The 72,089-nt window shown below is 36.3% G+C and overlaps 3 protein-coding genes and 1 pseudogene across 4 annotated transcripts; 2 read left to right on the top strand and 2 right to left on the bottom strand.

The window, feature by feature from the left end:
- The first annotated feature begins 3,016 nt into the window (after positions 1-3,016).
- Positions 3,017-3,794, top strand: LOC148198331 (NADH dehydrogenase family protein). Its single transcript, XM_088115954.1, has one exon. The coding sequence runs from the start codon at positions 3,017-3,019 to the stop codon at positions 3,581-3,583; it is 567 nt and encodes a 188-aa protein (XP_087972080.1). The 3' UTR covers positions 3,584-3,794.
- Positions 3,795-29,781: 25,987 nt separating this feature from the next.
- Positions 29,782-33,007, bottom strand: LOC148198333 (uncharacterized; annotated as a pseudogene).
- Positions 29,782-35,525, bottom strand: LOC148198332 (uncharacterized). Of its 2 annotated transcripts, none has more exons than XM_088115168.1 (2): positions 35,289-35,525; positions 29,782-35,031 (listed from the first exon to the last, which is right to left on the bottom strand). In XM_088115168.1, exon 2 carries the CDS (start codon positions 33,617-33,619, stop codon positions 33,014-33,016), a length of 606 nt encoding a protein of 201 aa, XP_087971294.1. In that variant the 5' UTR covers positions 33,620-35,031; positions 35,289-35,525; the 3' UTR covers positions 29,782-33,013. The 2 variants fall into 2 exon arrangements, with proteins under 2 accessions (XP_087971294.1, XP_087971293.1); XM_088115167.1 differs by having other exon boundaries at positions 35,265-35,525.
- Positions 35,526-48,016: 12,491 nt separating this feature from the next.
- LOC124841763 (glutathione S-transferase F10-like) lies at positions 48,017-49,556 on the top strand. Its single transcript, XM_047318091.2, has 3 exons — positions 48,017-48,250; positions 48,376-48,424; positions 48,928-49,556. The coding sequence occupies exons 1-3, from the start codon at positions 48,032-48,034 to the stop codon at positions 49,380-49,382; spliced, it is 723 nt and encodes a 240-aa protein (XP_047174047.2). The 5' UTR covers positions 48,017-48,031; the 3' UTR covers positions 49,383-49,556.
- The last annotated feature ends 22,533 nt before the right edge of the window (positions 49,557-72,089 follow it).

Consider the following 72,089-nt stretch of genomic DNA (forward strand, 5'->3'; position numbering starts at 1 on the left):
ATTTAAATTGGATTGATTTCAATTTAAATTGGATTGATTTCAGTTATAAAAAAAATTAGATTTCGGATTTATATCAAAAAATTAAAAATTAGTGTCATTATAATTACTGATCAATAAAAATATCTATAAAAATTGAGGAGAAGGAAAAACTTTTATTTTTTTATGGTAAAAAAGTCATTTATACCTGTTATTTCACAAGAAAAAAAAGGAAAAAAACCGGGATTGGTTGAATTTCAAATATTCAAATTTACCAATAGAATACGAAGACTTACTTCACATTTTGAATTGCACCGAAAAGACTATTCATCCCAAAGAGGTTTACGTAAAATTTTGGGAAAACGGCAAAGATTACTGTCTTATTTGTCAAAGAAAGATGGAATACGGTATAAAAAATTAATCAATCAGTTTAATATTCGGCAGTCACAAATTCGTTAAATTGAAGAGTAATTTTCAATTATTCGATTTATTAGATCTTGAATTTTGATGAACTTTTTTTTTAAGCGATTCATAAAAGAATAAATCGAGCAAAAACCTATGAATATCTCAACTAAAAGAAAGGACTTCATGATAGTAAATATGGGGCCTCACCACCCATCAATGCACGGTGTTCTTAGACTTATTGTTACTCTAGATGGTGAGGATGTTATTGATTGTGAACCGATATTGGGTTATTTACACAGAGGAATGGAAAAAATAGCGGAAAACCGAACAATTATACAATATCTGCCTTATGTAACACGTTGGGACTATTTAGCTACTATGTTCACAGAAGCAATAACTGTAAATGGACCAGAACAGTTGGGAAATATTCAAGTACCTAAAAGAGCCAGCTATATCCGAGTAATAATGTTGGAGTTAAGCCGTATAGCTTCTCACCTACTATGGCTAGGACCTTTTATGGCAGATATTGGTGCACAAACACCTTTTTTCTATATTTTCAGAGAAAGAGAATTCATATATGATCTATTTGAAGCTGCCACAGGTATGAGAATGATGCATAATTTTTTTCGTATCGGAGGGGTAGCGACTGATCTACCTTATGGTTGGATAGATAAATGTTCTGATTTCTGCGATTATTTTTTAACAAGTATTGCTGAATATCAAAAACTTATTACGCGAAATCCTATTTTTTTAGAACGGGTTGAGGGCGTCGGTGTAGTTGATGTAAAAGAAGTTATTAATTGGGGTTTATCAGGACCGATGCTTCGGGCTTCCGGAATACAATGGGATCTACGTAAAGTGGATAATTATGAATGTTACGAAGAATTTCATTGGGAAGTTGATAACAGTTGAAAAACTGTTATTTTCATGCTTAAAATTGATACTAAAAGCAACCTTTAACACTTAGAAACTAGCTTGAAATCATGTTTTTGGTCATATTTTTAGAAATAAGAGAGCTGGACAGGTTTATGCTTGATTTCAGTGTTTTTATGCAGGTTTTAAGGTGAATTTGGTGAAAGAAGTGAAGAAGGATAGAGATGGAATCAGAAAAGACATAAAAAAGTGCAAAAGGAGAAGCCGCAACTGCCGCTCAGCGGCAGTTTACCGCTGAGCGGCACTCAGGCAGTCACGTTGGCTCCGTTGAGGGGTGAAAAGGCCGCTGAGGGGAGAAAAACAACTCACGCACTTACCGCTGAGCGGCACTATTTTGGGCTTGGGCCTAATTTTCTGTATTTTTAGAATAGTATATAAGCTTTAGCACGTCCTAGGGTTTGTATCTTTGGCAGAGACGAAGCAAACACACACTTTTCACCCCTTGGGGGTAGATTGGGAGATGGTGACGGCTCTCCTCTTCTCTTTCTAGGGTTTTTCTATCTCTTTCATTCTTTCATTATTATTCATCTAGTTTCACCATGATTATGGTGAACTAAACCTTGTATTGTTGTTGGGGAATCAATGTAGTCTTGTGAAACTCTCATATCTGGAATTTGTGTTTTAATGTCTTATATTAAGATATATGCTTTCTTTCATCTTTAGTTAGGGTTTTTCCTCTTTGCTTATTGCTTGCTTTGTTTAACTCATTCATTGCCATGATTATTGATTTTGTCGATACGGGAACGTACGGGGAAGTCTAGATCCGGGGAATTTCTCCCAATAGCATATTGGTTGCCTTTAAGCTCCTACACTTCAGAACTAATTACTAGGAATGCTAGGAATTGTATGAACTCGTAATTAAGGATAGGCCTTCTTGCAAGGTGATTTAGAGAGTGGCATTAGCAATTGATGATAAGAATGATGAACTCCTAAAAGTATATGAGAGTGGATAAGATGAAATTGATAACCCCAACAACATACTCATCCATTTAATTCATTAAAGTGTTTGTTTTCCTCTTTTCCATTGATCAACATTCATGCATACATGTTTAATTACTGTCTTTTGCATTTAAACCCTCCAATCAATTGTTTACAAGTCTCAAATAATCAACAAATCATATAACTAACTAGGCTGTGAGTCCTTTGGGAAAACGATACTTGGTCTTACCTATTTTTATTACTTGATACGATTCGGTCACACTTGCCGATTGTTAAACAAGTTTGTGGCGCCGTTTTTCGGTGTTCATAAATTTGTCATCAGAAGTTCAATGGCAAAAAGAAGGAGATTCATTAGCTCGTTATTTAGTTCGAATTGGTGAAATGATAGAATCCATAAAAATTATTCAACAGGCTTTGGAAGGACTTCCCGGCGGGCCATATGAAAATTTAGAAATCCGCTGCTTTGATAGAGAAAAAGAGCCAGAATGGAATGAGTTTGAGTATCGATTTATTAGTAAAAAATCGTCCCCGAGTTTTGAATTGCCAAAACAAGAACTTTATGTAAGAATTGAAGCCCCCAAGGGAGAATTAGGGATTTTTCTAATAGGGGATCAAAATGGTTTTCCTTGGAGATGGAAAATTCATCCGCCCGGTTTTATAAATTTGCAAATTCTTCCTCAATTAGTTAAAAGAATGAAATTGGCCGATATTATGACAATACTAGGTAGCATAGATATTATTATGGGAGAAGTTGATCGTTGAAATGATAATTGATTTAACAGAAATACAAGATATACATTTTTTTTTCAGATTGCAATTTTTTAAAGAGATAGATGGAATTCTTTGGGTATTTGTGCCTATTTTTATTTTGATATTAGGAATTACTATAAGTGTACTAGCAATTGTATGGTTAGAAAGAGAAATATCTGCAGGGATACAACAGCGTATTGGACCTGAATACACCGGTCCTTTTGGAGTTCTTCAAGCTCTAGCAGACGGAACAAAATTACTTTTTAAAGAGAATCTTATTCCATCTAGAGGAGATATTCGTTTATTTAGTTTCGGACCATCTATCTCAGTCATATCCATTATAATAAGCTATTCAGTAATTCCTTTTGGCTATAACTTTGTTTTATCTGATCTGAATATTGGTGTTTTTTTATGGATTGCTATTTCGAGTATTGCCCCCATTGGACTTCTTATGTCAGGATATGGGTCAAATAATAAATATTCCTTTTTGGGTGGTCTACGAGCAGCTGCTCAATCAATTAGTTATGAAATACCATTAACTCTATGTGTGTTATCGATATCTCTATGTGTGCTTCGTTGAGACAGAAATTTTTTGATACTCTTTCCTATAAGCCTCTCCTTATATTTAATATTTAAAGTACAAAAAGAATCTATAAAGAATATATCTATATTCTTTTCGCATTTGGATTGAATAATTGAATCAGATAGTTATATGAGTGCAATAAAACAGCTTTTATTGAATATAATTTATAGAATACATACTCTATTACTAATAGAGAAATTATGATTATTTCAAAGGTTTAATACCCAATTTTGTCCCCAGTTTGGTTTGGAAATCTCAATTTAGTCCCTCTTTAGAAAAGTAATTGTAATGGATCCTTACTTGTAATTATGTGAGTCAAATTAGTCCCTTCGTTAAATATAAGCAAACGGAGTTAATGGGCTGATGATGTGACAGTAGTCACTGGTTAGGTGTCAACACGCAATTGTGTGCGTGCTTACGTGGTGTTAGGGCAGCTGATTTTGAAATTGGGTTTTAATTAGAAATTGGGGATAAAATGATTTAGGGGTGATTTGTTGTAGATTAGGGCATTTTGGTGTGTGCGAAAGAAGACAGAGGCAGTGATCGCGGGAACCATTAACTTTAAGAGAAAGCATTTGTCAGTGGACGACCATTCGTGGAGATCGTGTTGGTGGGGTAAATAACGAAAAGCGACTTTCGAAGGTGCGTTTATGGTAGGTTTTGTTTTGTGTTTGGTTGCTTTTGGTGTGGTCCCCCCACAACTTTTGATTTTTTTATGGTTTGTCTGTGTTGTGTGCCCCATTGTCAATGCATTTGCTTTGTTTATGTTGCGACATTGTCGTTGTGGTCCCCCTTGATAGTGTGTGGTATTGTGTTGTGGCATTTGCTTTATTTACTGTGATAAATGTGGTTTTGCTTTGTTTGAGTTGTTTATTGTCTGTGCAGTGGTATGTTTATGCTTTGTTTTTTGCTTAGATATCATTTGGGTTAAGGGTTAAGCATAGATTAACTGTGAGCAAATTTTATATTAGATAATATGGCCAACTCAGACATTGAAGTCGTGTTTCACCATGGAGGGAAATTTGAGAATAATGGGACATTTGGATATCACTATGGTGAAACCACAACTTTAAAAATAGACCCTGATCGATGGAGTTATTTTGAAATATTAAGCATTCTAAAGGAGATGGGTTATAGGAATGTAAAGGAGTTATGGTATTCATTGGGTCGTGGTCCTGTATTAGAAGATTGTTTGGAACCTTTATTAGATGACAAGGGTGCTTGTCATCTGATCAATATTATGTTGAATGGTGAAGCTCACCTTTATGTTATACATAGGGTGTGAGAACCTGAGTATCTTCTGCAATTGGAATACTTTTCTGAACCCCAAATTGATAGACCTAGTGGTGAAGGACAAGTTGAGTGAGAGAGTGCTGATTTGGAAGTTGATAGACCTAGTGGTGATGGAGAAGTTGAGAGAGAGAGTGCTGATTTGCAAGTTGATAGACCTAGTGGTGAAGGAGAAGTTGAGGGAGAGAGTGCTGAAAAGGAAGTTGAGATAGAGATTGGTGAAGCAGATGTTGAGGCAGTGGGTGAAGCAAAGGTTCAGACAGTAGCATTGATGACAAATTTATGAACACCGAAAAACGGCGCCACAAACTTGTTTAACAATTGGCAAGTGTGACCGAATCGTATCAAGTAATAAACAAGGTAAGACCAAATATCGTTTTCCCAAAGGACTCACGACCAAGTAACAAACAAGCTAAGTTTGATTGCTTCATCCGGCACCCCATTTATTTTCACCGTGTTGCAGATCTCATTAAAAGTTGTGAGGTGCTCATATGGGCTTTCGTGAGACAACCCATTAAATTGATTACTCTTCACCAGTTGGATTAATGATGGCTTAACCTCCATGTTGACTGCATTGACCCTTGGTCTTGCTATGCTGTTAAAATGTTGAGGTCCAGCTATATTTGTGTAATCTGCAAGAGTTCTTCTAGTATTATTATTCTCCATATTTTCAGTGCTATGGTTAGAACCTTGTGGTGATGGTTGTAACAGAGTTTCCGGAGGAGGAAAAAGTTCTCTAAATGTACGGATTCTTCTCCTCCGTCTACTCTCGTCTAACAGAAAATAAAATAAAAACAGAAAAAATAAAAACAAAAATTCAAAATTTAAAATTCAAAATTCAAGTCAAAGATAATCAATAATCACACAAATGAACTAGTTAAACCACGAGTCCCCGGCAACGGCGCCAAAAACTTGATGACAAATTTATGAACACCGAAAAACGGCGCCACAAACTTGTTTAACAATCGACAAGTGTGACCGAATCGTATCAAGTAATAAACAAGGTAAGACCAAGTATCGTTTTCCCAAAGGACTCACGGCCTAGTTTAGCTATGTGATTTGTTGATTATTTAAGACTTAACAACAATTTAATTGTAGGTTTTAATGCAAGAGACAATAATTAAATATGTATGCATGAATTTGATCAATGGAGAAAAACAGAATACAAACACTTCAATGAATTAGATGGATGAGTATGTTGTTGGGGTTATCAATTTCATCTTATCCACTCTCATATTTTCAGGAATTCATCATTCTTATCATCAATGCTAATGCCACTCTCTAAATCACCTTCCAAAAGCATGATTCAAGCTAGTTTCTAAGTGTTAAAGGTTGCTTTTAGTATCAATTTTAAGCATGAAAATAACAGTTTTTCAACTATTATCACAACCCCAAACTTAGAACTGTGCTTGTCCTCAAGCAAACAAGATGTAACTCAATCTTCTACCAATCCTTATAATGGTTCACTCATTCAAAAATCTTCTTTTCAAGACAAGTAAAGACTTCAATCAAACTCATGACAAAGATTTCAATCAAGACGTGCTCATGCCTTAGTGTTCACAAGGTCACTTAATATCCAACAAATGCTATTTTTCATGAATGATTAATCAACTAAACATGGATGTTCATGTGCTCAATGAATATTTCCTCACTAGGTAAAGTGTTTCACTCAAACACAAGTGTATAAGAGGTAATCACTCATTCACTCTACTATCATAATGTCACATGAATCGTCTTTGCCTTTCATTTAACCATAATCAAATAAATTCACAAGCATGCATCATCACAAGGACATTTTCAATGGCTTATAATGTGGCTGGGCTAACAAGAAAATTGGTTTTTCTGGATCACAAAACCCTTGAGTTAAGAGAATCATATCAACACAATCATTCTTATTTATTCCCAACTTTCTTTTACATTGAGCTTTGCTTTTTCTTTTCTTTTCTTTCTCTTTTTTTTCTTTTTCTTTTCAAATTCTTATTTCTTAGCACTTAGCTCAATGCTTTCAATTTCCCTTTCTATTTTCCAACAACCCCAAACTTGAACATTTATCAATACCACAAAATATTTTCTACTTAACTCAAGGTAAAGCTTTTCAACAAGGGTTTCCAAATCATGTTCAAGGCTAGGGGTTCAAAGGATAGAACACATAATGCTCTCTTTTAGTGGCTAATCATGAAATTGGCTAATATAAGGGTTACCAACAAAGGGCCTTGATCATATGATGCAAACAAGCAAGTAATTCAATCATAGAAAACCTGGGAAAAGTCATTCATGTTTCCAAAGGAATAGCATTCAATCACAAAAACTCTGAAGCTCAAAACCTCACATATAAGCTCATTCATATTTGACATAAACATCCTGCTTAATATCACAATCACAATCATAATATCATGCATTTGTTCACAAAGCTTGTGAATCACCTGTATGAGCATATAATGTGCACATCTCAACATCAATCCATATCAAAGTATCATCAAGCATCACTTATCAAACAATCACAATTATAAGCAAACCATCACACCAGACAAAGTTTCCAATTGAGTACATCAAACCCTATTCTAAAACAACAGTAATTAATAAAACAAATCCTGCTCTAGTGCTTTGAAAAACTCAGCCCCATCAATGATGCTCTCTCCCAACCCCAAACTTAGATGGAAAACTAGTGAGAAAGTGGGTGGAAGGGAGACTTTCTAAAGAGGAATGAAAGGAAAAATGTAGAGAACCTCTGGAAAAGTGTTTAGGAGTGTGTGTGTGTAGAGAAGAATATGAAAATAGAGGCCAAAGCGTGACTTAGGGTATAAAAATACCCTAATGGGCTCGGGTTTCGCTAAGGGGCAACCTAAGCCCAGTCTGCGACACTACCGCTCGGTAGTTTGCCGCTCAGCGGCACTTTCGGGAAGTGCTCTTCTTCTTCCTAGCTTAACCTAGGTGCCTCCTACCCATGCCTCTCACTTACTCCCTGCAATAATATGCTCAGATTACTCATGCAAAATCCTATTATGCAACTACAGCAAAACAAACAAAAATATAATCAATCAACTGGGTTGCCTCCCAGGTAGCGCTTGTTTAACGTCACGAGCCTGACCCAACATCCACCAGCACCCATCAGTAGGTGCAAAATTTTCTTACCAACACCCATCAGTAGATGTAACAAACCTAGTATCCTTCAGTGGATACTTAACCACCTAGCATCCTTCAGTAGATGCTATATCCCAACAAAATATTTACAGAAATAATGTCCAAAAGTTCAAAATTACATCACCAAACCAAAAATTAAAAGTTCTTAAATCACTAGGTTGCCTCCCAGCAAGCGCTCTTTTAACGTCATTAGCTTGACCCAATAAAGTTCAAGTTCCTTCTTCCTGGTTGATGTCCATATTCCACCAACTCCTCAACTGCTTCCTGTGTACTATTTTGACTCTTCTAGAATATGGAGACTCTATCTCTATCATCTCCTTTTCTTTATAGCCTTTCACAACCCACAATTTGTTTTTGACTCTCACAGGTGTACCTAGTTGGAGTTGTTCTTTCATCCAGTCATTAGGAACTTTCCTTCCTCTTCCAATCTTCTCTTTTTCCGGTACCTGAAACAATAAACAATGCTTACCTTTAACCTTGGGCTTTCTATCTTGAGAGCTAGTCATGAGTACATCTTGAAATGCAGCTTTATGACTAGCTTCTTCCTCCTGCATCTGCCTCTCGTCTTTGAAGACATCTACAACAACTCTCTCTTCTCTGTCTTGGAGCACAACTATACCTTCGTTCACATCAATGATAGCTTTGGCCGTTTTCATAAACGGTCTTCCAAGAATAATGGGTATCTTTTCAGTCTCCATCTTCATCACCACAAAGTCTACCCAGAACTGGAGTTTGCCCACACAAACTATAATATCTTCTGCTATTCCACAAGGTTCCTTTGAAGATCCATCTGCCATTACTAAGTTAACCTTTACAGGTTTCACATCAACATCACCGATCTGCTCCAGTAAAGAATAAGGTATCAAGTTAACACTTGATCCTAAATCGAGTAAGGCTTTGTTTATCCTCTTCTTCCCTATTGTGCATGGAATGGAGAAACCTCCTGGATCTTTTGCCTTTAGAGGGAATGGCTCCTTTTTAACATCTTTATACTTTTTTTTATCATCCTCTCTACGTCTTTTCCTTGTAGAGACTTCTTCTTCAGGTTTAGTATAAACTGCAATTTGTTGTAGTATCTGATTCCAAGGTACATCATTGTCCACCATCTTGAATAATTCTGTAAAATCAAATTGCTTCTTTTGATTCATTGGAAAAGGAAAAATATCATTACTCTCTATCTCTCTTCTCTCTCCTTTCTCTTTTCTCTCTTTTTCTTTTCCTCTCTCTTCTTTTTCTTTTTCTCTCTTTTCTCTCTCTTCTTTTTCTTTTTCTCTCTTTTCTCTCTCTTCTTTTTCTTTCTTTTCTCTCTTTTCTTTTAACTCAACTCTCTCATCATTTGTACTCTCCACCACTTTGCATTCTTCCCTGGGGTTAACCTTAGTATTAGCCCCAAAATTTTTGTTTGGCCTCTCTTCCAATTCCTTGGTAATCTGACCCATTTGAGTCTCCCAATTCTTAATAGAAGCCTCAGTGCTCTTTTGAGTAGACTCAGTTTTCTGTATGAACTAATTAAGAGTTTTTCCAACCTTATTGACCTTTCATTTAGTATAGCCATCTGTTGCCATAAGGTTGGTTGTTGTTGTTGCTTATTGAATTGCCCAGTTTGTCCAGCTTGCCCAATTTGTCCGTGACCAATGCTTGGGTGTGGTTTCCACCCTTGATTAAAATTCCCCTGACGGTATTGATTGGCCATGAAGTTTACATCCTCTAATGCTTCTACTGGAAAAGCGCATTGACCATTGATATGGTCACCTCCACATAATTCACACAACTGTGATTGAGCCTGTGCAACAGTCTTTAACTCTTTTGGTAGTTGTGCAAGTGTTTTCGTAAGAGTCTCCAGTTGTTGAGTTAGTATCTTATTTTGTGCTAGCAAGGCATCATGGATTTGTAACTGTAGAACTCCTTTTTGTTGTATAGGATCTCCTCTTTCACTGTTGAGCTCATTGTCACTAGTAGCCATATTGTCAATGATTTCTGTAGCTTCCTCTGGAGTTTTCCATTTGATATTTCCTCCTGCTGAGGTGTCAAGCATCATCTTGGTTTGTGGACCAAGACCTCCAAGGAAGGTTAGGACTACTTGCACATCATCAAAGCCATGCGTGGGTGTCTTTCTTAATAAGCTTTTATACCTGTCCCATGCATGCCCTAGTGATTCTTCCATGCCTTGCTTGAATGATGAAATCTCTTGTTTTCCTTTATTTACTTTTGATTGTGGAAAGTATTTGTTTAGGAACTTGGTCACCACTGCTTCCCACTCTGTAAAACTTTCTTCTGGAAAAGAATTTAACCAAAGCTTAGCGTTGCCTCCTAGTGAGAATGGAAACAAGCTAAGTTTGATTGCTTCATCCGGCACCCCATTTATTTTCACCGTGTTGTAGATCTCATTAAAAGTTGTGAGGTGCTCATATGGGCTTTCGTGAGACAACCCATTAAATTGATTACTCTTCACCAGTTGGATTAATGCTGGCTTAACCTCCATGTTGACTGCATTGACCCTTGGTCTTGCTATGTTGTTAAAATGTTGAGGTCCAGCTATATTTGTGTAATCTGCAAGGGTTCTTCTGGTATTATTATTCTCCATATTTTCAGTGCTATGGTTAGAACCTTGTGGTGATGGTTGTAACAGAGTTTCCGGAGGAGGAAAAAGTTCTCTAAATGTACGGATTCTTCTCCTCCGTCTACTCTCGTCTAAACCTTCAAGAAGAGGTTATGCAGTTTTCTTGCTTCTAGTTTGGATTGCTTCCTGCATACACAAGAAAAAAAAACCCTAGAAAAATTGGTTAGCACAAAAAGATATAAAAGAAGATATAAGATTAGAGCTAAGAAGATAAAATAAAAACAGAAAATAAAATAAAAACAGAAAAAATAAAAACAAAAATTCAAAATTTAAAATTCAAAATTCAAGTCAAAGATAGTCAATAATCACACAAATGAACTAGTTAAACCACGAGTCCCCAGCAACGGCGCCAAAAACTTGATGACAAATTTATGAACACCGAAAAACGGCGCCACAAACTTGTTTAACAATCGGCAAGTGTGACCGAATCGTATCAAGTAATAAACAAGGTAAGACCAAGTATCGTTTTCCCAAAGGACTCACGGCCTAGTTTAGCTATGTGATTTGTTGATTATTTAAGACTTAAGAACAATTTAATTGTAGGCTTTAATGCAAGAGACAGTAATTAAATATGTATGCATGAATTTGATCAATGGAGAAAAACAGAATACAAACACTTCAATGAATTAGATGGATGAGTATGTTGTTGGGGTTATCAATTTCATCTTATCCACTCTCATATATTTTCAGGAATTCATCATTCTTATCATCAATGCTAATGTCACTCTCTAAATCACCTTGCAAGAAGGCCTATCCCTAATTACGAGTTCATACAATTCCTAGCATTCTTAGTAATTAATTCTTAAAGTGTAGGAGCTTAAAGGCAACCAATATGCTATTGGGAGAAATTCCCCGGATCTAGACTTCCCCGTACGTTCCCGTATCGACAAAATCAATAATCATGGCAATGAACTAGTTAAACAAAGCAAGCAATAAGCAAAGAAGAAAAACCCTAGCTAAAGATGAAAGAAAGCATATATCTTAATATAAGACATTAAATCAAATTCCATATATGAGAGTTTCACAAGACTACATTGATTCCCCAACAATAATACAAGGTTTAGTTCACCATATTCATGGTGAAACTAGATGAACAATAATGAAAGAATGAAAGATAAAACCCTAGAAAGAGGAGGAGGTAGCCTGAGCATCCAAGATCTTCCTTCAAGGGGTGGAAAAGAGAGTGTTTGCTTCGTCTCTGCCAAAGATACAAACCCTAGGACGTCCTAAAGCTTATATACTATTCTCAAAATACAGAAATTTAGGCCCAAGCCCAAAAATAGTGTCGCTCAGCGGTAAACTACCGCTCAACGGTAAGTGCGTGAGTTGTTTTTCTCCCCTCAGCGGCCTTTTCACCCCTCAGCAGATCCAACGTGACTGCCTGAGTGCCGCTCAGAGTTAAACTGCCGCTGAGCGGCAGTTGCGGCTTCTCCTTTTGCACTTTTTGATGTCTTTTCTGATTCCATCTCTGTCCTTCTTCACTTCTTTCACCAAATTCACCTTAAAACCTGCACAAAAACACTGAAATCAAGCATAAACCTGTCTAGCTCTCTTATTTCTAAAAATATGACCAAAAGCATGATTTCAAGCTAGTTTCTAAGTGTTAAAGGTTGCTTTTAGTATCAATTTTAAGCATGAAAATAACAGTTTTTCAACTGTTATCAAGCACCTGAGGTAGAACCTGAATCAGAAGTTGATCCACAAATGATAGAAGTTGAGGTTGATGTAGTGGCTGATGTAGAGGGTATGGTAGAAGTTCAGACAGAGGCAGTGATTGATGTACAACCTGAGGTAGAACCTGAATCAGAAGTAGCCCCAGAAATGATTGAAGTTGAGGTTGATGTAGTGGGTGATGTAGAGGATGTCATAGAATTACAATCAGAGCCAGTGGAGGATGTTGGTGTGGAGGCACAGGTTGAGGTACAGGATGTTGGTGTGGAGGCACATCTTGAGGCAGAGAGTGATTCAAATGCTGAGGGAAATGGTGTGAATGTAGACGGGATGTCTGATGTGGAGGGGCAGGCAGAAGTAGAGGGTGAGGTAGAGGGTAATGGAGTAGAAGCTGATGAGTATGATGTTAGAAGTTGGAATTGGTCCGAAGAGGATGTATTGATTGACCATGGAGATGAAGTGGGATTTGATATATTTGAAGCTACTAATGAAGTTGAATTTGGTGGACCTAGGGGTTTATCTGATAGTGATTAGGAATCCGACAGTTTGAACAGTGTTGTGGAAAGTGATAACACAGATGATGACAGGGATGAGTATGGGGATTTTGGTGTTTTTTCAATGCCCAAAACTATGGAACAATATAAATGGGAAGTGGGCACGTACTTCAGTGACAAAAAAGATTTTACAGAAGCTATAAGATCGTATGGAGTAGAGAATGGTAGAAAATTAAAAGTTTATAAAAATGACAAAAGAAGAGTGTGTGTCAGATGTTGTGGGGCAAAAGGGAAATGTCCTTGGAATGCATATTGTGCATATAAGGAGCTGAAAATACATGGCAGCTAAGGAAAATAGTAGACAACCACACTTGCAGTAGAGAATTTAACATCCGTTTAATGACTTCAAAATGGTTGAGTGGGAGGTTAGAGAAGACTATGAAAGAGAATCCAAATATTAATCTGTATAACCTCCATAACAAAGTTTCTAAGAAGTGGAACATTGGTGTTTCTCAGTCCACAACCTGTAGGGCAAAAGCAATGGCTTTTAAACAAATAGAAGGTGATTTTAAAGAACAATATAGAAGAGTGTATGACTATGCCAATGAGTTGCTTCGGTCAAATCCTGATTCAACTGTCAAAGTTCATGTTGAACCTAATGAGGACACTCCAATTTTCAAGAGACTATATGTGTGTTTGAAGGTTGTAAGGACAGCTTCGTGTCATGTAAGATTATAGGTTTGGATGGCTGTTTCTTAAAAGGAAAATTTGGAGGTGAGTTGTTAACTGCAATAGCAAGAGATGGGAATGACCAAATGTGTCCTTTGGCATATGCTGTTGTGGAGGTGGAGAATAAGGACAGTTGGAGTTGGTTTCTACATTTGCTCATTGATGATCTTGGTGGTGTGGAGATTTCTTCAACCATCACATTTATGTCAGATCAACAAAAGGTGAGTAACTTACTACCATTGGCATCTTTTTTTATCTTTTAAACCTTCATGTCTTTTATTTTAACTTGTATACCTTCATGTCAATAGGGACTTTTACTAGCATTACAAGAACTTCTCCCTGGTGTGGAGCAAAGGTTTTGTGTGTGGCACATCTATGCTAATTTCAGGAAGAGGTTTCCTGGCCAGATTCTAAAACGTCTACTATGGAAGGCAGCAACATCAACACACTCTCAAACATGGGAAGCAGTGATGAGAGAAGTTAAAGAGGTGAATCCAGACGCCTTTAAATACTTATTAGCCATTCCACCAAGGTATGTCAATCCACATGCCTTTAAAATTCATTGTTCCTATTAATTGTTCTTTGTTTTCATAGCTGATATTTTGCACTTGTTATTTGTGTAAGTAGATTTTGGTCACGGTCAAGGTTTACAAGTAATGTTGTTTGTGACACCTTAGTGAATAATATGTCCGAAGCATTTAATAGTGTAATATTACATGCAAGAGGTAAGCCCATCATCACAATGATGGAAGACATTCGTCTGTACCTCATGAAGAGATGGGCAACAAATAGAAACAAAATAAGTACATATGAAGGTAGTCTTTGTCCAAAGATTAAGAAAAGATTTGACAAGGAATTGCACTTGACTAAATACTGGATACCTAAGTATGTTGACATCACTACATTACCATTTGACTTCTTTATGTATTCAATTTTGTACTATAAACCCTTATTTGTCTTTTAAAAATTTGCAGTTGGTCAGGACAAAAATTTTTTGAGGTCAGTCACATTTCAATGATGAGTGACAAGTATGTGGTTGACATAGATAAACTGGAATGCAGTTGCAGAAAGTGGACTTTAACAGCTATCCCATGCTGTCATGCACTAGCTGCCATGACATTTATCAACATCAATGGAGAAGACTACGTCCCACATTGGTTTACAAAGTCAACCTACCAAGAAACATACATTCCAATCATCTACCCTGTCAATGGTCCTCAACTATGGGAAAAGACTTCTCAGCCTGATGTTTTGCCTCCAACTAAAAGAGTGTTGCCTGGTAGACCAAAAAAGAAGAGAAGGCTAGAGGCTTGGGAGCTAAAGAAGGATGACACACAACTCAAGCAAAATGGAACTCGTAAGAGATGTTCCATATATAGACAGCTTGGTCACAAAAGAAATAGTTGTCCACAAGCTCCTCCAGCAAACCAAACTCAATATCAATCAACTGAGCAACCTGAAACCCAAGCTGAACAAAGTCAGCCAATTACTGGACCAAGTCAGCTTACTCAATGCGTTTTGGAACAAACTCAGCCATCTACAACACAAGTTTAAAAGTGATTTAGGACTGACAGTATGTTTAGGTTAAGTATGTTTAGCTTAAGTGATGGCTATTTTGTAATGACAGACATGTATTTTGTAAACTGTCAGACGTGTATTTTGTAATGACAGATTTTGTTTTCATTATGATGTAATTATGAATGGTGTTTGGACCTTTGGCATATCATTTTCAATGACAGATTTTCTTTTGGATGTGCATTTCACAATTCCAATTTCTCATTATATTGTGATCACAGCTTCTCTTTTGATTATGATGTCATTATGAGTGGATTTGTTCTTCAATTATATTACAAACACTGAAAGTGTGTAATACCTCTGTTACACAACTCTTTTTTTGGATTAAAACAATGCACATATACTTCTTCTTGTCTAAAAAGTCCCTTCTTATACAGAACTCTCTTTTTGGATTACAGAAGCCACTTCCTCATACTCTCTTTTTGGATTACAGAAGCCACTTCCTCATTTTATTGCCAGTTACACACCACTTCCTCATTTTATGTTGTATATATCAAACAAAATGTAAATTGAAACCATAATTTCAGATGCTTGAATTCAAATTTGACCTTCATTTGATAACATCATATTACAATTTGCCCAAAGTGCTCTTCACATAAACTATCTATTAGAACACATCATGGAATTTTAAACAAAATACATATAACAATGATGTTAATGAATCCCAGAAAACATATCATTGTTATTAACATCTTCTCCCTTTTCTGACATTCCCTAACACATTTCTCCAGGCTATTAATCTTCCTCCGTTGCCTTCCAATAGTACTAGCATCATCATCTACGTAATCTTCATTAAGCCATTTAAAGAAATTGCATCCTTGAAGTTCTTCATTTCTTGTTCGCTGTTCAAAGTATCCAACCACAAAAATTTCGTTAATAACTAAAAATAATTTATCACAAACATTAAACTACAAACCTTGTAGTTAGGGCAACCCTAGAATTGTTTCCCCTCGTTCTTAACTGTTTTTGCTACTCTCAACACAGCAGCCTCCCCACAATGGCATATTTGGCTTCCAACCAATCCTCTGGATGAACCACCACGAGAGCTCCCCCATGAGCAAGACGAACAACCGTGATCTGAAGACATTGCGAACCCCAAAGCGAGACAACCAGTGAGAAGGAAGAAGAACTCGCCAACCGCGAACCACCAGCAACCACTGACTTAAGCACAACCCGTAAACAAGAACAACACAAATGAGAAGATCATGAACAACAACACCCACAACTGCTCCGTGTTGGCAATGTACGTGAAGAACTCCAACTCCAGCTGCCCTAACTTTCTTTCTATTCAATTGCACAAAATTAATTACAAACCCTAACTGCTGCCAATTTATCCCCAATTAAATATCCCAATTTCTAATTAAAACCCAATTTTAAAATCAGCTGCCCTAACACCACGTAAGCACGCACAAAATTGCATGTTGACACCTAACCAGTGACTACTGCCACATCATCAACCCATTAACTCTGTTTGCTTATATTTAACGGAAGGGACTAATTTGACTCACATAATTACAAGTAAGGATCCATTACAATTACTTTTCTAAAGAGGGACTAAATTGAGATTTCCGAACCAAACTGGGGACAAAATTGGGTATTAAACCTTATTTCAAATTACAGTAAACATATTGAGTCTAATTTTCTATGTATAAGAATAAGGTGAAAAAATCAATGAAATTCTAGAATTAGATTCTATATATTTTATTCTATATATAGAAGTGGTTGTTTTTCCCAAGATTTGTTGATTAGTAATCCAGTCTTGAAGCGGACGCAAAAGACCAACCTTTTTAAAATTTTCAATATCATTTGTATGAATTAGCATACATATATAAACAAAATTAAAAAAGAGATTAATATAATAAAAAAATGAATGGATGGCTAGAAACACCAAAATACACAAAAGATTAGTAACGTATATTTATTTTTGAAATTATCCAAAAGAGTATTTATGTATAATAGAAAAAGAATACTAATGGGGACTTGAAGTTGGTAGAAAAAATAAGGCAGTAGTACTCCCCACAATTCTGATCTAAAGTATACTTCCATTCATTGATTGAATAAATAACTATCAGGAACGAAAAAATCCTTTAATTTTTTGAAGTCCCCTTTCTTTTGCTTGCACAAAAAAGAAAAAGGATAAGAGGTCAAAGTGATCTCCTTTTTCTTTTTTGTCTTATATCCTCCATATTTATGGAGATAGTCATAATTGAATTTAAAAAAGGAACATCTAATTATTTTTCGGAATCGAAAATGATGTGGGAGTTCTTGATAATTTTAAAAGAGTATTTTATGCAAAAATGAAATTAAGTTATTACTCATAGTCTTAGTAGCACAAAACTTTAATTTCATTAGTTTAGTTTGTTTGAACTCCGGTAACTGAATTCGTGTTTAGTCTTTAATAATAAATACATCTGTTTATTAATAGAAAACATTAAAATGCAACTTATCTTATATTGATATATAGTCAAAACTATGAATTTAGAGTATAAAGATTTGAAGGCTCATTTCATATTAAATTTTTCATTTGTTTGTGATAATTATTAAAGATTAAATACATGTTTAATTACCTCGACTCTCAATGCAATTTAAATAAAAACTAAGGAAATTAAAATTTGTGCTAAGAAAAATATTTTTTTTTTATTATTACCAAAACTGAAATATGCTAAATACTTGTTAGTGAACTCCCTGTATATCCAAATTTTTATCTTTAAATTTTGAAAATTGAAAAGAGAGACAAAGGTAGAAGTACTATTATTTTTAGCTCATGTAAAATTCTAGTCGACCTGATCGACTATAACTATAAAATATATTTAAATTTTTAAAGTTACAAGTTAGTGTTATGGGTGAGTCTAAAATTTGGAAGCTAATGCAATTTATTTTTGTAGTGCATCTATACATTTATTCTTTATAATTTTCAGATGGGTTTTAGTTGGGACATTGGTGGTTCATCTTTACCAAAATGATATGGGTTTCGCCTCAAGCGGGGAGATGATGGGCTTAGTCTTGATTGGGATGCTGTCGTGTTGATATTGACTAGAATGTCATGAGTGTTTTTTCCTACACCACTTCATATTTCTCCCTACATTCCCATATTTTTTTAAAATTTTAAAACTATCATTTGCATTTCAAAAAATCCTACACCTCACTTATGTTCTTCAATGGATTTTAAAATTCATTGACCAAAAAATCCTTCAACAGATTTTGAAATTTGTTGAAGGATTTTTCAATCCTTCAACGAATTTCGAAATTCGATGAAGTTTTCGAAAAATCTTTCGACAGATTTCGAAATCCGTTATTGAAGATTTATTTTCTTTAATAGGTTTTGAAATTTGTTGAAGAATTTCTTTTTTATTCAACTGATTTCGAAATTCGTTGAAGAAAGTAATTTTTGAGACGTGGAGGTGTAGGGAGAAATGTGGGAAGGTGTAAGGAGAAACACTTGAATGTCATGGGCATAACACATATTCTCATAATCACAATTTGGTTTTCTTTTCAGTTAAAGTGAAGTGATAATTGTTGATGAGGATATCAAATAAATGTAACACCTTTAATGCACAACTACACAGAGAGTAAGCAAAAGAATATAAAAATGGTTATTTTAATTCAAATCGTTGTTGAGTTTCTAATATAGATATAATTTTTTCAGAGAGTAAACAAAAGAATTTAAAAAGGGTTATTCTAATTCAAGTCGATGTTGAGTTTCTAATATAGATATAATTTTTTCAGTAAGTGCACTAGTTGAATTGTAGTACAATAAGATTGTCTCTACAACATTTGCACTAGTGCAGAAAGGGGTTTTAACGTCTCCCAATAGACGTCCGTCCACAAAAGCCCCAACGTATATAATTGACCGGTGGCATATTAGTAAATAAGTGGAACTGTAGACGTCCGTCCTGGGGCTAGCCGGACGTCTATAATGTTATGAACGTCCGTCCTTGGAGACGGACGTTTATAGGCTGAACAAAGTGAACACGTGTCAGCCCTTTGGACGTCCGTCCTTGGTCGCGACGGACGTTTATAATGTTATGGACGTCCGTCCTGGGGGACGGACGTTTAATAGGCTGAACTAGTAAACACCTATCAGCTCTTTGAACGTCCGTCCTTGCCCGAGACGGACGTTTAAACTTGAGTGAACGTCCGTCCTAGGTGACGGACGTTTATTGGGCTGAACAGTGAAAATCCATGTGCAGGCTTTGAACGTCCGTCCCTGGCCGAGACGGACGTTTATACTTGAGTGAACGTCCGTCCTAAGTGACGGACGTTCATTAGGCTGAACAGTGAAAATCCATGTGCAGGCTTTGAACGTCCGTCCCTGGCCGAGACGGACGTTTATACTTGAGTGAACGTCCGTCCTAAGTGACGGACGTTCATTTGGCTGAACAGTGAAAACCATTTGCAGGCTTTGAACGTTCGTCCCCTGGCCGAGACGGACGTTTATACTTGAGTGAACGTCCGTCTTAAGTGACGGACGTTCATTTGGCTGAACAGTGAAAACCATTTGCAGGCTTTGAACGTCCGTCCCTGGCCGAGACGGACGTTTATACTCTAGCGAACGTCCGTCCTCGGAGACGGACGTTAAAAGGCTGAACGTTTATAGTTGAACGTTTATACCCATTGCAGCCCTTAGACGTCCGTCTCAGGGGGACGGACGTCTACGAGGCTGAACGTTTCAATTTCCCAAGTAGGGAACTTACACGTCCGTTTTGGGAGGGCTCGGACGTCTATAATAAACACAGACGTCTGTGCCCCTATAACGGACGTTTAAGGTACTGACAGGGTGGTTGGATATTTAATTCTCTTCAGGCCCTCAACGTCAGTCCTACGAGGGCACGGACGTCTATAATATTATAGACGTCCGAGCCCGTATAACGGACGTTTAATGTACTGACAGGGTGGTTGGATATTTAATTCTCTTCAGGTCCAGAGACGTCCCATATGCGGGGCCTGACGTTTATACTATTATAGACGTCAGAGCCCTCGTAGGACGGACGTTGAGGATCTGCCATGGGGAGTTGAAACGTTCAGTTTGTTCAATATAATAGACGTCAGCTCCCCAAAACGGACGTTTATCATATTACAGACGTCGGCGCACCCAAGGACGGACGTTTAAACCCACCCGCGAATATCATTTTTAAATCATCAAAGACGTCACATTAGTGACGAACCTGACGTCTATACTCTTATAGACGTCCGTCCACAAGCTCGCCGGACGTCTAAGAGTATAATATCGTGCTCCCGCGAACCAGTGACCAGTTAACGTTTGAAAACGCACTGTTCATCGTCTTCCTCCGCAAAACGCTGCTGCGCCATTGATTTCCAGGTGAGTTTTCTCGTTTTTGGACCGTTTAAATTCATTTTCAATCCGATTACATTGCTCTGTGATGAAATACCTTTGATTTGAACCGATTAAAAATCGTTTTCGGTCCGTTTTTTTGTAGACTCTTGCGTGTTCTTGGAGGCTTCTTTGACTGTTTTTGGACTGCGTTTTAGGCCGTTCACTCCTCCGTTTTCATCATTTTCATTTCGAATCTACTTTTCAGGTTAGCTTGTTGGTTGAAATTTTTTTGTATGCATGTAATTGAGTTTTGTGAATGCACGTTTTTTACTGTAAAATGTGACTGCGTAATTGGCTTTTGAATATATCTGTATTAGTTGTGTATTATATAAGTATCAAATCATTGAGGGTATTTGGTCTTCCCCCACATGTGCCAGTTTATATCACATTTTCTGATGCATTGGAGGTGATTGGGGGAGACAGGATGTTGAATATTTCCATCATTCAGCTGTGGTGCATGTAAGTTACTCAATTTGGTCTTTCATATTACTTTTATTTACATTGTTATATAGTTTCTAACAACTTAACTTTGTTGTTTTAGGTACATGGACACAATCGTTGTAGACCAAGGTCGGTCTTCCATGTACGGATTTGTTGAACCTCAGACCATTCAACCGTCTGGTAACACACTTCAAAACAGACAAGATTATTTGCAAACATGGATGGATGAGTCAAAAAGAGACGTATACCTTGTGCCATACATTGACGGGTAGGTGTTGTTATATGTGGTCAGTTTATTATTATAGTTTCGTTAATTAGTTGAATAACTATTTGTCCTTCGTGATAGGTCGCACTGGCAGCTGATGGTAATCCTTCCCAAACAATGTAAAATTATATTTTTTTGTTCGTTGCACAGGAGGATGAAAACTGAGTTGAGAACCATGCTTCAAGGGTAAGTGTTTCTCCAAAAATGACTTTGAATTTGATGTTCACCTTCAACTTTTATGATAAAATAGTCATATTAATTATACTTTGTGTTTTCAATCTGTACAGAGTTATTGGTAAATCTCGTGGTCAACTGGTTCAAGTTTTGTATCCAAAGGTTGTAAGTCATTTAACGTTTCCTTTTCATTTATGTTATTGAATGATCTAAATTCTTAACTATTTAGTTTGTTATTTTAGTGTAACCACCAGGTAGATTCATGGGAATGTGGCTTCTATGTGATGTGTTGGATTAAGACCATCATTCGAGCAGTCATTACAGATGACTGGAATGAGGTAATGATGTATACCTTCAATACATTACAAATCATATTCATCTACAACTATATATGAAACAATAATGAATCTTTGTTGAATTTTGCAGCGCTTCAAGACTACATCGCCTATTACAGAAGACACAATTAAACAGATAAGGCAGGAGTGGACCGCTTATCTTCTGCAAAGATGGAGTTAGGAATAGTTATATTTCTTGTTGAACATTGTTTAGTTTTTTAGTTTAAGTTTTATGTTGATAGTTTGGTAGTGGATTGAACTCCACATTAAGTAGAACTTTGTTTATATAAAACGCATTTTTATATTATTGCAAAATTGTTCTGGGACATTTTTCTGCTTTTCAGGTGTGGTTTTATTGAAAAAATAAACTAATTTTTAAAAAAAAAACGCCCAGTAGACGTCCGTTAGTGCACAGTCGGACGTCTACAGACGTCTGTCAGTGCACACACGGACGTCCACCCCCCAGCTCCTACCTAAAACATTTCAGCAAGGTAGACGTCAGGGGGGAGGAGGCGGACGTATATATAGACGTCCGTCCAGACACAACGGACGTTTATATAGGCGTCCGTCCAGACACAACGGACGTTCATGTAAACGTCCCTCCTGACACAACGGACGTTCATGTCGACGTCCGTCATGACACAACGGACGTTCATGTAGACGTCCGTGCTGACACAACGGACGTTTTACAGAGACGTCCGTCCTGCCACAACAGACGTTCATGTAGACGTCCGTGCTGACACAACGGACGTTTACAGAGACGTCCGTCCTGCCACAACGGACGTCTGAGCGACGTCACCCACATAAACGTCGGGCGTACGGCGGACGTCAAAAGGCCAAAATATCGGACGTTAAAACCCCTTTCTGCACTAGTGTTGGTTGGATAAAATAGTCATGATCTATTCAAGTTTATAATGCAACTGATAACGCAGTCACCGCTGAGATAGAGTTAGGTTAGAGAAATGTATGGCTTTCTTTAGAGAATTTTGCAACTAATAACGCAGCCACCGCTGAGTGGCATTTGTACCAAAGTGCACTGTCTTACGCTTGGTCGCCATTGCTGAGCGTCACTCTAAGTGCCGCACTTACCGCCGAGCGCAACTCCTACCGTTGAGCGCTATCAACTTGGGTCTGGGCCAGTTTTCTGTTATTTTTATAAACTATATAAGGGTTTAGTCGACCTAGGGTTGATATATTTGGACAGAAAGAGGCGAAAATGCACTCCTTTCACCCCTTGGAGGCAGATTTTGGATGCGGAAGCTCCGATCTTCAGCTTTTAGAGTTTTATCTTTCATTCTTTTCATTATTTTCTTCTAGTTTCACCATGTCTATGGTGAACTAAACCTCCATTGTTGTTGGGGAAACGATGTAATCCTTTGAAACTCTCATGTATTGAATTGATTCTTGATTATATATGCTTTACTTCATTAATTGTTAGGGTTTTTCCTCTATACTCTATGCATGCTTTGTTTAACTCATTCAATTGCATGGTCATTGATATTATCGATATGGACACATATAGGTAAATCTAGAACTGGGAAAATTCTCCAGAAAGCAATATTAATGAACTACTCCATTCGTGAATGGCTTAGTGTGTAGATAATGTGTGGGTGACTCTTTATGCATTGTAGTGTGTTATACATGAATTTATGAATCCATAACTGTTAGAGTAGGGTTTTGTGCCGACTATTTATCCATGTAAAAATGTTAGCTAGTTATGAATGACCTTTATTGAAGAGTAAAGATGTAATTATATCTCTACTAGATGTGATGTTACTTCACTTGTAGAATATTTAAACAGAATATTTGGAAAATAGATATTGTATAGTTTTGCACGAAAAGAGTTTTGGTTATAAACTTTTCTAAATGTTTCAAGATTTTCAAACCTCCTATTAGTTGTTTATTCATTCTTAAACTGTATGAGATTATATATATATATATATATATATATATATATATATATATATATATATATATTCTAATTGAACTTATTTGATTAAAGTGTTTCTGAGTATTATTCAAATTAGATGTTACATTTTTTGTATTAAAGATAGTTGAACATTTTTTGTATCAAAGCTAGTTGAACATGTTTTGCTTGTCAGTGATGGGGTTGTCTTACTTTTGTTGTGCACTTGTTGTGTGTTTTGTATGTGTTAGAAAAATTATAAGTAAGGCTTTGATTCTTTCTTTAATGTTTTGACAAAATGACTCAAAGATGTTATAGGACACTTACCCCAACCTAAAATCTTGCTGAGATTATTAGGATTGCGAGAGTAATGGAAATTATGGCTATTGTTTTCAATAATATAGTGTTGCTCTAGTAGAAAATCAATGAGTTCTTATGCATCGAATGGAGGATGATAGGGTAGATGTTCCTAATATATCTTTAAAGCATATGTAATTAGTTAAGTTTAAGAAATACAACTCTCCATAATTTAGTGGGGACATTAATCTAGATCAAGCTGAGAAATGGATTAGGGGTATTGAAAGGATATTTGAGGCCACTTCTTGAGGAAAAGAAACTTAGGTTTATAACCTTTATCCTAAATAGAAAAAGGTATTAAATTATGTAATTTGCATTGATCATGTATGTGTTTGTATACAAAAATGGCATAGACAAAATAAGTACAAAATGTAACGTACAATAGATAGTAACTATAATTGTGTTAATAAAAACAAATATTATACTAAAACGATTTTGATGAATGATTACAGAAACTACTGTAATATTACTCATTAAATAAAAATATATTGTGAATAACTAAAATCAAGAATCATAAATGATAGGATATTAAACAAAATATTTGATTTTGTCTAACTTCCCCTTTCAAATTGGTGGTGACATGGTCATTCCAAATTTGTCTTTTAACAAGTTGAATCTTGTATGAGTGAGAGGTTTGGTCAAATAGTTTGCTATTTGATCATTAGTATGAACATAGGTCTTGATTACATATGTAGTGCACACTTATCTCAATGTGTTTGGACCGTGCATGCATGACTAGATTAGAAGCAATTGACTTGGCACTAAGATTATCAGACCACATATTGGTTTTCTGAGAATTGGTAGTTTTATTTCTGTTAGTAGATATCTAATCCAAGCTACTTCAGTTGCAAAGTCAATCAAGGCTCTGTATTCTAACTTTGTGCTTGATCGTGACACTACCTTTTATTTTCTTGAAGACCAAGAAACAATAATTTCTCCTAGAAACATACATTGTCCTGCCATTGATTCTTTTTCATTGGTACTAGTTGCCTAATGATGGAGGACCATCTAAGATACAAATAGGACCTCTAACAAGAGTCATGTCTAGAAGGATTCAAGAAGAAGAAGGATCACTCACCACTTTACTTCTATGGAATATCACTTATTAATCCTTTCTTTTCTTTACTAAATACATTTACATTGTTTTGTAGGACAACAATAAAAGTTCGAAACCATGCCTATGCATCTTAGAAAGCTTGACAAAGCAAGAGAAAGCAAGGAAGGCAAAGAGGAGTGCAATTTCAACCATTGCGACGCCCAACGTTTTTTGTGCAACTTTATGTTTTCAACATGTGATTGATTAGCTGGCTTCTGAAACTTGCACACCGAGCTTTGTAGCTTCTTCAAACACACTTCGTTTGTATTTTTAGAAGATTGCAAGGCAAGTTTCAGAGTCCTCTCTTCATCTATAAAAGGGAGGCTCTTCTCCTTTGTAAAGGGAACTTGAATGCTATAAAGAAACGCTGTTGAGATTCTTCCAGCCATGTTTGCTTCGAGTTCATTGTCTTGTACCTCTTTAGCACATCCTTGTCTAGCTTCCTTCCCCTTTGGAAGGTTGTCTGAGCTTGAGATACACTATACACACATCCAAACTCCACAACACCTTACATCAAATATTGGTGCGCGTCTAAACTTCCATCATTCTCCTGCAATCCACTACTGCATTCTGGATCGTGGAGCACTCTCGCTTGAAGTATGGAGTCGTTCCTATCATTTGGCATCAAGAGCCAGCACGTTCACGCATTGCTTCAAGAGCTAAGTTGCTCTTAACTTCATTTTCTTACTTCCGTGTTGTGTTGTTCAAGTTTTGTCCATGTGTTTGAATTTTTTTTCACTTCTATTTTGGCTTAAATTCGCATTAATGTTTGTGTTTCTTGAGTGTTCCTTAGTGTTTGTTCATCATTTTAATCGGTGCAATTCATTTGTTTGAGTTTCATTCTAGTTTTAATTTCCATTTTCCAGTTTTGTCATGTCATGTGCCTTTTGTGTAGTTTTCACTTTTGTCAGTATGTGTTTGAATTTGTTTCAGCTTTCATTTTTCATTTTAATTTGTGTTCAGTGCATTTGATAGCTATATATTGATCATATAAAGCAATGAGACATTGTCTAGCTTTGATCAAAAGAGCTTAGAGCATTAACCGAGAGTTTTCAATTTCAAAAATCTGCAATAAAATGCATTTCTGGTTTAATATGATCCAATCTGCTTTTGTCCAGATTTCATGTTTCTCAAACTTTGTTCAAGTTTTTTTAATGTTGTTAAACATGTTTCAAGAAGTAGCAACTCATAATAATCATAGAATTGCAAAATGTATAGTTGAGTTGATCAAAATATGGTAAAATAATGATGTCACTATTTTCAGTCTAGTGTTTGCACCGTGCTTGTTGTCCTTGCTTGTTTTAGGTCACTCAAAATCTGCTAGCTAATATTTTGTAGCTAGATCTAGTTGAATAGAACCTTTCTTAAACATTTGTTGATCTATCTAGCTTTGAATCTTCTGAATTTTCCATTCTGCTGCAGTTTTGGTTCATTTTTTATGCAATTTTAAGCAACTACTGCTGTCAATTACTAATTTTATTTGTTTCAGTGTCGTTTAAATGTTTGTGCACATTTTTTTTACCATTTGAAAGCTGTGTGTACTGTTCATTTGGTCAATTTTGAGTATATAGGCAAAAACACCATTTTCCAACTCATTTTCTGCTGTAGTTTGATAATCATGTGCTGTTTGAAATTTGCCAAACTTTAATCTTCATTTATGGATTGGAAAAAGCTGGTTTCAAGTTATCAAATGCAATGATATGATTAAAAAAGTGTAAAACAACAAGAAAAAGAAAAACAAAACCAAGCAATCTAGTTTTGACCATCAAAATCGAAAATACCAAAATTATGCATTTCTTTGGGACATTTTGTCAAACAGTTTGGGTTTTTCATCAAAAACTTTCACTACACTTGTTTGTGATCTTCGTTTTGAGTTTTTCTTGTTTGTTTAATTTTTTTCTAGATCCTATCCGAGTTCCTTTTTTATTCCAGCCTTTAACTCCTTTGAATTCAACATTTTTGGCATCCAAATGTGCTTTGCAATCTAGTTTCAGTATTAAAAATTTGGTGCAAAACAAGTGTTTTGGTGCTCCTTGTTTGCTAGTTTGTTTGGCTTTTGTGACATGTTGGTAACGTTTTTGTAGTCCAAACACCTTTCTCCAAGGGGGTAGCATCTTAGGGAGTGGAAGATTTGTTAAATTGGCAACAAGCATGCAACTCAGAGCTATACTTCTTTTGCAAGTTCAGCACCACTTCAACACCAAACACAACACATTTTCTCACCAATTTGGAACTGCACAAGATAGCAACTGCAGATTCACTTGTCTTGTAGTATTTTACACATAGTTTCATGTATTTTTGAATCATTGTATCACGAAATATTTGTAGTTTAATTTTTTTTACGTTTGCAACTTAAGTGGCTTGGGAATATGCTTTTCAAGCAATTCCAAGTGCACATTTGAACATTATAATAGTCTAGTCTCCACATCTTAGTGTGAAAGTGTGTCAAGGAGCTCCAAGTGTAACTTTCACTTTCACTTAGGATCGTCTCTCATTCTCCTTTCCATTTGCATTACTTTACTTTACTTTGCTTGATTGACTTTTATGTTTTAAGTCTCCGTGATACCTAGGAGCGCGTTTCATTTAGATAAACCTTCATTTGGTTTCTAGGTGCATTTCATCTTGCATTCAAAAATATTTTGAAATATTTCTACCTAGAAACTAAGGTAAGAAACAACCAAAGACACTCTGGCTAGGAAGGACAAGGTTCTTAAGCTTGTCCATTTGTGACTCACCTCTCCTTCGTATGAGTTATTTGGTTTATTTTACCTCTAGAATCTTTCTAGAAATCCTTCTCCAAGAAAATATAAAAAAGATTTGTGAAATTCTTAGACTCTCTACTTGTGCAAGTTTCTCACTTCACAAGTATGAGTCACTCAAGTGTGCAAGGCAGTATAAGAAATGATTGTGACAATGTGAAATTAAGTGAGGAACTTCATAGAACTCAAGCTCAACTTAATAGGACTGAAGTCGAGTTTAATAGAACTCAATTTGAGTTTCAACTAGCTCGACAAGAGATAAATGAGCTTAGGCAAATGGTTACTAGCCTCACTCTCAAAGAGGTCAAAATCATGTTGAGACTTCCCATAGGCAAAACCATGATCGTGGTGATCATTCCCATCATAGTGATCAAAATAGTGGTCATCATAATAACTATTATCAACACCAAGCTCGAAGACACAACCATCATAGAGATCATTATGTGGAACCAAAACTTGACCTTCCCCCCTTCTATGGCCGAGATAATGTAGAAGAATACTTTGAGTGGGAGATGAAGGTCGAACAAATTTTTGAGTGTTACCACATTGATGATAGGAGGAGAGTTACCTTAGCAACTTTGACCTTCCAAGGCGTAACTCTATACTGGTAGTAAGCAGAGAATAGAGGATGCAAGGACACTACAACATCCAATATTGGAATGAGCTCAAAGTCGCCTTGCATCGAAGACATGTGCCAGCATATTATGCCAGGGAGATCATGAACAAGCTCCATAGAATTCAACAAAGAAACAGGAGTGATGGGGTTGTCGCGGCCCATCAAATTTGTTGTGCATTAAAGAATGCAGTACAGTGTTAGGAAGTGACTCCTAGGCGTCTCTCAAGGACCAAATGTGGTTCGAGTCTTAGGTCAAACCCGTATGGGGGGTTTTGAAAGTGCTTTTGTGATTGTAAATGAACTAAATTAAAACTGGAAATTAAATACAACCAAACATAAATAAAAGCATTATAGTGAATGAAAACAATAAACCGAACCATCCTAAAGCAAGATGTGTGCACTAATTAGAATGCAAAAAATAATAAAGAAACACATGATATACTATTCAAATGGAACACTTAAGCTAAAACATTAAATGCACAATGCAGCTTGAAAACACCGTGCAGCTGGAATATAACTTCAAAGTAAAAGTGTGAAACAATTGAATGTATTGTGCAAATTCACGAGCAGCAGGAATAATAAAATGCATCCTACACCTAATAAATGAAGTGTTGAAGTCTTCTAGCAATACCCCTCCATCACGAAAAAGCACAAAGTAAAGACACGTGAACAGTAAAGAAACCAGAATTTCTTTTAGGCTATTCTCTCGTGGACGTGGCTCCCATGTCAATTCCAATTGAATGAAACTTCAGTGTGTGTGCTTTCCAGCAAAGTGAATCACGCCTCCATCAAATCACCATGCTTCTAGAAAAAGAAAATGAAATGCTTCTACACACATGCTGCTCCTTTCTTTTGGCCGTGACTGAGTGACTTCAATTGAAAATTGAATCACCATGCGGCTCTACTGGAATCAGCGCCTCCCTCTTTTAAAATCCAAAATCATTCAATCACAAATGCTACACCGAAAATGAAAAGGGGTGCAATAAAAAAATGCATCCAAAAGCAATTAACGTGGAGCTCTTATTTTATCCTCTCCGTCACCGTCACAACATCCACATGTTTTCTTTAATACAAAAAACGTTCCAGCCAAAAAAAAACTAAGTGAGGGTGGCGGCTACTCATCACGCGTCCAACCCCTTCTCTCCGCGCAACACCTTCCGTGAGTTGCTTCTCATTTCAGGACGCGATAGTTGTTGGATGAAGCCTTGTTGCCGTGTGCAGCCCTCACCGTGCCTTTCTCCATGCCTCCAGCTCAACGCATCAGAATTCAGCAAAAAGAATGCATTCAGCTCTTGTTTTCTTCCTTTTTGAATCAATGTGCATCCTCCATCCTCCGTGACCACATGTTCAAATGGAAAAACAATGATAGCTGGAATAAATAAAACTTGAAGTCCAAGTGCCAAATCAAAGCTTCATTAAATGATAAACTCCAGAAATAAAACGTTCCAACCATTCACAAATTTCAAAGGAACAAAAAATATGTTTTCTTTTCATTTCTCCCTTCTCCCTGACAGCAGCGTTCAAAGGCCCCGAGAAAAAAACAAAAACTCAGTGTGGTTGGTGGCTGGACACCTCTCCCCCCTACAGGACGCATACCCCTCTTTTCTGGATGCATGAAGTCTTTTTTCCCTTGCTGGACTAGGTCGTGCTCACCAAAATTCAATCCCGTGCACCTCTCCAAAATGAAGGCCCCTTTCTCCCAGCCAGGTGGACGCTCATGTGCACACCAAAGCTGCTGGATTTTGTGGACGTGGCAGCAGCGCTCCAAAATTGATTTCCCATGGGTCGTGAGCTTCCCTTCCGTGTGCATGTGAAGTGCTACTGTCATGTGTTGTGCTTTTAATTCCAGCCAACAGCATACACTTCTCCAAGTGCACCTCTTCTTCTGCTGCTGGGCCGTGGAATGCTCTCCAAGCCCAAATAAAAATGAAATCAGCTCCTCTCTTTCTTCAAGTACATAAATTACCGCATGCACCTCCAAAAAGTAAATCCACACCTCTCTCTTTTTAGCTTAAAATAAAATTGATGTCACATTTCTCTTGAAGTCCCAAAAGGTTATCCAAAATTTCCCTACAATTAATAATGTAAATAATTAGTCTCAGATAACTCAAATTAATTAAAATAAGAATTTATGGTCAAATGAAGCACAATTAGCAAAAATGGGAAAATACTAGACCATAAGCACACTTCCCAAATTAAATCCGGTACAATAAACTAAGTGAAGTCAAGAAAATATTGACTCATCAAAATAGACCAAACTTAGTCTTTTGCACTCCTGGGCAAAATCAAGACGCAAATCAAGTAATAGTTCAAAGGACATTAGGGAAGTGACACAAACTCAACACACAGAAAACAAAGACTAACGAGGACAGAAACAGAATTACACAAATCTCAAGGCATCTGGACCAAGAAAGGCAGTATTCAATATCCAACACAGAATCGAAGAAGGCAGACACTCACAGAAATCATCCAAGCAATTCAAGACATGGCAAAATGATCAGTCAACTCAAGAGGTGAATCAAAAGCAACATAACCTCACAGATGGACTATCAGTGTTTCTCTCAAGTGTCTAGGGTAAACAATGTCAACTTGATGCACTCAAGAAAACAAGCAACAACAGACTTGGCGAGCCTCTAATATCAACACTCAAAACATATGCATGTTCAAATCAAAAGGTCTTTTATGGATGTAATGGGGCCAAGGACAAGGGAGGATAAATATGGATGAGAAGCTACAAACCAAAAGAAATAGAGGAGCAATGGGGAACAAGTGTAAACACAGTCAACTCATACCCAAAACCTCTAATTCAATCCTCTTCTTGACTCCATTATTCACATTTTTTTTTTATTTTTTTCTCATTTTTATGTAAATTTTTTTTTCTTTTCTCATCTTGTCTCTTTTCTTTTCAATCTATTTATGACACAACTGTAAGAGACAAGATACACAACATATTTACAAACACAAAACAAGAAGAGGAACCGACTAGCCAATTCATAAGAATCCCCAAGGAGACCACACTTGTTCCCAAAACACTTCCAAAGCTCCAAAATTCCCTAAGGTTAAGGTGATCATGGTTTTTCACTTAGGGCTAGTGTATGAGCTTCAAAATAAAGAAATGAGGAAAGTATAGGCTCAAAAGGGGTTATCAAAGGATTAGAACAAGGTAAGCTTATTTGGCTAGAGAGGCTCAAGAATAAAAATTCCTTTATCGCTTCCAAACATGCATATCAATCAAGAATTATCAACAAGAGTCAAGCCAAGGCATATGCGCAAGCAATCAAGAGACATATCACACACAAGAAACATCAAGTGGCTCAAATCTCACACAGGGTATTTGTCACAATCAAATCAACCTCTTAAACATCATAATCATCTTCCAAGCAGAGAAAAACAAGAATTTCAAACTAATTAGAGTATCAATGAAGTGAAGGAAAAACCTACAACATAAACAAAGTCCAGAAATCAAAAGAAAAATGTAAAATTGCACACAAGACACGATAAAAACAACTTTAAAACAGAAAAAAAATTTTAACACACAAAACAAAAACTAACAAAGAAAAATCAGAATCTCCCCAGTAGACCACACTTAAACTACACAGTGTCCTCAATGTGTCATAAGCATAAGATTTAGCAATCAGAACAGTGAAGAAATCATGGGCAAGTGCAATAAAAGTGGGAAAAGGGGAGAAGGAAAAAGAAAAACTCCCTTAGGTTATGGTGGTAGCTGCCAAACTTGGACAAGCAGTGAGATGTTTTCCACCATTGGATTCAGCAAAGAAGTTTTGAGGAGGAACTGCTTCATCAGTACTGCCCTATCATCCAAAGCAAGATGTTTCTTCTTTCTTCTCACACCAAACTGTTACATCAGTATCTCTCCTTCCACTGGCAGTTGTTGAGTGTGTGACACCAGAATAGATATCTCTCGCTCGCTCAAAGAAGTAACAGTATACTCTCCTTCATCAATCCTGAATTCCTTAATGTCAGCACCTGCATTCTCTTTTAACTATCCTTGTCATCAAACTCACAATTAATAGCATCTGTTATAAACTTAGAGTCTGGCCGTAACACATAATCAATTTCAGCACAAATGGAGCAAGAACCAAATTCACAATCACATTCAAAATTTTCAAAAAACTGAGTTAGATCAAAGTTTAGTCCTAACTCTATAAAGTTATCAGATTGCACAGTTTCTATCTCAAAATCAATATTGACGCAACCTTCGATAGCAGAAATGGCTGATACTGAATTAAAAATTTAAGATTGGTCAATCAAATCTGTATCAGTATTAGCCATAAACCCTATAGAATCAGTGTGCATCAAATCACAGGCATTTGAATGTGTAGGCAAATAAGGTAAAATAATTGGAATCTCAGGTTCAGAATAAACCTATTTTTGCTCATTAAAAATTTTCTTACCAATCTCCAAGTCATCAGTTGCATCCTCTAGGCTATCATATAAACCAAGATCAGTGCAAGGATAGTGAACATCAGGTATGTCAATGTGCTCTATAGGGAATAATGAATCCAAAACATGAATGTGCACAGGAATATCAATATCAGAATCCAGAACAGGCTTTATGGGTTCAAGTTTTACGAACTCAAAAGCATTAAAATTTACTTGAACCTAAGATACATGAATGGGGATTTCAAGTTTAGAGTTAACCTGCTCAAGTTCTTCCTTTGCTACCTCAATTGGATTTTCACCAACCAGCTTGCAGAGCAACTTCCTTGCCTCTGTTGGAGTTCTATCCATCCGAGATCCACCAGCAGCTGCATCCACAAATATCCTTTTATTGTCCAAGAGCCCTTCATAAAAGTAAATCAAGAGCAAATGCTCTGAAATTTGGTGGTTTGGATAGGCTGTGCAGAGCTTGTTAAACCTCTCCCAATAATTTGCCAGGCTTTCTTCTTTAAAATGCTCAATGGCAGTGATCTCCCTCCTAATGCTGATCACCTTTCCTGCTGGAAAGAACTTGTCGAGGAATCTCTGTTGTGCTTCCTGCCAACTATTAAAAGGATACTGGTATAGGAAGGAATCTCTTGCTACACCTTGAAGGGACATTGGAAACACTCTCACCAGTACTTCCACCTCTAAAACACCAACAAGCCTCATGGATGAGCACACCAAACAAAACTCCTTGAGGTGCCTGTGTGGATCCTCATGTGCCAATCCATGGAACTTGGGAAGCCTCTTGATTAGCTTATACGTCCAGTCTTGAGAATTCGTCATCTCCTCTATTCTAGTTCAAAACATGTCTCAGACCTGGACTTCACTTCAAGAAGGGATTATAAAAAATATACAGAAGCATAACATGGAGTAAAACTAATATTTACAGATTTTGAAATTTCTAGAAACAACAACTAAATACAAAACACAACACACACTAACACAACAAAAGACCTAAGACCGAACAGTTGGTCCCTGGCAGCGGTGCCAAAATTTGATGGGGCTGTCGCGGCCCATCAAATTTGTTGTGCATTAAATAATGCAGTACAGTGCTAGGAAGTGACTCCTAGGTCGTCTCTAAATGACCAAATGTGGTTCGAGTCTTAGGTCAAACACGTATGGGGGGTTTTGAAAGTGTTTTTGTGATTGTAAATGAACTAAATTAAAACTGGAAATTAAATACAACCAAACATAAATAAAAGCATTATAGTGAATGAAAACCATAAACCGAACTGTCCTAAAGCAAGATGTGCGCACTAATTAGAATGTAGAAAATAATAAAGAAACACATGATATACTATTCAAATGGAACACTTAAGCTAAAACATTAAATGCACAATGCAGCTTGAAAACACCGTGCAGCTGGAATATAACTTCAAAGTAAAAGTGTTAAACAATTGAATGTATTGTGCAAATTCACGAGCAGCAGGAATAATAAAATGCATCCTAGACCTAATAAATGAAGTGTTGAAGTCTTCTAGCAATACACCTCCATCACGAAAAAGCACAAAGTAAAGATGCGTGAACAGTAAAGAAACCAAATTTTCTTTTGGGCTATTCTCTCGTGGACGTGGCTCCCATGTCAATTCCAATTGAATGAAACTTCAATGTGTGTGCTTTCCAACAAAGTGAATCACGCCTCCATCAAATCACCATGCTTCTAGAAAAAGAAAATGAAATGCTTCTACACACACGCTGCTCCTTTATTCTAGTCGTGACTGAGTACCTTCAATTGAAAATTGAATCACCATGCGGCCCTACTGGAATCAGCGCCTCCCTCTTTTAAAATCCAAAATCATTTAATCACAAATGCTGCACCGAAAATGAAAAGGGGCGCAATAAAAAATGCATCCAAAAGCAATTAACGTGGAGCTCTCATTTTATCCTCTTTGTCACCGTCACAACATTCACATGTTTTCTTCAATACAAAAAACGTTCCAACCAAAAAAAAACTAAGTGAGGGTGGCGGATACTCATCACACGTCCAATCCCTTCTCTCCGCGCAGCACCTTCCGTGAGCTGCTTCTCATTTCAGGACGCGACAGTTGCTGGACGAAGCCTTGTTGCCGTGTGCAGCCCTCACCATGCCTTTCTCCATGCCTCCAGCTCAACGCATCAGAATTCAGCAAAAAGAATGCATTCAGCTCTTGTTTTCTTCCTTTTTGAATCAACGTCCATCCTCCATCCTCTGTGACCTAGTGTTCAAATGGAAAAACAATGATAGCTGGAATAAATAAAACTTCAATGCCAAGTGCCAAATCAAAGCTTCATTAAATGATAAACTCCAGAAATAAAACGTTCCAGCCATTCACAAATTTCAAAGGAACAAAAAATATGTTTTCTTTTCATTTCTCCCTTCTCCCTGACAGCAGCGTTCAAAGGCCCCGAGAAAAAAAACAAAAACTGAGTGTGGTTGGTGGCTGGGCACCTCTCCCCCCTGCAGGACGCATACCCCTCTTTTCTGGATGCGTGAAGTCTTTTTTCCCTTGCTGGACTAGGTCGTGCTCACCAAAATTCAATCCTGTGCACCTCTCCAAAATGAAGGCTCCTTTCTCCCAGCCAGGTGGACGCTCATGTGCACACCAAAGCTGCTGGATTTTGTGGATGTGGCAGCAGCGCTCCAAAATTGATTTCCGATGGGTCGTGAGCTTCCCTTCCGTGTGCATGTGAAGTGCTTTTGTCGTGTGTTGTGCTTTTAATTCCAGCCAAAAACATACACCTCTCCAAGTGCACCCCTTCTTCTGCTGCTGGGCCGTGGAATGCTCTCCAAACCGAAATAAAAATGAAATCAGCTCCTTTCTTTCTTCAAGTACATAAATTACCGCATGCACCTCCAAAAAGTAAATCTACACCTCTCTCGTTTTAGCTTAAAATAAAAATGATGTCACATTTCTCTTGAAGTCACGAAAGGTTATCCAAAATTTCGCTACAATTAATAATGTAAATAATTAGTCTTAGATAATTCAAATTAATTAAAATAAGAATTTCTGGTCAAATTAAGCACAATTAGGAAAAATGGGAAAATACTGGACAATTAAGCACACTTCCCGAATTAAATCCGGTACAATAAACTAAGTGAAGTCAAGAAAATATTGACTCATCCATGAGTGTCGAGGAATATCGAAAAAAGATGGAAGTACTCATGTTAAGAGCTGGAATCAAAGAAAAAGAAAGATTCACCATAGCGAGGTTTCAAAGTGGCCTTAACTATGACATATGTGATAAGGTAGAGCTTTTACCTTACTTAGATCTCAATGATTTCGTACAACTATGTGTGAGGGTGGAAGAGCATAATAGACGCAAAGCTTCCACCAAAAGGACCTACCCTACTGCCTCCACATATAGGAAAGGTCCTAAGAGGGAGGGTAGTTATTTGAGGTATGAGGAAACTCGAGAGAGAGAAAAAGAAAGAGTCAAGGGTAAAGAAAGAGATTTGAAAAAAGAGAAGGAAAGAGAGAAGAAAAAAGAGAGAGATAAGATTCACAAAGAGCTCTCATGAGATTCTAAGAGTAGGGAGACCCGGTGTTTTAAGTGTGGGGAAAGAAGGCACTATTCTACTGAGTGCCATATTAAGTGGTCAACCTACATGCTTGAGCATGGTAGTGATAGTGAGGACTCTTCTTCAAGTGAGTCTGAGTTATCTTTGTCTGATGAGGAACAAGAGACTCCACCTTGTGATGGAGATTTACTTATGGTCAAACGACTCCTGGAAACAAAGCATGTTGAGCTAGAACAAACTCAATGAGAAAACTTATTCCACACACGCTGTAAAGTTTTAAACAAAACTTGTTCTATGATTGTAGATAGTGGTTCTTGTTGCAACTGTTGTAGCTCTCGAATGGTTGAAAAGCTAGGCTTAACTACTATTCCTCATCCAAACCCTTACAAACTTCAATGGATCAAAGAGGATGAAGGGATAGTAGTAAAGGAACCAGTGTACCTATATCCATTGGCAAATATGAAGATCAAATCATTTGCGATATTGTTCCAATGGAAGCTGGTCACATCTTACTTGAACGACCCTAGCAATTTGACAAACAATCTTTGCATGATGGGGTCACAAATAAGATAACCATCCAACATAAGGGGAAGAATATTATATTGAGCCCTCTTACACCATCACAGGTGTGAGAGGATCAAATCATTCTTAAAAAAAAGTTGGATGGGGAGAAAAAGATTGAAAATCAAAAAGGCTCAAAAGAGAAGAATGTGACTTTGGTAGGTCATGCCTCGACCAAAGCTGTTGTCCATTCAAAAAATTCTAAAAATATTTTCCTAGGACAACCTCATTTTCTCCTCTATTGCAAAGCGGATATCACCAAACTAGAATAAAAGAAGGAGATGAATGGAAAACTGCTTTTAAGACCAAATTTGGTTTATATGAATGGTTAGTCATGCCTTTTGGCTTAACCAATGCTCCTAGTACCTTCATGCGACTAATGAATCATGTCCTTCATGAATACATAGGAAGGTTTGTTGTGGTCTACTTTGACAACATTTTAATATATAGCAAAGTTCTTAAAGAACATCTTCACCATGTTAAGAAGGTCTTGAGTTTGCTTAGACAACATTATCTCTTTGCCAACTTTGACAAATGTACTTTTTGTCAAGAAAGTGTAATTTTTCTGGGATTCAAAGTTGGAAAAGATGGTGTCCATGTTGATCCTGACAAAATCAAGGCTATCCAAGAGTGGCCTATTTTGAAAACCGTGGGAGAAGTAAGAAGTTTTCTCGGTCTCGCTGGTTTTTATAGACGTTTTGTAGAAAACTTCTCTACTATTGTTGCTCCTCTCAATGAGATGATAAAGAAAGATGTCTCATTCAAATGGGGTGATCGAAAAATCTTAGCCTTTGAGACCTTCAAGCATAAGTTAACACATGCACTCATTCTACACTTACCTGATTTTTCCAAAGCCTTTCACGTAGAATGTGATGCATCTGGGGTTGGGATAGGAGCAGTCTTAATTCAAGAAGGTCATGCCATTACTTATTTTAGTGAAAAACTTCAGGGAACAACTTTGAACTATCCCACCTATGACAATGAGTTATATGCCCTTATATGAGCATTGAAGACTTGGGAGCATTACTTGGTATCACGAGAATTTATAATCAACACTGACCATGAATCTCTCAAGTATCTCAAAGGGCAAGGAAAATTAAACAAGAGACATGTAAAGTGGATAGAGTTTCTCGAGCAGTTTCCATATGTCATCAAACATAAGAAAGGGAGTACTAATGTTGTTGTGCATGCTTTATCTAGACGCCATGCATTATTAGTCACTCTAGGATCACAAATACTAGGCTTTGATGACATCAAAAAACTTTATGAAACTGATCCTACATTTGCATCCACTTATGCATCTTGTCTTAAGAAGTCATTTGATGGATTCTATCTATCTGAGGGGTATCTTTATAATAAAGGCAAACTCTGTATACCTTAAGGATCTGTTAGAAATATTCTTATAAAAGAAAGTCACGAAGGAGGACTCATGGGCCATCATGGAGTTGATAAAACTTTAAATATTTTAAACAGTAAATTTTATTGGCCACACATGAGAGTAGACGTCCGAAAGCATTGCTCTAAAAAGTTATGCCTCATGGACTTTACCTTCCTCTTCCCATAGCTAATGCCCCTTGGGAGGATATTAGTATGGAATTTTACCTAGGATTGCCAAGAACTCAAAAGGGCTTTGATTCTATCTTTGTGGTGGTTGATCGATTTAGTAAAATGGCTCACTTCACCCCTTGCCACAAAGTAGATGATGCTAGCTATGTTGCAAGACTCTTCTTTAAAGAAGTAGTCAAATTACATGGCTTACCCAAAACTATAGTTTCTGATAGAGATGTTAAGTTCCTTAGCTATTTTTGGAAAACATTATGGGCTAAGCTAGGAACTAAACTAAACATGATGGGCAAACCGAAGTAGTAAATAGATCTATATCTACTCTATTACGGGTAATGTTAAGAGTTAATCATAAGAATTGGGATGATCATCTACCTCACATAGAATTTTCTTATAATAGAGTAGTCCACAAGACTAGTAATCTTTCTCCTTTTGAGGTTGACTATGGTTTTAACCCTCTCACACCTCTTGATCTACTACATCTTCCAGAATCATCTTCTTTTCTTCATAAAGAAGGAGTTTCTAAAGTGGCGGTCATCAAGCAATTACATGAAAAGGTTAAACTCTATATTGGAAAACAAACTAAAAAATATACCGAATACAACAAAGGGAGAAAACAAGTAATTCTTAAAGAATGAGACATAGTTTGGCTTCATTTGAGAAAGGATAGATTTCCCTCTCAACGCAAGTCCGAACTTAGTCCACGAGGTGATGGTCCTTTCAAGGTGGTCAAGAAAATAAATGACAATGCATACATGTTAGACATTCCTGAAAGTTATGGTGTCAGTCAAGGTTGTCAAACTCGAGAGTTTACGTAAACTCTTGAGAGTCCAGAAAACTTGAATTGTAAACTCGAATCGTAAACTCGTAAGAGTTTACTTTATATGAAAAAAATATAAATTCAAAAAAATCTTTTTTATAGAAATATTGTTACTGTGAAACATAAATTGATATATTAAAGTCTTTATATCTAATCTCTAATAATGACATCATTATCTCCATCATCATTTTCCCGGAACATTTTTACTTTTACTTTTAATTGTTCAAGATGCACTTGGATAACTTCTACCTAGTTTTATGGTTTCTAGACATAATAAGATAAACGTTTTCGCTACAAACATAAAAAATAAAATGTCGAACAACTTAAAATATTATCTCAGCAAAGGGTTGTTCAATAGTGCAGTGCATCATTTTATTTTTGAAAAATAAATTGAATGGTGCGGTGCTATAAAATGAAACCCATTAATATTGTGCTGTAAAATGCAACACTTATGCAACCCTTCGAAGACGAGATAGAAAAGTCCTTGTGATGATACTTACTTGTGAATGTTTTTTATTGTGGTTAAATGAAAGGAAAAGTTAATTCATTCAACATTGTGATAGTAGAGTGGATGAGTAACATCTTATACACTTGTGTGTTTGAGTGAAACACTTTATCTAGTGAGGAAAGATTCCATGAACACATAAGAACATTTATGCTTAGTTGATTGATCATTCATGAAAATAGCATTTGTTGGATATTATGTGATTGCGTGAACACTAAAGCATATGCACATCTTGATTGAAGTCTTTGTGATGAGCTAATTTGAGTACTTACTTGTCTTGAAAGAAGGAGTTTTGAATGTGGTGAACCATTGTGTGGATTGATGGAAAATTGAGTTACATCTTGTTTGCTTGAGGACAAGCAAAGTTCTAAGTTTGGGGTTGTGACAACAGTTGAAAAACTGTTTTTTTATACTTAAAATTGACCTTAAAGACAACCTTTATACTTAGAAACTAGCTAAGAATCATGCTTTTGTTTATATTTTTAAATAAGAGAGTTTGATGGGTTTTATGCTTCGTTTTCCTTGTTTTTGCCGGTTTTAAGATAAATTGGATGAAAGAAGTGAAGTAGGAAGAAGTTGGAATTAGAAAAGGAAGAGAAAAATGCACAAAAAGAGAAGACATGAGTATCGCTCAGCGGAAATTAACGCTGAGCGGTGTTCTTGAGGTTCCGTAGTCACCACTGAAGGGCAAAAATGCAGCTGAGCGTCAAATAGAAGAACGCGCACTTACCGCTGAGCGGTATTTACCACTGAGCGCCATTTTTATGAGCCTTAGGCCACTTTTCTGTAATGTTTAGAATAATATATAAGGTTTTAGTCAACCTAGGTTAGTCATCTTTGGCTGGAACGAAGCAGAATACACTTTCTTCACCCCTTGGAGGAGGATTTTGGATGCTCAAGCTCCACTCTTCAAATTCTAGGGTTCTATCTTTCATTCTTTCATGATTTTTCATCTAGTTTCATGATAACAGTTGAAAAACTGTTATTTTCATGATTAAAATTGACACTAAAAGCAACCTTTACACTTAGAAACTGGTAAGACCACGTATCGTTCTCCCAAAGGACTCACGGCCTAGACAGTTATGTGATTTATTGATTAATTAAGACTTGTGAACAAATTGTTGTAAGTTTCAAATGAAAAAGAATGAAAAGTAAATATGTATGCATGTGATGATCAATGGGCAAGAAGAAACAAAACATGTCTATGGGGAACTAAACTCTATTTGTTGTTAGGGGATTATGTAACCTTGTGAACTCTCATGTATTTGAATTGATGCTTAATTTATATGTCTTTTCATTAATTGTTATGGAATTCATCCGTTTCAATGCTTGCTCTATTTAACTCATTTAGTAGCATGATTTATGAATTGCATGAGTGTTGGGAGGTTCCTTACAATTCAGGTTCTTGTTGAATTCTCCCAAGGGTAATATTTCTCAGGGATGAGGGTATGAGTACTTGGTCGTCTTAACCTCTTGATCTTCAGACTTAATTTTCTAGGAACGCTAGGAATTGCACGAACTAGGAATTAAGGCAGGCTTATTGCGCCGAGGGATCGGGTTCTAGGTAATTTAGTGAGTGGCGTTAACATTAATGTAAAATGAAGAATTTTTATATATATGAGAGTAAACATGGTGAAATCAAACCCTATCAACATATTCATCTCATATTAAACAACATCTGTTCATCTTTGTGTTTCTCTACTATTGATCAATTTGCGTTCATATTTAATTTTCTGTCTTTGCATCTTAAACCAATTATCTCCTTTTATTTAAGTCTTAATTAATCAAGTTATCACACAATTGTTTAGTACCGAGAGTCTTTAGGGATACGATACTTGGTCTTACCATTTTATATTACTTGTGCGATTTGGTACACTTGTCAATCCATCAACAGATATATGATGAGAGGTGCAGAAAACTCTAGTCAAAAAGTTTTATCTTAGCTAAATATATTAACTGACTAACATTGTGTGTGGTAGGATAAAATCCATTGATAATAACTTTACAAAGTACTAAAAGCCACCCGTACAAAATCCCCAAAAATTTACATCAGTACTTTATCTGAATAATTGAGTCTAGTATATATGATAAAGTTTTAAAAATATAGAAAATGACATTATGATAAAGAAGATGACAAAATAAGGGAATTATAACTCTTAACATTTTTTCATCATCAAAACACATGCATCTAAATTTAATTAACAATAAGCCCAAACTAAATTTAACTTATCTAAACCCTATGTTCAAATCACACAAGCATACATAGAATAAATTATTCATTAATAATTCCAATATTTTAATCTTTTAAATTCGAAGGTTCCTATTTTTGTAAAATCGTCTTAAATAGATCCTCGTATTTTTTTTTATCTTAATTAGGTCCTTATTTTTGTAAAAGTGATTCAATTGGAACCTTACCGTTAATTGGACTAGACGACGTTAAGATTTTTGTTTCGTATCATACTGACCAAGCAATTAATTCTAATGTGGCACACTGAAATCACATTAGGTGGAATTTAATTATGCATTAGGTGAAATTTAATTATAAAAGACGGAATAAAGTATTGTCTTCTTCCTTGGGTATCCTCTTCCTCTTAGGGTTTTGACGAGGAACAAAACGGTGACGTTTGAGGGGGAATAAGGGGCAGGGGAGCAGATCGAGATGAGGCAAGATTGGGGGTTGCGCGTGAGGATCACGGAGCTGAAGTTGTCAGTGGCGTGTCCGATTGTCTGGAGGAGCGTGGTGACGAGTTTCCCTGAGGGGGGAGAGAGTAGAGGTCGGACCAAGAGAGGAACTAGAGGAGGACATTGTAGCATAGGACGTTAGCAAGGGCGGCGAGGGATAGGTGGTGGCGGGAAAGGTAGTCATCATCGGCAAGATAGGCGTTGGGGACGGCGAGGATGGAGAGGGAGGAGCGGTCGGAGAGATCCATCGTTATAGGCGTTGTAGTGGCGAGGAGCGCGGTGAATTAGGAGAGGTCCAGGACAGTGAAGAGCAGCGTGGTGAAGTTTAGACTTTGAATGGCAAATTTGTTCTCTCAGAAGGCTGCCATGGCAAATTTCACATTAGCCCATTGTAATCCAAGGATTCAATTTTTACAAAGAGTATGACCACACCATAAGACATAAGGCACATTTTCAACAATGTTAAAGGATTCTCAGCAGATGGGCATTCCAACCTTTCCTCTCTGCTCACCATAGAAGTGTCGCCATCAGAATATTTTGAAACAAGGTGATGTGGCTTTGGAGAATCATATTCATTTTTTAGACCCACGCTCCCAAAAATGAGAGTAGATGCAAATCGAATGAGAAAAAAACACTAACATTTAATCAACAAGTGAATATACACACCTACACAAACTAAATCAGGTGACTAAACAAAATTCTTTTCTTTTTTTTTCCCCTTTTTTATTGGGGGGTCCCTACTTTTCTGTCAACACAGTCGAGAACATCTCAGTGCGCTCCCACGGGTCCGCCACCCTTTCACACCAGGAGATCGATTTGCTGAAGATCGTGAAGAAGGCCTCCGATCCCAAATCTGTAAGGGATACTTTTTACGCAGTGAAACACATCGTGGTCGAGGATAGTTTTATAAAATTTTAAATAATTAAATTCCACGTAACTCTGTCACAGTTGCAAAGTCAGCATCCTACCTCATTACAATTTTAACGCTGTTATAATAAAATTAACAGCAAGTTTCCAATTGACTCAATTTTACAAAAATAGAAACTAATTGAGATAAAAAAAAATACAAAAACATATTTGAGACGATTATGCAAAAATAGGAACATCCAAAATTATTAAAAAAAAATTATTTAAAATAACTTATCTTACAAGAAAAATTACCTCCCTGTTTAGAAACTTTCCAAGTACCCTAATACAACTTTAAAGGTTTGATTATAAATCGATATTGCGGTTCTATCTCACTAATTGATTCGTAGAAAAGAAAAAAAGTAATGATCAACAGAAAAACCTTAAAAAGAAGGTTTGAAAAGTTTAGAACCTTAAAAAAAATAAAATTTTAATTAAAGTAAAAAGTAAATTATTTAAAACTATTAGTTAACTTTTATTTTCGTTTATATTAAAATGACATCCTTAGTATTAGTATACAAATAAAATAAGTCATAAGGTTACTGTATTGTTTTACTTTTGAGGTAGCCTTTAAGTGAGATATTATAAAAATAACCTATACTTTTATATAAAATAATTTAAGAATATCTATAATATTGTTCTTAAAATCAGTCACGGGACTGTCACTAACAGACAAATTCCCTCATTTCTAAATTAGTGATTGACAAAATTGCTATAGCAAGAGGTGGCCAATTGTAGTTTCTCTTCTTATTGCTTGGCAACGTTGTTACTTAATCAACTAAACAAGGTATTATTACAACTAAGTTCTTAAAATTATACTAATTAATTCTTATTATTTCATAAATTTTATTTCAAAGATTTTATGATTTCTGATTAATTTTTACACATTCTATCAATTGGTTAAATCGCTAATAAAATGATAACACGTGTCATGATATTTTTTAATAAAACAAGGTAAAAAATATTTTGTTTTCAAATAAATTAATAAAAAAATTATGCTGTTTCGGGCTTTTAACTTTTTCTTTTCATGTCATCGTCCCTTTAACAATTTATATATCATATAATACCCTTTTAATGATATAATAGCTAATTGTTAAGCATATCATATCATAACTTTTGCAGTGTAAAATACCAACAAAAGAAAAGTACTTGGGTAGTAAAATTCACAAAATTATAATAGTTGAATATATAAATAACCCTTATAATTGTTATTATTTGTTTAACTTTTGAATAGTATATATGTTCACTATAATTTTTAACCCAAAATATATAATTATATATCAGTCTTTTTCTAAACTGCACAAGTTTAACATTTTAATTAATTTTTTTATAGAAAATACAAAATAATTAATGAATTTAACAACTAACTAAGTTAATAACAATCTTAATATAGTTGAAAAAAAATTGCAAGATAGATCATGTTGGTTTTCTAGAGTTATCATTATTATAATAATATATTTTTGTTACAATAATGAATTAAAAAGACAGTAAAAAGAAATATATATGAAGCTCATGCCAAAATATCTCTTTTAATTTATTAAAAAAATACATATTCAAATACTTGTTCAAATGATTCCTTTAACATTTTCGCAAATCCTTTCGTGGAAAATGTTAATCAATGTAACATTCTTCTGAACAAACTTTTAATCCAGTTTTCAATGAAAACTTTCGTAAGAGAAGGGAAATTTAAGATTTTATGGAAGGAGCTTTGTTTATTATATATGTAATTATGTCTTTCATTCTCGAAAATAATTTTGATATACCAAATATATTTATAAAATTATCATATTATATATATATCACACATGCTTAATTTTAAGTTGGATTCATGTTCAACTATCGGTAAAAATAATTTAGATAAATCTTGATCGTTTGATTTTGTTGTAACATCCAAAAATATAGCACACAACTATATACATGTGTCAACATTTAATAATATGATTGAACAGTTACTACAATAAGAAAGTCAAACTTACACTTATTACAAAAATAACCATAAAACTTTTCGTTTAATTTTACAAGAGCTTCCTATACTACTACCGAATGTTCAATATATAACTGAATGGTTATATTTACAAAACAAAAATAGTGAACATTCGGTTCACCAAAACTATCTATACTATATGACCGAACGGTCATCTCCTATTCAGCAGGAGTCTCACCGTCCAGCTCCTGTTCTAACGTAAGCTCTTCCCCTTCTGCTCACATCCAACAAGAATGATCATTGCAATAGAAAACCGAACGGTAACATGGATAAAAACAGAAAATAAGGGTAAGCTACTATAATTCAATTGAGCATGTATTCATACATGTAATAAACTACAAACCCTTACAGACCGAACGCTATAACATACAAGAGCCAACATAGATATCACACATAACTTAAATATCATAATTCATGTACAACCGACACTTGACTTGACCATCCGGATTGTATGAATACGTAGCTTGAGGCCGTTCGTGCACTCAGGTGGTGTAGTAACTAGAAACCATCAGCTGCCACCCGAGGTTAGTCCGTTATAACTCACCCAAGAACCTATGGGCTAGGACCTCCTGCCATTCTCACACAATGACTTACCCATCTCTACTTGAGAACTGGTAATCATCAGAATATCAGGATGAACTCCATGAATTTCACTATCCGTATTCATACTTTACCACAACATTATCCTTACACTAAGACATTCCTCCCCAGAATTCTCTTCTACATTACTTGAAACATAAACTTTTACTTGAATGTCAATAATATTTCTCATTCATAATGGATCTTCGCTATAATAAGCAACCAACACCAAGCCATAACATCAGCATGGCAAGATCAAACAACATTTCATATAAAAAGACCGAACGCTCAAATAATATCACCCTTAATTACAACTGAACGGAAAGGATCAAAACAACAGACAATATAACCGAACGATTATGTAATCGTTAGGACTTTGACATGAACCAAACACATTTTTAAGAATAAAACACTCTAATTAAATCAAATACTTAACATAAGACTGAACCATATTTAACTATTCTCAACACTAGAACGAACGGTATTTCACTGTTTGACAAAACCGAACGCTTAAAGCTTATACCGAGCACTTATAACTACTGACACTTGGTGTAAGACCGAACGTTACTTCATTATTTGACAAAACCGAACGCCTAGAGCTTATATCGAACACTATGATTACTCCTACAAACTATTCATCAAACCTAATACTTTTAAGGAAAACGAATGTTAAGACATTTTAGCTGAAATATACATAAACTTAGATCCGATCATAAATGAACATATTTTAAGCCTAGTACTAGTACAAAGTCTACTAATAATAATATATGAGCTATCACAAACCAAAATACCTAATCCAATAAGACTGATTAAAACTGTATATAACCATCAACACTTGATATATTAATCACTTCCTATAAAACGAACGATTATACCCTGGTAATGCTAAAATGCTAACTCTATTGATAACTTATTCACTAACCATAACCGAACGGTTGAGACCATACACCCAACTATTCTACATTTTGCAGAATCCTTATAGACTTATGTAGAACCACCAAAAACCCAGAAACATACATTTCATACACTCATATACAAATCATCAATCAATTCATTCCATACATACACAAAATCATCACATGCATAATTAAATTTAATAGCTTCCCTTACCTCTTAACAAACCGATCGCTCACAAGACAAAATTTGTACCACGACCAAACACTAAATCTCCCAGATTCACTATTTGAGGAAAACAAACCACCCAAAAAACTAGAAACGTGATCAGAACCTTAGAAGGAGAAGATAAACACATGCAACAAAAACTTGGTTTGCATGTGACCCAAACTAGACTTTATTAGAATCAAGAAGACCTACCGGTTCAAACCACTAAACGATCGGTTGAAAGGAGGATCCTTGCCACCAGCAACCTTACATACACTCTGATGGATGATCAGATGGAAGAAAACGTAAGATTTAATGGAGGAAAAGATGATAATTTTAGAGAGAAGTTAAAGAGAAGGAGGAGAAACGAGTTCCGAAGGTTTGGAGGAGAAGATTGCATGCAGAGTGGAACCAGCTTTTGAAATTTTAGCTTATATATTCCCTCAGAAAATCGATCGTCCACTCTCCTGCAGCCACTTGTCTTCCACTTCCTGAGTCTCGTTCCCCTCTTGCAGACACACGTTTTCCATTAAGATGAGAAATTTAATGGTTCTAACAGATTTCGCATCAATTACCATAGACCCATAACTGATCATTAGTTGAACTAATTTATGTAAAGTTCGTGTTCAATTAAAAAAATATATATTATTAACTTGTTCTTATGAAAAAAAATAGAACATTAATCATATATACAGCTTCAAAATTAAGCATAATCAATTTTACAAAATTAATTAAATCAAATCAAATTTTCCACCAATATTTTTTTTCCTGTTTTAGAAATTACCAATCATCTAAACACATCCTTATAGTTTTTGTTTTAAAACAAAATCTATATGGTAATAAAATATATTTGGAGCAGACGGTGGAAACATAAAGTTAAAATTAAAAAAAAAAATAGTCAGTATAAAGATTAGCACTAACAAAGCAAAATGCTATTTGTGCTCAACAATTTACTAAACAATTCAAAAGTAATGACTTTGGAGCTATCCTCATGAATGGACAGCATAAAAGCACAACTTGACAGAAAAACACATTCAAATTACAGAGAAAGAGAAAAAATTGAGAGAAAAATGGTGGTGAAGGTGTATGGTCCAACTTATGCATCCCCAAAAAGGGTGGTTGTGTGTCTGATTGAGAAGGAAATCGAGTTTGAAGCAGTGCATGTCGATCTCTTCAAGGGAGAGAATAAGGAACCCGAGTTCCTTAAGTTGCAGGTTCAATTTTTCTTTTGCTACTTAGCTTTTGACCCACGAGCTGCACCTTCACTTGGTTTTAGGATTTTTCTAATATTTTCCTTTTTTTTCATGTTTGATTACACTTATGTCTGATAATTCTGCAGCCATTTGGATCACTTCCTGTTATTCAAGATGGTGATTATACTCTCTATGGTAAACCACAAAGCCCCTTTCTTATTTTCTGCATTTTTTTTTTCTTGTGCCCATGGTTAAGGAAGGGTGGCTTTTCAACTTCTGATCTTTCTAGTGATGTTCTTCACTTTGTGTGTCTCTCATCTATGTGGGTAGTTGAATATTTAGAATTTTGTATGAGGTTCGGATTGTTCATTCTTGTTCTGCACTGTTGCCTTTCCTAATTGCTATTCCTTTGTTTTAAAAGGAGGCATAGGGGTTATAAATCAGTTACTCCATGAAATTTGTGTATTAGTTGTTTTTGATAAACATGTGTTATGGTTTGATCTGGATGCATCATACATATCTCTACAGTGAACCTTAATGGGGTGGTATGAATTGGTTTTTATTGTTTGACATTTCCAACGTAGAAAGATCCAAAAGGTTGAATGCTTACTTCCCCGAAATACATTTTCTCTGCCTCTTTGCAAATGTAGGATAGTCTATGTCCATTCTAATACACTGATTTCAAACCAATGTTGCAGAATCTCGTGCAATAATCAGATACTTTGCAGAGAAATATAAAGACCAAGGAACTGACTTGTTGGGAAAGACAATAGAAGAAAAGGGTCTTGTGGAACAATGGCTTGAAGTGGAAGCTCATAACTTTCACCCACCACTCTACAATTTGGTTATCAATGTTCTATTTGCCCCATTAATGGGAGTTGCCTCAGACCAAAAAGTGATAGAAGAGAGTGATAAAAAGCTTGAGAAGGTGCTTGATGTTTATGAGGAGAGGCTCTCAAAAAGCAAGTATTTGGCTGGTAATTTCTTCAGCCTTGCTGATCTTAGCCATCTCCCATTTGGTCATTATTTGGTGAACCAAACTGGAAGAGGGAATTTGGTGAGAGAGAGGAAGCATGTGAGTGCTTGGTGGGATGATATCAGCAACAGACCATCTTGGAAGAAGGTTCTTCAGTTATACAAATACCCTGTCTAGATGCTTAATTAGCCCTATTCCTATATCCATGATGGTTGAGGGATGAGCTTTCAGTGTTTTCTAATACCTGCTTGAGAATAAAATTGAGGCTATATGTAAGATGTGGAACGTAGCTTGTTTTTCGATTTGGATCTTTTTCTCTGCTTAAATAAATATAGTTATATCTTAAGTTCAGATGTTGTCACAAATATTACCATATCCAAATAATGACGATGAGGGAAACCTGTCCTGTTTTAGGAGACTGGTTATTGCTCATTTCACCCATGAATGTAGATGCAGGACTTACGCTATTTATGGTGACAGTGATTTTAACATGTAAAATGCCATTTTATCCTTATAATTCTTACAAGTTGCTGCTAAAAAGTAAAGAAAGTGTCATCAAATCATCTTTATTGGTTTTATCTTCTTGGAATCATGATTTAGTTTGGGTAAACTTAAATGTAATAAAATTAAATGGATAATTAACCATTGCGTAGTTAATGTACTAGCGGTTAGAATCTAGGTAATTAATGAATTAGACGTTTAGGAGTTTTGTTTGTTTTAGGGTGCAAGATCAACTTCTTCAATTACTTCTCTTAAACTCATTCCTCCACCACTACTTTTTCCAGATTTTTCGTAATTTAATTCCAACGGTATGTCCAAACAAGATATTGTTCGTAAGTTCTCCTATTTCCATTACTTTCAATATTCGGTTGATGATTATCATAAGTAACAACCTAGATGTAAAATATGTCAATCAAACATAATTAATACATGGCAACTGATTCCACTTCCTTTGTTTTCCTCATTTTTAGAGTGGGGACAAAGGAAGGACACTAAAAGATTAATGAAAAATAAAACATCAGAAAATAAATCAATTAATCAAATCAACATAGATGTCAAACAAAGTAAAGAGAAAAAAGCATAAAATCTTTAAACAATAAAATCTATCAAGTGAAGGTTGGTTAATTGCCCCATGGAAAAAAGCTTAGGTCGCTATTAAGGAAGCATCACCAACTCTTTCAATGTATCCTTGACCTTTTCAAGAGCTCCAATATCATCAAAGGTACATCAATGTCACTAGGAAGAATAACGTCAGCAAAAGCCTCTTTTCAAATTCATTTTCTATTACAACATCCTGAACAATCAACTTGATTTTAGAATATAGTTTTTATGAACTCTACACTTGTAAACACTAAAATGCAAAGCTGGAATGACATCTACATCAAAAGCAAGCACAAACAATCACCTTAAGAGATTTCTTCAGGCTCTTGGACTCATTCTGGACGGACTTCAAGATCCCAATTCCATACTAAATGCTGGAGGAATACCATATCACAATTGTAAAATACAATTAACCAAATATAATATATCAAATCACAATCAGTGTAAATTGGCAATTACCTCTCACATGACAATACAAGCTTCGAATCAGGCTTAGCTTCTGAATTCTGCACGAGGTGGTAACTTAAAGCGTAACCAATTATCTTCTCTGCGTCTGCAATGTGGTAAATAATGATATAGGATATAGACAAATCCAAAACGCACTGAATGCTTACAACATACTTTCATTTGTAAGTGTATGATCCTTAATGCATAACGTCTCAAGTCCTTCACATTTCATTCCACATCGCCCCAAAATCTATAAATAAAATGAATTAGACTATGATTACCAAAAATTGAAAACATCAGAACAAAAACTTTGAACAATAAGAATTAACATTGAAAGTATGAATTTATGACTCCGCTCAACATTTGTGTCAAGTAACCCTATTATGCACCTTTATTCAAACAAAATAATTTAATGAAGGTACTTGACTTTTTACTAAATCTAAATTCATAACAAAATGAACCTCAAAATTATAGCAGTTATTGGAAAAATTTCACTAAAACAGACCAAATAAAGGCCATAGTAGATTCCAACTATGTCAGGCCTCGTTTAAAACGCACCCAAAATCCCTCCTGTCAGACTCATTAAAACGCACCCAAAACCCCTATGCACGGACGCCAGGTGTCAAGCAACAAGGATTCGAAAATCAGATAGTGGAAGGCAGGTGTCAGCAAGTGAACGGACGTTCGTTTTAACGAGAGAAGCAAAACCTGATTTTTCGAAATTCCCGTTTCACTCACTTTGCATGCACCCTTCTTCCCAAAACTCTGAACTTTTCATTTTCTCCTCCTTCTCACTAGAAACTCTATCTTCTCTCTAAGAAAACTCACCCTTTCTCTTCTCCGATCATCATTCTAAGACCGTAGGAATACTCCTGGCGTCCCAAGCTTCAATTTGAACCGAACAGTTTCGAGTTCTGAAACTAGTAAGTTTTCTCGACCTTAGCTGTCCGTTCTCTGGAACATGCAACTCGAGTTATGGTTGTATGATGTTACCTTGCATGACCCAATCCTGGTTTCTGTTATTTTGTTTTAGTTGGAAGAGTTGGTTGAGCATTGAGGGTAGAAGAAATTTTAGTCAGGCAAATCATACTTCTGTCTCTAGGACGATCGTTCACACTAGAGGTAAGGGAAGCCTATTTAATTTAATTTATCTGTTTATTGGGTTGTATGAACGATCGCTAATTGACTGAAATGAATATAATGCATGATGGTTGATATGTTTGGAGTGTATGAATGTGAATATGAGTATTTGTTTGGAGTATGATTTATTAACATGATATAGATTTTTCGAAGTATGTAAATTGATGTTTATGTGAAGTTATAAGGTTATGAAATGATGTATTGAAAAAAATGAGTTGAAGATAAATGAAAATCTGAATATGAAATTCTCACTATGATAATGTGCGTTCGTCATTGAACGGTCCTTGACCGTTCGGTGTTTCTAGTAAACTTCTTGAAATTTAATTCTTTCATTTGGGAAGAATTCTAGTTGAGGACGAGAGCCTTCTTGTAATAGTGTTATGTTTGAGCGTTCGGCCAAGCGTAGATGCACTTGAGTGTTATGTGAGGAACTGAAAATCTTGTAAACATGAATTTGTATATTTAGTTATTCTTAAACAATGTTCCCATCGTGTCTTATCATATTTATTATTATAAATGTTTCTATTATAAGTTTAAATTAGTGATAGGTCTCAACCCAAGCTCTCGTAATGATTGGCGCTTGGTCTTATACCAAGCGTTTGTACTCGTTTCTAATTGATCAATCTTGATGAAACAGCGTTCGTCCAATTTCAGTAGAATCTTCTTTACCGTGATCGGTCATTGATCGGCATTAGGTTCTGTATATATGAATTATTCTACGTATGTTGAATTTGTCTTGTGCGTTTGATTGTTTGAAGTATATGTTTATACTTGAATTAAATTACATAAGCTTACCCTGTATTTTCCTGTATTGTCTGGTTTTGTACGTCTGTCCTTGTCGTTGCAATGATCATCCGTGTGGATGTGAGCAGATGGAGATGAACTGCTGGAAGAGGCGCTGGAAAAGAAAACTTGGTGGAGGTTGAAGTCAAAACCGAACAGTAGAACGTTCAGTTAGTAGATAGTAATCTTATTGTGAGGTGATCGTTCGGTCACCTCCTCTCTTTTGTTTTTAACTGACCGTTCGGTAAGTTCTTTTGTAAACCGTTTGGTCATGTTTTCTCTTATCTTGTACAGTTTAATTGGAAAGCTTTTGTAAGGCCGTTCGGCCGTAAGCGTACGTTGATTAGGGTAAGACTGAACTGATATATTATTAAATGTATTTATTTCTATTATATGGTTTATTACTGTATTTTTGGGATGTTACATTAGTGGTATCAGAGCAGTTTTGTTCCTTAAGGAACACTGTAGGTTATGAGTACACCATGTTTTTGTTGTGTGCTTAACGTTTGTTTGATGAGTATTTTAAACTCTTTGAACTTAACTAACGATTGCTTTCTCTACTTCTTAAAGAACTAATGGCACCCAGACCTCCTCCACAACCTATCGACCGTGTTGTATTCGACAACACAAGACTGTTGGAATCAGTGATAGAAGCGCTTCAACAGCAGAACGCTGCCTTGGTGCAGCAGAACACTACCGCCTTACAAAGTCTGGAAGCCGCTCGCGCTAACTCTGAAGTGACTCAGAGACAACTGATGGAGATAATAGCAACCACGAGGAGTACAGCTGGAGCGTCCACTTCCAACGCTACCCATCAGGCCGAGTGGAGTTTAGAGAATTTTCTTCAGCATCACCCTGCCAAATTCAACGGAAAATGCCTTCCTGACGAGGCCGATCAGTGGTTAAAAGATATGGAGAGGATTTACAATGCCAAGAGGTGCTCAGACGACAATCGATTGGCATTCACAGAGTATCTGTTGACTAGAGAAGCCAGCCATTGGTGGGCGAGCATGAAGATGATTTTGGCGGACGCTCAAAGCCCCATCTCTTGGGAAGTTTTTAGAAGCAAATTTTATGAGGAGTACTTCCCCGATAGCGTGCGTTTCGCTAAAGAGGTAGAGTTTCTGCAGTTGTTACAGGGTGGAATGTCGGTATCGGAGTACACCAATAAATTCAAGCACTTGGTGAGATTTAATACCATGGCAACCAATGAAGAGTGGCAGTGTCGGAAATTTGAGAATGGGCTGAGGAGTGATTTGAAGTTACTGATATCCATCCTATGTATTAGGTCATTCCCTGCAATGGTTGAGAGGGCCAAAGTGTTGGAGAAGAATGTGGTCGAAGTGGAACAGCAGAAGAAGCAGCAACAAGCAGTTAGAGGACCGGTTTTAACTAGAAATAACCTGAATCGGGGCAGAACACCTTACTCTCGTCCAGTGTTACCTTCGAACGCTAGTGGGTCTCACACCCAATCTATGGTTGCTGTCGGACAGTCTGGACAGCATGGGGAAATCAAATGTCTTCAATGTGGAAGACCCCACTACAAATCATCCTGTCCTCAGTTGGTAGGAGGAAAATATTGCACTCGCTGTAGAAGAAATGGTCATCTGGAGAGCGAGTGTAACATGGGAGGACGAGCGGTCATGAGGCCACCAAACTCGGGAAGAGCTCAATAAGGAAGGGGTGGCCGAGTGCAGGCAGTGGGGCGAGTATACGCAATAACGGGAGCTGAAGCAGCAAGCTCAGGTACACTTATCATCAGCACTTGCTTACTGTACGAATTGCCTTGTTGTGTATTGTATGATTCGGGGGCAACACACTCCTTCATCTCGAAGGCGTGCGTTGAGAAACTAGGGTTAGCAGAGAGCGAGATGCAGTTCGACTTGGTGGTGTCAACCCCAGTGGCTGGTGAGGTTAGGACGTCTAAAGTTTGTGTTAGATGTCCTATTGAGATTGAGGGACATACATATAAGGTGAACCTCATTTGCTTACCTCTTCAAGGTTTGGAAGTGATTCTAGGAATGGATTGGTTGGCTACCAATCGCATTCTTATAGATTGTGGTGAGAAGAAGTTAGTGTTTCCGAATGAAGAAGAAGAAGAGTGTTCTGTGACGCTCGGTCAGCTAAAGGAAGACATCATGAAGGGCGCCTGTTGTTTTCTAATCATGACGCATTCAGATGAAGAGTTTGAAGACTCAAGTCATGAACGATCGTCCAGTAATAAACTGAGTGGAGGACGATCGGTCGTAGATGAATTCCCACACGTATTTTCGGATGAAGTACCTGGACTACCTCCTCCACGCGAGGTAGAATTTACAATCGACTTGGTGTCGACAGTAGGGCCCATCTCTATTGCACCATATCGGATGTCACCAGCAGAGTTGGTTGAACTCAAGAAGCAGATTGAAGATTTAATGGATAAGAAGTTCATCAGGCCGAGCGCATCACCTTGGGGAGCGCCTGTTCTCATGGTGAAGAAGAAGGATGGCAGCTCTCAGCTTTGCATTGATTACAAGCAGTTAAACAAGCTGACCATCAAAAACAAGTATCCCTTGCCTAGGATTGATGATCTGTTGGATCAACTACACGGCGCTACAATATTCTCGAAGATAGATTTGAGGTCCGACTACCATCAGATTCGGGTTAAGGAAGGAGACGTCCAGAAGACAGCCTTCAGGTCTCGTTACGGACACTACAAGTATGTAGTGATGCCGTTCGGAGTAACGAACGCACCAGCGATATTCATGGACTACATGAATCGCATTTTTCGACCGTACCTGGACAAGTTCGTGGTCGTCTTCATCAACGACATTCTAATCTATTCCAAGAACTGTGAAGAGCATGAAGCGCACCTGAGGTTAGTGCCGGGCGTCTTAAGGGAAAAGGATTTATATGCCAAATTGACCAAGTGTGAATTTTGGATGAAGGAAGTACAATTCTTGGGGCATGTAGTCTCTGTTGGAGGGATCTCAGTGGATCCGGCCAAGGTACGAGCAGTGTTGGAATGGGAGAGTCTATGTTCGGTCACGGAAGTCCAAAGTTTCGTGGGACTCGGGGGCTACTATAGGCGTTTTATTGAAGGATTTTCTAAGATAGTAGACCGTTGACGCAGCTGACGCGAAAGGATCAACCGTTCGCTTGGACCGATCGGTGTGAAGAGAGTTTCCAAGAACTGAAGCAGAAGTTGACGAGCGCTCCAGTCTTGGTCATTCCTGACAGAGCCAAACCATTCAAAGTCTACTACGATGCATCTCATCAAGGTTTAGGTTATGTGCTTATGCAAGAAAGAAGGGCGGTCGCGTACGCTTCTCGACAGCTGAAGATCCACGAGAAGAACTATCTGACTCACGACTTGGAATTGGCGGCGGTCGTGTTCGCATTAAAGATTTGGAGGCACTACTTATACGATTCTACATTTCAAGTCTTCAGCGACCACAAGAGTCTCAAGTACCTCTTTGATCAGAAGGAGTTGAATATGAGGTAGAGGAGGTGGCTTGAGTTCTTGAAGGACTATGACTTCGAACTACTCTACCATCCGGGAAAAGCGAACGTTGTAGCGGACGCTTTAAGTAGAAAGGTAGTTCATGTCTCGTCTATGATGGTCCGAGAATTAAGTTTGGTGGAGAGCTTTAGAGATCTAAGGTTATAGTTCGACTTGGGACCGAACAGTATCAGATGCTGTAACCTTAGAATATCCAGTAACGTCTTTGACCGGATCAGAGAGAAGCAATCGATGGATGAAGAACTGGTGAAGATTTTGAGCGCGCTCGGTTTAGACAAGGCAAAGTACTTCAATACTAGAGCGGACGGTCTCCTTCGATATAGAGATAGGACATGCGTTCCTAACGATGGCGAGTTGAAGAGGATCATTCTTGAGGAAGGACATCACAGTCGTCTTAGCATGCATCCTGGCATGACTAAGCTGTATCAAGACCTCAGGAAGTCTTTCTGGTGGCCGAGAATGAAGAATGATGTCGCTCATTTTGTGGCATGATGTCTAACTTGTCAACGTGCTAAGGCGGAGCATCAGAGGCCGGGCAGTCTACTACAGCAGTTGGAGATTCCTGAATGGAAGTGGGACAGCATTTCCATGGGCTTCGTGACCCACTTACCCCGTACGGTGAAGAATCACGACTCCATCTGGGTGATAGTGGATCGGTTGACGAAGAGCGCACACTTCTTAGCTGTCAACCTGAAGATGTCTATGACGAACTTAGCTAAACTCTACATTAACGAGATAGTTCGTTTGCATGGAGTTCCTTCCAGTATCATCTCGGACCGAGACACAAGATTTACTTCTCGGTTTTGGCAATCCCTACAAAGCGAGCTGGGTAGCAAACTACAGATGAGTTCAGCTTATCATCCTCAGACGGACGGTCAATCTAAGAGAACCATCCAGACGCTTGAAGACTTACTGAGGACGTGCGTGCTAGATCACATGGGCGTATGGGATGAAGTCTTACCGCTAGTGGAATTCACCTATAACAATAGTTTCCAGTCCAGCATTGGGATGACTCCATTTGAAGCTCTCTACGGAAGGAAGTGTCGTACGCCACTATGTTGGTTTCAAGAAGGAGAGAAGGTGTTGACTGGACCTGAGAAGGTGAAGTTGATCCAATAGAGGTTGAAGACGTCAAGGAGCCGACATAAGTCGTATGCAGACAAGAGGAGAAGGCCCTTGGAATTCGCTGCAGAAGATCATGTCTTTCTTAGACTGAACCCGACCACTGGAGTAGGCAGAGCCGTTCGACCCAAGAAGCTATCTCCCAAGTTCGTCGGACCTTATCAAATTCTAAGGAAGATCGGACCAGTGGTGTACGAGTTATCATTGCCTCCTCAGCTATCAAATCTTCATCCAGTCTTCCACGTTTCTCAACTCTGGAAGTACATAGCCGATCCTTCTCACATATTGGAGTTAGAGGACGTTCGTCCTCGACAAGATCGCACGCTGGAGATGCAATCGGTTCGCATTGAAGACAGCCGCACCAAGTACTACAAGGGAAAATCTATCAAATTAGTGAGAGTGGTATGGGATGAGAAGACGGACGACTCTACATGGGAAGTGGAGGATGCCATGAAGGACTTATATCCCCATCTGTTTACGAGTAAGTTTTAATTTTCGAGGACGAAAATTTTTGTAGTTAGGGGGAATGTCAGGCCTCGTTTAAAACGCACCCAAAATCCCTCCTGTCAGACTCATTAAAACGCACCCAAAACCCCTCTGCACGGACGCCAGGTGTCAAGCAACGAGGATTCGAAAATCAGATAGTGGAAGGCACGTGTCAGCAAGTGAGCGGACGTTCGTTTTAACGAGAGAAGCAAAACCTGATTTTTCGAAATTCCCGTTTCACTCACTCTGCATGCACCCTTCTTCCCAAAACTCTGAACTTTTCATTTTCTCCTTCTTCTCACTAGAAACTCTATCTTCTCTCTAAGAAAACTCACCCTTTCTCTTCTCCAATCATCATTCTAAGACCGTAGGAATACTCCCGGCGTCCCAAGCTTCAATTTGAACCGAACAGTTTCGAGTTCTGAAACTGGTAAGTTTTCTCGACCTTAGTCGTCCGTTCTCTGGAACATGCAACTCGAGTTATGGTTGTATGTTGTTACCTTGCATGACCCAATCCTGGTTTCTTTTATTTTGTTTTAGTTGGAAGAGTTGGTTGAGCGTTGAGGGTAGAAGAAATTTTAGTCAGGCAAATCATACTTCTGTCTCTAGGCAAGTTTTAGTCACCAAGCATCCTTCCTCAACTTATACAAGGACTCGTCTTCCAAATCTTAAAAAGTGGTGATTGTCATACATGCAAGGGAGACAAACTTCCACAGATACCATTTGATCGCATACCACAAAAGGGATTTAAACCTACATATTCAACATGCAAGCATCTATTCCCAGGCTTCATAGAATTCCTCAACCTAAGCAAAATTTTAAAACTAAATAAATGATATTAAGAGAAGACATTCCTTCAGTTGCTTTAAAAGTTCCAAGCTTCTAAGGAATTGAGATATGATAAGAATTTATGCTGACATGGATTTATTGCCATGTTAGACACACATAATACACTTAAGTTTTCTTAATGTTCTATTGTATACAAAAAATGTGTTCATCCTTGTCAGTTAATGTTTTACTAAATGCCTTAGTCCAGATACAAATACTGTTGTAAAAACCTAAAATTCATATTACAAAAGCCAGTCAGAGAAAGTATTATGAATGAGTTTCGTTCAAAACTATTTCTTCCGCAAATTAAGGCACATTTTGCTCCAACTTTCACTTTCTTTAAGCCATTTTGGTCAACTTATGCGGGATTCTTCCATAAGTTTCCAACCTAGGAGGGTGCCTCACGCTCTATAAAAAAAAGCACTTCCTTTGTTCAGAAATAAAGCACAAAATCAAGCTTTCTCTTCCCCTCTCTAAAGCAAACTTTAATCTACAACCTTTTTCCTTAATTTTTTCCTTCCTTTCTTTTCTTATCCTTCTTTTATTCTGTGTTGATTCTTTTACTCAGTTTAGAGTTCCTTGCTAACATTGAGATCCTCAGAAATTTTTAGGAAGTTCCTTGCTAGTTCTGAAATTCTTAGAAATTTATGGAAAGTTCATGTTATACTGGGGGCTTGCACAATACACCGTAGATAAGTACTTAAAGATAGTATTCTATATGCCTCGAGAAATCTTAGTTCATGTCATTTTGTCAGCTTTTCTACAACAATATTAAGAACTTATATGACTGACATCAACAACTCAATCACGGAAAATCAGAATATTGTTTCTAGAACTCAAACGGTCTTTGTAAAACCTTTTCTGGATGTATCAAAAATCGAAGTCTTCTCTAGTCAAAGTTTCTGGCATTGGCAAGAATGTGTGTAAACCCTTTTACACATGTACAAAGTCGTTCTTTCATCTCCAAAACCCCACTATAGTCTCCTTCCAAATTAAAAACAAGTTGAAGATTGGGTTCATGCAAAAAAGGTATGCTGACATACTTTACTTAGTGAATTATCTAACAATTTATTCGATGTGTATTGTTCCTATAAGGAGGCAAAAGACATTTGGGATTCGTTGATTCTCAAATACACTACTAAAGATATCGTCAAACAAATGTTCATTATTGGGAATTACTATTGCTGGGAAATGATTGAAGACAAGGGCATAAATTCTCAAATCAATGAGTACCACAAGCTGCTCGAAGATATCAAAGCGGAAAACGTTCTTCAACCGGATGAATTTGTTTCAGAACTTCTGATCGAGAAATTACTGTTATCCTAGACTGATTACAAGCAACAACTGAAAAACAAACACAAACATATGTCACTCTCAAAGCTCATCGCTCACATAATTATTGAAGAAATCAACACGAAAAAATGTGTTGCTGCAAGGGCCAAAGCTTTGTCTGCAAAAGCAAAAATGGTAGAAGACAAACTTGTTCCAAAAAGGTAAAAACACAAACCTAATGACAATAGAAAATATAATTTTCAAAAATCTCGTCCCAATGGATCTAACCCCATCTTTAAGAAGAAAGGAAATTGCTTCGTATGTGGGAAGTCGAGCCATCTTGGACCACAGTGCAGGCATAGAGAAAGAAACGACAATCCTCCTAGGAAAAATAGAGCCAAAGGAGATGACATTATTTATGCAGTCGTTTCCAAGTAAATTTGATAACCAATATGAATAAGTAGGTGGTAGAATATGGTGCTACGAACCATATATGTGCAAACAAAGTGCCTTTACCTCTTACACTAGTGTAGGGGATAGAGAAAAACACGTCTACCTTAGTGATTCCAAGACCAATCCTATTCTAGGAAAAGGGAAAGTTCTACTCAAGCTCACATCTAGAAAGACTCTGGCCTTGAGTGATATGATACATGTCCATCAATCATAGTTAACTTAATTTTTGTAGCACTATTGGAAAAAGTGGGGGTTAAAGTGTCATTTGACTCTTACAAGATTGTAATGACAAACAAAAAAAATTTGTGGGGAAGGGATATTGTAATCAAGGTCTCTTTGTATTCAACATTTCTTAGAATCGTAATGGATCTTCTTCTTTTGCTTATATTGTTGATTCATATGATATATGGCATGCTAGATTAGGACATGTGAATTCGTCCTATGTTATGAAATTATAGTGACTAGGATTAATTAATATGCATGATAAACAGAGTAGTAAATGTGATATATAAGTAGAATCTAAAATAACCAAGAAAAAACATGTTAATTTGTAGATAATCAAACCGAATTGTTAGGAATAATTTATACTAATCTAGCTTATTTAAAGTAAACCATGTCTAGAGGCGGTAAACAATATTTAATTAAACATAAAGATGAAGTGATGGAAACCTATTTAGGGAACTAAATGGATATCCATTCAATGAAAGGGAACTAGAAGAAGGACTTTTAAAAGCTCTATAGAAATAAGTAGGCCAAGTGTCTCAACCAAGAGGGGGTGGTGAATTGGTTTCCCTCTAAAAAATATGTTCTTTTAAAATCTTTTGAGATTTCTTTGAATGCAATCAATAAAGAATGAAAGACAAGTAAAAGTGTGGGGAGAGAAATATTCGCACTGCAGTCTATATTGGTTCGGCCACTGCCTAGATCCAGTCCTCTTTCAATCAACCTTAGATTGAAAGGATTCCACTACATTGATTGAGTTCTTTACAAGCAATACATACAGAGACAACTCTCTCAATGTACTTTCCTCTCTAACTCCAGATCCAATATAGAAACCCAGAAAGAACTACCTCTTTCTGTCAACCCTTATAGATACCCCACTTTAAGTCACTAGAACTTCTCTAAGTCCTCTTCTTGGCCACAGCAACAAGGAACACAATCATAGTTGATTGCAAACAAATCTGACCTGTATAAAGTACACCTTAATGTGCAAGTATGATCCAATATAGAAACCCAGAAAAAACTACCTCTTTCTGTCAACCCTTATAGATACCCCACTTTAAGTCACTAGAACTTCTCTAAGTCCTCTTCTTGGCCGCAGCAACAAGGAACACAATCATAGTTGATTGCAAACAAATCTGACCTCTATAAAGTACACCTTAATGTGCAAGTATGATCAGCCTATGACAACACTTCAATTAAGATTCTTGATTCTTAATTCTTGAATCTTGGAGAATTTCTTCCAAATGTAATATTCTTGATTCTTGGAGAAACATGACGCTCCTACAATTAAGATCTCAACAAACAAATCAAATATTAAAGATATGAGTCATAAAGTTGTTGAATACAGCTAGCAATGCACCTATTTATAGATTTTCGCATGTCCGATGCAATTTAATTGATTACTCAAATAATGTAATCGGTTAAGTAATTCCTTCTGCATTAATAGATTTTTCACAACAATTAACATATTATCAAGGACATGTAATCGATTACTCAAATCATGTAAGCCAAAGTATTTAAAAATATAACCGTTATGACTATTCTTGAAAAAGGTTTTCATTCAAAACACAATTTAACCGATTAAGAAATTAATGTAATCGGTTAAGTTCCATACTTATGCATTTTTGAAAAAAATTTCATTCAAAACACATCAATGCACTCAATACACATGTGCAGGGCTAACTACGAGTTTTAATCAATTATACTCATAATGTAATCGGTTAAAACTTGTTGTTTTTCCACTGTTAAGCATGTATTGATATCTGATTAATTGTAACAGATTATGCAAACTGTGTAATCAATTAATTCATACAGATATGCAATGTGCAAAGTGTTTTAATCAAAGATTCATTTCTAAACAATGAATACACATTACTGATAGCTCAATCATAATTACAAATATAATCAAGCAATAGTTTAGCCAAATTGTTGTTCAAGAAACTATTAAACATTTCTGTTGTCATCATCAAAAACTCATATGTAAGATATGGGTTTAGCTACATGGATTTGCTTATAAACAATCTCTCCCTTTTTTATGATGCACAACATGAAACTGTTTTCCAGTTACTGCTCCCCCTTTAGACATTAACAAAAAATGATAACATTAATAACATGAAATAAAGTTCATTAAGAAGATTTATAAAATATACATCAAGAAGTTCTTACAAACCATTTGAAGAATTTGATTCTCCCCCTATCATAATGCAGTATAGCTCTTTCAACAACATGAGTAATAATGAGAGTTATAACAGATTTAAATCAAAGCTCATAATATCATATGAACACAGTATGACAGTATAAATGTATACAGTTTTGAGTATGAGAGTATATACTGAGTTCAACCGAATGTATCATTATGCATGATGCAGTAGATTATTAAGCACAGAGTATTCTTGGAGTAACAATGCATGATATCATTTTATATAGCAGCAGCATAAATGTATCAGAGTAAATGATTCTACAACATTTTGGTGCAATGTTCAAAACTGAAGCATATGAAATGATTTTCAAAGCAGTTTTGAATAATATGCAAGATTTGATGCTAAATATGTATAAAATAACAGTTTAAACATGTTAAGCAATTATATCCGTAGATATCAACATAAAAACCAGTAATGCGATTTTTAATCGATTACATAATAAAGGTAACTGATTAACCTCTCTACTGAGCAAATTCTAATCGATTGCGCATCTTGTACAATCGGTTAAATTTTGCAAGTTGTTCAAAAACACATAAATGATCATTACATCTTTCAATATCAATATCAAACCACTTGTAGACCTTAAGAAGTATAAGATCCATCCTTTATGCCTTCCTTGAGTCTTTGTGCCTCCAGTTCTTTTTACTTCCCTGTAAAAGCATCATATAGTTTAGATGTGGTACCCAAATGAACTTGGGGCCTTTTATGTTAGTGGCAGGAGTTGGTTTCTTGGGAATCCACTTGTATGTTCCCTTGGGAGTACCAACTTTCTTGAAATAACAAAATTTTGAAATATGCCCAATGGTATTACAGTAAAAACATGTAACAGAGGAAGGTTTACTCAAGTCAGAAAATTTCTTTGAATTAATTCTTTCACTTTTAGCAGAGTAACATATTCCTTATTTATTAATAACCCTTCTTTGGGAACCAAGTACAACTTCCAAATTGGATCTCCCTAGAGTAAACTTAGATAATGTATTACTCAAACATTCAATTTTCTCTAGGTGTACACGACAATCAGTACAGTGTTTAACAATTGTTTTCACGTCAATTTTAGTATCTTTAACAGACTATAAAGCATTTTCAAGTTCAATTTTCAAACAAGCATTATCATCAACAAGGTTATTTATTCTACATTCAAAATATTTTCTCTCACTATTTTTAATCGATTAACCTTGCATTTAGCCTCATCGCTTTAGCATGTAGTTCCTTAAAAGCATCTAGCAGTTGATAATATTTGTCTTCTATTGGTTCCTCATCAAAATTGCAGCCACTACTTTCTGAATTTACTCAGCCCACCATCAGACATAGGTTTGTCTCTTCCTCAAGGCTTTGGTCATCATCATCACTTGAAGAACAACCTGAATCACAATCTTCCCAGGCAATATAGGCCTTCTTTTGCTTGTTCCTCCTTCTGTCTTGATTTGATTTTTCATTAATCTTCTGCTTCATTTTCAAGACTAGACATTCTGGTTTGATATGGCCTTCTTTGCCACATTCACAACATGTAGGAGTCATAACATTGCTTCTCCTTTTATTGCCTTTATCATTTCCCGCAAAATCATATACAACATTTCTAGATTTCATAAATCTTGAAAGATTCTTTACCATCATATTTAATACTTATTTTTCGAGTAATTCTGAATCTAAGTCTGCATCACATTCATGCTTTCTTTAACCTTGCTTGCTTGTAGTCTTGAGGCCAATATAATGTTTCTGCTTACTTTCTTCTTCCTCTCTCAATGACTCAAGCTCATGTTCTCTAAGCTTACCAAACAAGGTGGCCATATTCATTTTCGTGAGATCCCTTGATTCCGAAATAGCAGTAACCTTTGGTTGCCAATTTCTGTTCAAACTCTTCAGAATCTTGATATTGATTTCGTCACTGTCAAATGACTTTCCAAGAGCAATGATATGGTTTAGAATGTGAGTAAACCATTTCTAGACATCATATATGTTATCTCCAGCCTTCATCCAAAACATTTTGTACTCTTCGAGAAATGAATTTTTCCTAGCCGTCCTTACTTTATATGTTCCTTCATGAGTGACCTCTAGGACATCCCAAATCTCATTTGCTGAAGTGTAGTTTGATATCTTGAAGAATACATCCACAGTTAGTGTCGAGGAAATGATGTTCTTTGCCTTTACATCATAATGTGATCTTCTGCTCTCGTCCAGATCCCATTTTGTGAAGTTCTTGATCACAGCTTTGCCATCAACCACTTTAGTAGGCTCATATGGGCTATTAACCATTGCATCCCATACACCTTTATCAACCGATTCCAAGAAAATCTTCATTCTGATTTTCCAAAAGGGATAATTTTCTCCTACAAATAGAGGTGGTCTGTTTGTGGAAACACCTTCTCCAAATGTTTGAGAAACACTTACCATAGGGATCAACTTAATTGATTATACCTAAAACCTAATCAATTAAAATTCAAGCAAAATTCGAATTCCCAGCTCTGGTGTCGATTGTACAAATAAGTAGGCCAAGTGTCTCAACCAAGAGCAGGGGGTGAGTTGGTTTCCCTTTAAAATATGTTCTTTTAAAATTTTCAAAATCTTTTGAGATTTCTTGCAATGCAATCAATAAAGAATGAAAGACAAGTAAAAGTGTAGGGAGAGAAAGATTCACACTGTAGTTTATACTGGTTCGGCCACTGCCTACATCCAGTCCTCTTTCAATCAACCTTAGATTGAAAGGATTCCACTATATTGATTGAGTTCTTTACAAGCAAGACATACTGAGACAACCCTCTCAATGTAGTCTCGTCTCTGACTCCAAATCCAATATAGAAACCTAGAAAGAACAACCTCTTTTTGTCAACCCTTAGAGATACCCAACTCTAAGTCACTAGAACTTTTCAAAGTACTATGCTTGGCCGCAACAATAGGGAACACAATCACAATTGATTGCAAACAAATCTGATCTCCAAAAAGTACACCTTAATGTGCAAGTATGATCAGCCTATGACAACACTTCAATTCTTCAAGAACCTTTGAGAATTTCTTCCAAAAGTAGTATTCTTGATTCTTGAAGAAACAGGACGCACCTGAAATTAAGATCTCAACAAACAAATCAAATATCAAAGATGTGAATCATAAGGTTGTTGAATATAGAGAGAAATGAGTCTATTTATAGATTTTCTCATGTCTGACACAATTTAACCGATTACTCAAATAATGTAATCGGTTAAGTAATTCCTTCTACATTAACAGTTTTTTCACAGTAATTAATAGATTAAAAGAATCATGTAATCGATTACTTAAATCATGTAAGCCACAGTATTTAAAAATATAATCGTTATGACAATTATGACTATTCTTGAAAAACGTTTTCATTCAAAACATAATTTAACCGATTAAGAAATTAATGTAATCGGTTAAGTTCCATAGTTAAGCATTTTTGAAAAACTTTTCATTCAAAACACATCAATACACTCAGTAAACATGTCCAGACATAACTACTAATTTTAATCGATTATACCCATAATATAATCGGTTAAAACTTGTTGTTTTGCCACTTTTAAGCATATATTGATATGTGATGAATTGTAACAAATTATGCAAACTATGTAATCAACTAATTCATACAGATATGCAATGTGCAAAGTGTTTTAATCAAAGATTCATTTCTAAACAATGAATACACATCACTAATAGTTCAAGCACAATTACAAATATAATCAAGCAATAGTTTAGCCAAATTGTTGTGTAAGAAACTTGTTGTCATCATCAAAAACTCATATGTGAGATATGGGTTTAGCTACATGGCTCCCCTTATCAACAAGCTCTTTCTTGTTTTTCTTCAAGCCTTAAAAGGACTCTAACCGTTAAATACTTGTATATTTTTGTTTTTATAGGACTTAATAAATCTAGGAGATCATTGACCAACCAGCCAAGAGCCTTTTTGGTTAAAGGAAGCAAGAGAGCAAAAAATAGGAGAAATTAGGCATGACTTCAAGATTGGCCACATGTTTTCCGGATTGCAATGTGAAGAAAATTAGCTTACAGATTCAAGTTTCGCCCACCCGAAGCCCTCCCACTCTCAGCCTCTGTAAGGAGTTTTCCACATCTGCAATGCTTTTCGTGTGCCAATTGCGTGGGACGTGTAACCTAGTCAGTTAGCCTATCCAACTGAACTTTTCTTGAATTTTTAGAGGGAAAATAGTCAAACTTTGAGGCCTCTCCAAGCTATAAATAGAAGTGCTTAGTCTATGTAAATTGTCACTTTTGAGTGTAATAAAATGCTGCAAAATCTATTTCAGTTTCTTATACTCTTAGGATAGACCTTATGTCCTCATTCTCTCACTCTCCTTTAGCTTCCTTCCCTTGTAGGAAGGTTGTCTAAACTTAGAGGCTTCAAGCACACATTATTCCTTCATTCACACCTTATCAAACACCTTAAATGGAACAAATTCTCACTGCACATCAAACTGCCTACTACTTCTTTGGTCTTTGGAGAGTTTCTTCATGCCTAGAGCTGCTTCCATCATGAAGCCTTTAATGTGTTTCTAACCTATAAAGCATAAGTAGAAAATCAAATAAATTAGAAAAATACGAGGATTAGATCAGATAAAGGTGGTGAATATGTATTGTTTAAGGACTTTTGTGTTAAAAAAGGTATCATCCATGAAGTAACCCCACCATATTCACCTGAGTCTAATGGAGTAACCGAGAGAAAGAATAGAAATGTTAAGGAAATGATGAATGTCATGCTTATTAGTTCTAATACACTTGATAACCTTTGGGAAGAAGCCTTACTTACTACGTGCTTTTTACAAAATAGAATACCTCATAAGAAAACTGATAAAACTCCCTATAAGCTTTGGAGAGGTTATCAATGTAACCTTAAATATCTAAGAGTGTGGGGATGCCTAGTGATATGATCATAGATAGGGCAAGAATGAAGAGTTTTAAGAGTGACAAGAAGCATAAAAAGAAATAACATAGGTTTTCTTAGGCTTGTATTTTGCCTATTTTAGTTTCTAATTTCTTTCTCTTAGATTAGTTGTAAAGAAGCTTATATACTCTTCTTTTCTTTAAGGTACAAGCAATATGGGACTTCACATAGCTTGGACTTAAAAGAAAGAAGAATAAATAAGTATTTTCTCCTTTTAGTTGCTTGTATTTCAAGTTAGCTCATGTATAGTTTTAGTTTTGATCTTTAGACTAGTTAGGTAGCTTATATACCCTTAAGAAGTTAAAGAATTAAGAGATGTGGGACTTAAAACAGCCTTGGGAGTTGTTGTCCAGACTTGAAGGCCTCTCAGTCCCACATCCTTTAGTTTTCTTCATCTACTTCATCTCCTAGTGCTATATAAGCAACCTAAGGTCTCCTTTGTACATACACGTTGAACACCTTCAAATTTGAATATAAAGAGTGTTTTTGCATTCAACTGCATTACTTCTTTGAGATAAAATTTTGTCTCTTAATCTAATTTTGGGTCTATTCTTGTGAAGAACAAGTGGCCATCCTCCTTAGCATTTATCTTGGATCCTTTCAAGTGACATGTCTTCCAATTCATATGTTTTTCTCTCCTTTCTCTCTTACACTTTTAGTCTTTTAATTGCATTTCTTAATTGTTTAGTTCTTAGGCTTATTTCTATCTAGGCATGTTGTTCCATATATTGTTTAGTTCTCGTTTTATTTTGATCCACATTGGTTATTATATTGCTTCCCTAGCTTGCATAGTGTTCAATATTTATTAAACTGACCGTTGAAGTTGGACTTGTATTGTTGCTAAAAAATATACTATTGTCAGTTTCGTGAGAGAGAAAAAATTGTTCTATTCCATTGTTTCTTGTTGTCTCACTTATCATTTTTATTTGAAACGGGTTTTGATTGGAAAAGAATGATACATGCATGGCTAGGTTGAATATGCCATCAAGTTTTTTAATTTTTTTTGTTAATCACTCTGTGTGACTTGGTTTGAACATGAGCCTAGGCTTTAATGGGGTAATATGTAATTATATAAAAAAAAAATTGTATGTAACGTTTCTTATGATTATTTTACACATGGATTTTGGTATGTAGGTAATCCATAGGTAATGTTGTCTTATCTACGGATTTTGGTTGTAGGAAATGAGTTTTTTTCTTGTAGTGAATGTTGCAATTTGATAGACTTCTGTTGGAATATTTGACAGTGGCAATTAATGATTAAGGTTTCTTGTTACGCTTTTGTATTTTGAGAGTGAAAAAGAAATTAACCGGTGAAGAAGCAGAAGGGGGAACTTGCGCTTATGCACTTTGGTTTTAAAATTTGGGGAAAAAGTTTTACTAAGTGTAAAATTTTGAGAGGAACAGTTGGAAAAAAAGTGAAAAAGAAGTAAAAGTGAAAAATGTATTATAATTTGTATAGGTTATAAACCTCTTCAAAAAGAAATTAAAACCCCTGCTATTATTAGCTTTTTGACAATATACCATAATCATCCAAAACCATGTTGATTTGTTTTTATAACCTCCACAACATAATCTCCATTAAATACCATTTTTTATAGCAATAGAAAGGTTTTTTTTATCATATGTAGAAATTTTTGTGTGTGTTAGTAATGAGTTATATATTTTATATTAACTTATCGTTCTATTTGTATTTGATTGTGATGATGGTCATTTATCAATCATAAAAGTAGATGATAGTACAAATATTAAAAAAGATACATGATGAAAATTTTGAAGATTTTTTTGGAAGCAATTTCCTTAGTTATTTTTAATTTTTAGAAAAGAAATTCTCACTAGTGCAGCGAGGGGCTTTTACCGCGGTTCATTTTCACTATACGTCGCGGTTCTTGAACCGCGGCATATTCAGCCGCGGTAGTAAGTCAGACACTTTAGGCCGCGGTTCTAACCGTGGTATATAGGTTGCGGAATATGCCGCAGTTGTCGAGGGAACCGCGGCCTAAAGCCATTTTTTTTAAAAAAAAAAAAAAAAGACACTATATGCCGCGGTTGAACCGCGGCAAAAGAGTGTAGAATATGCCGCGGTTAGTGTCAAAACCGCGGCCATATGTCTCGTTTTTTAAAAAAAACTAAAAAAAACGAATCACTATATGCCGCGGTTGTGGTTAGAACCGCGGCATATTCCCCTGCAGTTTTTTAAAATTGCAGGTCTGTTTTTGTGATATCCACTACCACAAAAACAGACCTGCATATAAAAACATGTACAGAAATTCAATTTCAACATAACAAACACATGTTCAAATGTATTTCAACATCAAATAAAGTACAAAGTCTAAGAAAATTCTATCTAATCAAATGCATTGTTTAAATATAAATCTAAGAGCTATTGTATAATCTAACTATATACTTCGCAGCAGCGTTCCTAATGAATAATAGTGACCTCTCAGGAACTGGTGTAGTAGTCTTGAATCTCTGCAAAAGACAATTCATTTTAATTAGTGTATATGAATTCAACATTTGTTAAAAAATCAAAATTTGTTAAAGTTAAATATTACCGTTTCCCAGCGACTTGTGATGTGAGAACGAACAATATGGGTCATCCAATACATTACATAGTATCCACACTCATATGACCCATTTTGTCTGTTACACTACAATATATCATCACAGTTGATAATAGTTAGTGAATAACATTTGTTATAAAACAATTATAACAAAGTATGACTTTAGCATATGTCAAACCTTGAGAGAAATCCAAGCAATCTTTCTACTATTAACAATTGATCTCCCGTCCATCATCATACTTGCTGGAATAGAACTGTATATAAAAAAAGGTTTTAGCATTCAGTTATATAACAAAGAAAGTCCAAACATTGAGGTTCTTACCAATCAATTGCTTGTTTGAGTTGTGTGGGAGGAGGCCTGTGCAATGAGCAGAACCACAAAGCATAGTTGTCTTGCATAGACATAACAAGAAGTTGCCAATGGCGCCTGAAATTCATAATAACGTAACTATTAAATATTAAAATCACATATGGAACATTATTATGTTAACAAAGTTGACTTACCCGGATATATAAGGCAAAAAGTATATTTTCTTGCCCCTTCGAAAACTGCTTATCAGACTCATGTTGATATGCTCAAAATCATTTGATTGATGAATTGATTGGGGATCAATGAATCCATAATCATCAGAATGCCCCAACTTATTAGTGACCCCAGACATATACCTGAAATCAAAAATTAACTTTGATATAAGGATACTTGATATATAAATCAATTTTATATATAAATAATTGGTCATAGACTTACATCGTCCATAGTTGAATAATTGAAATATTCAACTCTTGTGTTCCCGACGCAAGCTCACGGACATCTTGGCTATTAAGGTATATTGGGACCTCAGAGCCATGCCTAAATACATTAGCATCATACTGAACCTCCAAAGGCTTATCATCAAGGATGTCAGCAAGTAGATGCAATGAAGAAAGAGGGTCATCCTCAGATAGAGGAATCTTCTGTTGTGCCTGCGTCTGTTGTTACATGAAAAGATAAGATAAGTTTTGACATCAAAAACCTTTAAAATTGAGAAGTGTAAAGAAGAATTTCATACCGAGGGGTCAGAAACTGGTTTAACCAAAAATTTAGGCCAAGTGATAAACGACTTATATGCTTGTTCCATAGTGAAAATCTCTTCCGTGGACAGTGGAACCGAGGCATCTGGCATGATCATTTCATCCACTGAGACCTTCACCTCATCCTCTAATAGTTGCATACCATGACATACAGTCGCTGACCTAAACTCTGTTCCACGAGCTACCAGCACCATCTCAGTATCTTCTAAAATGTATAGCAGACATGGACTACCATCGTCCATGTCATCCTCTGGGATGGCTGATGCGGAACAACTTCCTTTGCCGCTTCTCCCTGTCAGAGTAAATGTTAGATTATACAAGAGATAGAAATAATTGCACATTAATGTTTATTAAGTTTACCTGTGGGAGGGGGAGGGATAACATGTTCCTCTATAGGAGACTGCACCGGGCGCATGCTCTGAAACTGCTCCTGGTATAGCATCTGGAATTCAGCCCTCACCTCGGCCCTGATCTCCTGCATAAGGTCTTGTCGGACCTTTTTTGTGATCTCTTCTGTCATCCTTTGTGTATCGCTGTATGAATATGAAGGCTGACGAGAAGAGCTCCCAAAATAATCTGTAATTCCTACTCCAGGACCTGCAGCACGTACACGTCCAGGGTGCTCAAGTCGTCCAATTGCAGCAGCAAGAATATCCTGGCGACCCTCTGGAGTGAATTGGCCTTGGGAGCTCTGCTCAACCAAGGCGTCCTGAAAACACCATTATCCTTTAAATAGTTTAATGTAGTATGTATAATGACAATATTTATTATTTTAGGAACAGTGATAACTTA

The sequence above is a fragment of the Vigna umbellata genome, chromosome 5 (assembly GCF_029865625.1).
Source record: "Vigna umbellata cultivar VRB3 chromosome 5, Vumbellata_1.0, whole genome shotgun sequence".
NCBI classification, from domain to species: domain Eukaryota; kingdom Viridiplantae; phylum Streptophyta; class Magnoliopsida; order Fabales; family Fabaceae; genus Vigna; species Vigna umbellata.

Bases quoted from the DNA above. Each gene is read 5' to 3' on its own strand.
- LOC148198331 (XM_088115954.1), top strand. From the start codon at position 3,017: ATGATAATTGATTTAACAGAAATACAAGATATACATTTTTTTTTCAGA.
- LOC148198332 (XM_088115168.1), bottom strand. From the start codon at position 33,619: ATGACGAATTCTCAAGACTGGACGTATAAGCTAATCAAGAGGCTTCCC.
- LOC124841763 (XM_047318091.2), top strand. From the start codon at position 48,032: ATGGACAGCATAAAAGCACAACTTGACAGAAAAACACATTCAAATTAC. The intron at 48,251-48,375 runs GTTCAATTTTTC...ATAATTCTGCAG, and splicing joins CCGAGTTCCTTAAGTTGCAG to CCATTTGGATCACTTCCTGT. The intron at 48,425-48,927 runs GTAAACCACAAA...CCAATGTTGCAG, and splicing joins TGGTGATTATACTCTCTATG to AATCTCGTGCAATAATCAGA.